General features: G+C 35.6%; 2 protein-coding genes and 1 long non-coding RNA gene across 3 annotated transcripts; 2 read left to right on the forward strand and 1 right to left on the reverse strand.

The window, feature by feature from the left end:
• Window positions 1-18,134: 18,134 nt before the first annotated feature.
• LOC133299652 (uncharacterized) lies at window positions 18,135-19,056 on the reverse strand. Its single transcript, XR_009749961.1, has 3 exons — window positions 18,983-19,056; window positions 18,816-18,882; window positions 18,135-18,386 (listed from the first exon to the last, which is right to left on the reverse strand). It is a non-coding gene; the product is annotated as an uncharacterized LOC133299652 (long non-coding RNA).
• Window positions 19,057-20,611: 1,555 nt separating this feature from the next.
• On the forward strand, window positions 20,612-21,855 carry LOC133299704 (short-chain dehydrogenase reductase 2a-like). Its single transcript, XM_061499193.1, has 2 exons — window positions 20,612-20,691; window positions 21,027-21,855. The coding sequence occupies exons 1-2, from the start codon at window positions 20,612-20,614 to the stop codon at window positions 21,853-21,855; spliced, it is 909 nt and encodes a 302-aa protein (XP_061355177.1).
• A 32,061-nt stretch (window positions 21,856-53,916) lies between these two features.
• LOC133299680 (senescence associated gene 20-like) lies at window positions 53,917-54,411 on the forward strand. Its single transcript, XM_061499168.1, has one exon. The coding sequence runs from the start codon at window positions 53,917-53,919 to the stop codon at window positions 54,409-54,411; it is 495 nt and encodes a 164-aa protein (XP_061355152.1).
• The last annotated feature ends 17,678 nt before the right edge of the window (window positions 54,412-72,089 follow it).

The raw sequence follows: 72,089 nt of genomic DNA on the forward strand, positions 1-72,089 counted from the left end.
CGCTTCAATTCCCTGTTGGAAACCTCGACTTGACCACTAGTCTGCGGATGGTAAGGTGTAGCAACCTTATGCCTGACACCATACTTGGCCAACAAATTCTCAAACTGCTTGTTGCAAAAATGGGAGCCTCCATCACTTATGATTGCTCTTGGCACACCAAACCTAGTAAAAATGTTCTTCCGCAGAAAATACACAACCACTTTGGCATCATTAGTAGGAAGAGCCACTGCCTCAACCCATTTAGAAACATAATCAACAGCTACCAAAATGTACTGGTTGGAATAGGAAGATATAAATGGGCCCATAAAATCAACTCCCCACAAATCAAATAACTCCACCTCTATAATACTGTTTAGAGGCATCTCATCTCTACGGGATATGTTACCCGTTTTCTGGCATTTTTCACACTTTTCAACTTATTCTCTTGCATCTTTGAAAAGTGTAGGCCAATAGTAACCACTTTGTAATACTTTTTGGGCAGTTCTATTACCACCAAAATGGCCACCATATTCAGAATTATGACAATGCCACAAAATTTCTGTAATTTCCATCTCAGATACACACCTTCTCAAGATACCATCAGAACATTGGAAATAAAGAAAGGGATCATCCCATACATACCTCCTCGCATCATACAGAAACTTTTTCACCTGTTGCTTTGTGAGACTAGGAGGTATTTTCTTGATCACTTTAAAATTGACAACATCAGCAAACCAAGGCTCTACATGCATAGCAAAAATCGGTTTTTCAAATAACTCTAAAGAAATAGCAAGAACCTGTTCATCGGGGAAAGAATCATTGATTTCTATAGCAGGATCATCTTGCAGGTTCTTCTCCTGAATTCTGGACAGATGGTCTGCAACTTTATTCTCCATTCCAGACTTATCTTTTATTTCCAAATCAAATTCTTGGAATAACAGCATCCACCTTAACAATCGTGGCTTGGCATCCTGTTTGGACATCAAATATTTTATAGCCGCATGATCAGTGAAAATAATAGTCTTGGCACCAAGGAGATATGGTCTAAATTTATCCAGAGCATACACCACAGCAAGCATCTCCTTTTCAGTTGTTGCATAATTCACTTGAGCTTCATTCAAAACTTTACTGGCATGGTAGATAACATGCAGCAATTTATTTTTTCTCTGCCCAAGAACTGCACCAATGGCAAAATCACTAGCGTCACACATTAACTCAAAAGGCATACTCCAATCAGGAGATATTAAAACAGGAGCAGTGGTGAGCTTTTCTTTTAGCAAATTAAATGCTTTGAGACAAGCATCATAAAAAACAAACTCATTCTCTTTCATCAGAAGCTGACTTAGTGTCTTAGCAATTTTAGAGAAGTCCTTAATGAATCTTCTATAAAAGCCAGCATGGCCAAGGAAACTTCTCACTCCATTAACGTTAACTGGAGGAGGGAGTTTTTCAATGAGCATCAATTTTGCTTTGTCCACTTCTATACCATCCCTTGAAATTTTATGTCCAAGCACAATGCCCTCTTGGACCATAAAGTGACATTTCTCCCAGTTGAGAACCAGATTTGTCTCTTGGCATCTTTGTAGCACCTTAGACAAATTGTCTAAACAAACATCAAAACGAGAGCCAAAGACAAAAAAGTCATCCATGAAAACTTCCAAATACTTTTCCACCATATCAGAAAAAATAGACAGCATGCACCTCTGAAAAGTAGAAGGTGCATTGCATAACCCAAACGGCATCCTCCTATAGGAAAAAACGCCAAAGGGACAAGTGAACACTGTCTTTTCCTGATCTTCAGGGGCTACTGCAATCTGATTATAGCCGCTGTACCCATATAAGAAACAATAATAAGTGTGACCTGCTAACCTTTCCAGCATTTGATCCACAAAAGGAAGAGGAAAGTGGTCCTTCCTTGTTGCAGCATTAAACCTTCTATAATCAACGCACATCCTCCAGCCAGTAATTGTCCTGGTGGGGATCAGCTCATTCTTATCATTTTTCACCACAGTGATACCTCCTTTCTTAGGTACAGTTTGTACAGGGCTTACCCATGCAGTATCGGATATAGAATAAATCTTGCTTGCATCAAGGAGTTTAACAACTTCTTTTCTCACCACCTCCTTCATTATGGGATTTAATCTCCTTTGAGGCTGCCTTACCAGTTTGATATCATTCTCCATCAGAATCTTATGTGTGCAGAAGGAAGGACTTATACCCTTTAGATCAGTAATGGACCATCCCAAGGCAGTTTTGTGCTCTAGAAGAACTTGTTTCAACTTTTTCTCATCATCAGAAGATAACCCATTATTAACAAGTACAGGATATGTCTCATTATCTCCCAGAAACATGTACTTCAGATTAATAGGCAACTCTTTTAGATCAACTTTAGGAGCACCTATTTCTTTATCAGACTCCTTATGTTCAAGAAACTCATTAGCAACATAAGTATCCTCCTCAAAAGGGATATGATCTCGCTCATGCAAATCATCATTCAATTCTTGCAAAGGAGTTTTCTCTTCATGTACCACCTCCTCTAAGACATCAATTTTGAAACAATCACTATCTTCACAGGGTCTTTTCATAGAATCAAAGACATTGACAATAATTGTATCGTCATTCATTCTTAACACAAGTTTCCCTTGCTCCACATCAATCATAGCACGAGCTGTGGCTAAGAAAGGTCTACCCAAAAAAAGGGGCATTTCATTTTCAACTTCCATATCAAGCACAACAAAATCAGCAGGGAAAATGAACTTGTCAACTTTCACAAGAACATCTTCGATAATACCACTTGGCTTCCTTAGGGATCTATCAGCAAGCTGAAGAGAAACCAAAGTAGGCTTCAATTCAGTAATCCCTAAGGCTTTACAGACAGATAAAGGCATCAAATTAATGCTTGCCCCCAAATCACATAAGGCCCTGCCAATCTTTGTTTCACCAATTTCAATTTCAATGTTGAAGCTTCCAGGATCACGAAGCTTAGGAGGGAACTTTCTAGTAATGATGGCACTGCACTCTTCAGTAAGTGCAACTGTCTGACATTCTTGCAGCTTGTGCTTTCTGGAGAGAAGATCCTTCATGAACTTTGCATAATTTGGCATACTAGCCAATGCTTCAGCAAATGGAATGTTCACATGCAACTTCTTAAAAATGTCAAGAAACCTGTCATAGCTTTTTGCTTTCAGCTCTGGCTTCAACCTTCCAGGGTAAGGTGCCATTTTCATAAGATATTCCTCACTAAGCTCAAACTTTTCTTTTGAAACAACAGGTTGGTCTTTCTGTTTACCAGCAACAACATGCTTCACTACTTTTGGAGAACTCTCAGCTTCTTTTTCAGATTTCTCTACCTCTTCAACTTTCTCATCCTCCTCCACCTCAATGATAGGCTTTGGGGGAGATGCCACCACTTTACCACTTCTGGTGGTGATAGCCACACAACCTTCCTTAGGATTCATGATAGTATTGCCAGGAAATGTACCTGGTGCTCTGTCAGACAATTGTTGGGCAAGCTGACCAATCTGATTTTCCAGGTTCTTAATTGAAGCTTTGGTATTCCTGGCATCAGCTCTACTCTCCTCAATGAAAGCATTGGTACTTCTTTGATTAGCTCTACTCTCTTCCATGAAAGCATTAGTACTTTGTGCCAAAGATCCAACTAACCGCTCCAAATCAGAAGGCTCTCTTTGTGGAATAGGTAGTGGCTTCAAATAATTATCAGATTTCATATCTAAACTAGTGCCTTGATAATTCCTTCTTTGGTAATTTTGCTGGTTAGGACGCTGATCATACCAAACACCATTTAATTGCAGTTGTTGAGAAGAATCTGAAGACATCAGTGTTGGACAAGCATTAGTATCATGATTCTCATGGCAGTATTCACATTCAACATTAACAGCATTGGCTTGAACTTTAGAAAGCTGCATCCTCTCAAATTTGGTATTCAAATTAGTCATCTGCTGAGACAATAATTTTTGCTCAGCCAAGACTGCATCATGATCACTTAATGGCACCACTCCTCTTTTTCCCAGCCTTGAGGTTGTCTCATTCTCATTCTTAGCCAATTTGTCAATCAGCTGATATGACTCAGATGCTAGTTTGTCTCCCAAAGAACCTCCTGCTGCAGTATTCACAACCAATTTGGTTTCAGGCAGACACCCATTGAAGAAAATCCGCACCTGATCGCCTTGAGATAGGTTATAATGAGGAACCTTTCTCATGAGAGCCTTAAATCTATTCCAAGAAGCACATATGGTCTCTCCCAGATGTTGTTTAAATGATGTGATATCATTCACCATGTTATTGTATTTTTCCATGGGAAAGAATTCTGCAAAGAATTTCTCAGACAAATTTTCCCACGTAAGGATGCTTTCAGCAGGTTGTCTTTCCATCCAATCAAGAGCTTTTCCCTTAACAGCAAAAGGAAAAAGTCTCAACCGTATGGCATCATCTGAAACATGTGGAGGCTTTGTGGAATCACAGATTCTTAAAAATCTATCAACAAATCTATGCGGATCTTCATCATCCTCTCCTCCATATTTTTCTCTTTCAGCCAGCTGAATAATATTGGACTTGAGCTCCCATTGATTGTTCCCAAGGTCAGGTGGAACAATGCCAGCATTTGGCCTGTTAAAAACAGGTGTGAGGATAGTATTTAAGCGTGGATCTGCATTCTGATTAGGAGCAGCCATCTCTGGTATCTCAAATGGTACGGCTGTATTGTCAATTGATGAAGTACCGGTTGCCTATGCTCTCTCTCTCTCTCCCTCTGAGCAATTCGTGCACTTCTCCTTAGAAAAACGCTGCCTTGCATACAACTCAGAAAAAGAATTAGTAGCACAGTAACAAAAACAAAAATTAAAAATAAAAACCAAAATATTCACAATTTTCAATCTTAAAAATCAAGATTAATTGATATTAAAATGCCACTCCCCGGCAACGGCGCCAAAAACTTGACGTTATTCGGCAAGTGTACCGATCACGCAAGTAATATAGTAATACGAAAAGGTTGAACCCACAAGGAGTGTATCTAATATCAGAAAAAAAATCTATCCTTTTAAAATGAAAAGATTCAAGACGTTTTGACACGAATGTCAGGATTTGTGTAGAAATTGAATTGCAATTTAAAAAGTATTTTTGATTTTCTATTAATTGGAATTAACACAGGAAAAAGGTTTAGAGAGTATAAGAGAAAACGCTGTAGTTAGAGAACACTCACCGATGATCCCCGCCTTTTACTCTGGATTGATTTCAAATACCAATATATATAAATATAATCACACAATTTATCAAATAAAATATCAATAGTCAACCCTCAATTCCTTGATGAATTAACCCTTTAATCTCATATGGAGCCCTAATTCCTTGAGGTGCTCTATATAAAATTAAGCATAGAGATCGATAAATTAAACGTCTGCAATACAAAATACGTCTATCCCTATAACGCATTCATACCATCGTTCTACCCCCTTTCTAGATTGAAAGCCGCAGATTCCTCTTGTTGACCCTAATCCCCAAATTACCATTAACTACTAGATTGATCAATTCTAATAAAAATGATATCAATAAGATCAGAGTAGAAACGAAATATAAAAGATATATATAAAGTATAAGAACTCAATCCATCATATCAGGGGTTCACAAGGGCTTGTGACCCTAACCACAACAAAGGAGTTTAGCTAGCCATAGACATGGTAGCTATACAAGAATCCAACATAAAACAGAAATTAGATCCAAAAAGATGAAGAAGAATGAATTCTCTCTGAAATACTCTCTAAAACCTAGCCTCCACCCGTGTGTATATGTCAAACACCAAAGGAGCATAACTTTTATCTCATTTCTTCCATTTTTCCAAAAATACCCTCATAAATTCGCAACTTTCGTACTTCCCGCGCTCCATCGCGTGGGATCCTGCGCTGTATCGCGTGGGCACTTTGGTCAATGTATGATAGCCTGATCTGAAAATTCTGGGTTGGCCACGCGGTACCACGCGATGGGCTACGCGATATAGCGTGGCTTCTCTGGAAAATGGCCCATGACACGATCAGTTTTCCTCTTTTTTTGGATTTTTTTGTATTTTCTTGCTAAAACCTATATAAAAATAAATAAAAAGTGAGAAATAAAACTGAGATAATAAAAATCAAAATATAAAATAACTATGTGTAAAAACAACTACAAATAGACTTAAAATCTAATATTTTTGTCTTGGAAAACCATATATGCCAGAGGCACATCAGCCGAGCGCTAAAACGTCCAACACTGACGTTTTAGCGCGCTGCTGTTGGAAAAGTTTATGGTGTTGGGCGCTAAAACCTCCTGATCAAACGTTTTAGCGCTCTGATGTGGGAAAAGACTCTGGTCTTGAACGCTAAAATGTCCAAGTCAAACGTTTTAGCGTTGGAATCAGTTAAAAGCAGTTGGGCATCCGTCAAACATGGACGCTAAAACGCCTATCAATTAACATTTTAGCGCCCATGGCAGTTTTCAGTTGTAATTTGTAACACTATAAAAGGCAAGGGCCTTCACATTCTGAATATATCTCATATCCCATCTATCCTATCCTATCTCAGATCCTCTGATCTGACTCTTCCCCTTCTCTTATTTTCGAAATTCTTTAGGACTTAGTTCTTGTATTAGTTAGTTCATTCTATGTAATTGTACTTGAAGATTGAAGACTCAACTATCATGACAATGGAGTTTTATCTTTCTTCTTCTCTTGTTTATATTTCATTTATGTCTGAGTAGAGTCCTTTGTAGTCTGATTCAATGGAACTCAAGTGTGAATTTATGAATGATTAATTAGATATTTTGTTTATCTCTTATGTGATTGTATGAAGTTGTCTTGATTAATTCTTTCTATTAAGGGAATAGTGTAGAACATACATGTTTACATTATTTCTGTATCTGACAACTTTATCATCAGTGTTGTAGTAGTCAAGACATTGATGCTTGGATTCCGATGTGATCTTAAGATCTTAGTATCTAATGCATGTATTAAGAAGGGAATCACCAAGACATTGGGGTTTCTGATTAATGTTTCAATCAGGGTAGTAAGACATTACATCTTGATGATAAGAAAAAGGTTGATCAACATCACATAGTAGATAATTCATTATGGAAATTGGTTCATCCATAAATTCATGCTTGAGAGAAATTGACATCTGATTAAATTATAATCACATTTTATTTGTTTATCAAGTTTTTATGCAATTCAACTAAATTTCTGGTGATAAGAAATCAATGCAATTAATAATCTTTTGGTTGATTCAACTTAAGTATATATGGTTAGTCGGTGCTTGAACACAAATCCTCGTGGAAACGATCTTTACTCATCATTTTATTACTTGTGTGACTAGTACACTTGCTAAATCCACAACAGTTAATGATAATGACGTCATAATTGAAAAGAAAAAGATGTTCCGCAATTTTAAATTAAGCGTGGCTTAATACGATGATAAGATAACAAACCGGATATATACGGGGTGTTACATACATCTGAGTTAGCCATTGGACGGATCCTCCAGAACCTTTGGATTATTGAGATATGTTCTTATATCTCATTCCGCATTATAGGGCTATGTTTCAGGTTCTTGTAGCAGTGCTGGAGTGTTGGGCAAGAGGCCCACTGGTTGATGTGGAGGAGTAGCACATTTTGGAGTGCATGATGACAATTCATCTTTTTGCATTTTGGGATTTCATTTGGCATGTTAGACTTAGTCCATGAACATGTTGTATTGCATGAGTGATGTATACCATGCCTTATTGTTCATGTAGTATTTTGACTAAGTCTAGTGGGTATGTAATTTTTATTGTTTTGAGCATTATGATTTAGTAGTTATATTTGTGGGGGATTAATGTAATTGATGTATAAGGACTTTGTGTAGATTAATGATGAATGTATATGATGGAAGAGCAATAGGCCTATTCTAGGTTATGATATTGTTCAAATCTGTTAATTTCATGTAATTGGATCATGTGATTGAAATGAGTATCAATTTATAAAAAAAATTAAGTGATGGGTGACAATTGTGGAATAAATAATGAATTGAGTAAAGGTTGTTATGGGTTGTAAGAGCATCAAAGTATGTTGAACCTTGTTGCCACCCTTGGTCAATTAGGTACAATTTGGAGGATTAGAACACACTTGGAGTAAGTGGGATTAGATAATAAAACAAAGGAGATGCCGTCAAAATTTCTAGGAAAATGATAAGTTTTTGGACCAACTTTGGGAGACCATATCTCCCTCCACAGATGTCCAAATGAGGCGTAAAATACCTCATTTGAAAGCTTGAGATGTCAGATATACTGTCTTTGGTGCCATTTATAGTTGTGTAGAGTTCTGTAGATTGAAGGGAGTGAGGACTGCCCAGTTCAGGGCTGTGCAGGGACTGTCTCGGGTCCCAACTTAGAAAAATTATATCTCCTTCAGTTATTACTCAAATTAGGCTTACGATATATGAAATTTAAGATCTAGGTGTCTAAGATTCTGTATAAAATTTTGAGAGCATTTGGTTGAGTAAAACATTGGGAATCACAAAAATGGTGAGCGATGTTTGGTACCATGTTTGGAGTTGCTTAGCAGCTAGAGAACTCCAAATGAGGCGTGTGATACCTTGATGGAAAGGTAAAAGAGTCTAGTTTAACATACTAAAAGATGAGAATTTATTGATGAATAGATCACGCCCAGTTTTAAGAAAACTGAAGTGTGTTCTATTTTAGGGAAGTTCTAAAAATGAGTTTTATACTAAGTTGGATTATGAGAACCTCTTAGCAACTTAAAATAAGTGTTGTATGATAATTAGGCAATTAGAATATTACTCCGCGTTTAGATTTCAGTTGCGATCACAGCTTGTATCATTATGTTTTAAGATTGTTTAATCGCGTACGTAATAAAAAGAAATTTGTTTTTTTCCATATTTTTTAATAAACTGTTGTGATTGTAACTACACTTAATATCATAATTAATGTTAACACACCGGTGTACAATGAACTATTACACAAAGCGCCCAGCATCAGCAAGGCTAGGCTGGTACAGGCTATTTCCCATGATAGTTGAATTGGCACTCTCCCACTAGTTTGGGATCTACAAATCCCCCTCATAACGTCCGGGGCATTATCTCATAAGCCGTTATACTGTAAACTAGGAGAGTCATTAGATACCATATAGTGATTAGTGACCAGTCCGGGGCATTATCTCATAAGCCATTATGCTGTCAACTAGGAGAATCATTACAGCCATTAGATACCACATAGTGTAACACCCCGTTCTAGAACCGGTTTGTTAACATCGCATTATGATATTAAGCGCAGTTACAATCACACGGGTTTAATTAAAATCCGGATAAATTTTTCATTTTAAAACATGCCGAATTTATAATACCCAATTTCGTGATCATAACCGTATTACCTTGCGGAATCAGATAAACTAAGCTTAACATCATGTTCTTATTCTATTTTTAAACCATTAATTTACTTCTTATTTATTTCACAACTTCTGCTATATTGTAGATCTCTTCATTAGCTATGCGTGACTTCAAACCGCGCTCAAATCGGAGCACTGTAGCCCAAGTTAGGACAATTTGAAGCAACACAAGAGAGTGTTGGTCACAGGCCCCGCGCGCTTCAGCGCACTACCGGGCGCTCAAGCGCGCGCTATCGGGCGCTAAAGCCTCCATTTGGGTGCTTAAGCGCACGGAGGCAGGAAGCATCAGGTGCTTCAATGTAAATGGGCGCTTAAGCGCGAACCAGGGCGCTCAAGCGCGCTTAAGCCCCACCCTGGGCGCTAAAACTCGAGGGGACAGTAAGCATCCCATCTTTCTGCAGCGAAGGGCGCTTAAGAGCAAGCCAGGGCGCTCCAGCGCGCAATCCTGGGCGCTTAAGCCCCCACTTGGGCGCTCCAGCGCGAGGAGGCCGAATGCATTGGCCCTTACAGGGGCAGCAGGGCGCTTGAGCGCGCTCCTGGACGCTTAAGCGCGCTGCCAGGGAATTCCAATTCCCACATTTTCAAGTCCAAGTCTAAACCCCAATTGTCCATGCTCCAAAGCTAAATCCTAGCACTCATCCAACCCCTTCTCATGAGATTTAGCTAGAGTTTGGGCAGCATAACCTTTGTTTTCTCATCGTTTCCCAATTTAAACAAAAGGTACCTAATTGATTCTCAGCCCAACCAATTCAATAACTCAATACATAACAAGCATGCATATATTGAATTTCAAGTAGACATCATTTATATTACATATCCATTACAAATCATGGAACTTAGCTTACAAAACACTATGATCATTCCCTTGGCTCCCATCAACAAAGGAGGTGACCAAAGGCATGAGCATAGGCTAAGTCCATTCCAATATACAAATCATAAATCTAGCATTGCCTATTCATTACAATTCTATACATGTGAGCTACAAAACAACATGTACAATCTCAAAAGAAATGCCACATTTCATGCATAATCCAGATATGGCCACTTGCCACCAGAGGCTCCTGCAGCATCCTTACCTGAAAGGGGGTCCGCACAACACGGGGTGAGATATACGAATATACCCAGTAAACCAGGGGTCCTTGGAGCATCTCTCCACCCCACAGTTCCATATCAGTGTAATAGCAATAACAATAATAATGCAGTAAATACATATCTATGCAAAGTGCAATACATCTCCAGGAGAAATCCCTTGAGCTCTCAAGCTGTCCTAAGGAAACTCAGATGCAAATAGTCCTACTGGCCAGCTAACTACCAAGTATGATTTACGCATCGTCATGCAACATACCACATAGGGAAACACCATCCTATGCCACACCAAATGCATACACATACGTATAACAAAGCATTACACTATTTCATTGCATTTATATACACTATAATCACCACTACCCTTTCAGGGCTTGGTGGAACAATCAAGGGAATTACACCCAAGGTCCGAAGGCTTACCTCAAAGCTTCCGTTCAACCTTTGTTCACCACCAACGGTTCAGCAACCAATCAACTTTGGTTTCAACAATTACTTACAAGTAACACACCTACACCAAGGTGCCATAGCATCAATCATACTATACAATGAATATTCATATATACTCATTAATACCACAACAACTCTACATCCCAACTTAGCAAGAGCTTACCTATTCCAAGGAGCTACTCAAGCTCCAAAGCTTGCTCAAGCGGTTGATCAGTCACGGTCGGTCCAAATGTCTCAATCCTAGACATCATTAGGACACAATCATCAATCAACCAAGCCAAACCATTTATTAACAATGCAAGAAATCCAATATCAAGCATCATATTCTTGCCATTTTACAAGTATACTCATTTAGCTATCTAAGCTCATTTTCACCGATTAAATGTCGTTCCTAGCATTTTTCACAACATGCTCTAAGCTCCATTCTTCCTAGAACATAGCTAATTTCAACAACATTTCATCAAAATCCCTAAACACTATTCATAAACCTTAACTCATGCAAATTTCAAGGAATCATAAGGTTCAAGGGTTAGAATCTTACCACCAATGGTCACACAACCGAGGATTGATGGCTCCTCAAGCTTCAATGGAGGTAGAAACGCTCAAAATCCCAATTTTCACCAAAGGGCCGAATTTTTGAGAGCCAATATCTCACCACACAAAGCTCCCCACTTAAAACTAAGCTTGGATTATGAAAGAGGGCGAGATTCTAAGCGATTTAGGCTTTTGAATCACCCAAAATCGTTGGGATTTGCTCCCTCTTCTCTCTCTTCTTCTCTCTCCCTTTCTCCTCCTTCTCCTTCTTCTTCCTTTCTTCTCTGTTTCTGTCGACGGGAAAGTGGGGGCGTTTAGGGCTCATTTTGGCTTTTAGTCACTTAACATAGGTTAAGTGGCTTTAAGCGGGTATTGGTTCGTCTATCTATTCAACTCCAATAATTACCAAACTTTACCCAAAAGTCTGGAATATTATTCTAGGAATATTACTATTTTTATTTTTATATTTTGGGCACTTTCACCAGTACCCATTTATACCCCTTAAGTTTCACTGAGTACACTTTTTAACTCCAAAGTGACTCAGATTCATTTAATTAAGCATTATACTTAATTTTACCCAGTAAAACATGCTTAATTAATTAATTACACTAGATTTACTAATTAATTAAGTTGGGCTATTATAATCACCCCACCTTTTAGCAATTTTGTCCGCAAAATCAAGAACGTACATGTCCTTAAACTCAGGATATTGCCGGAGAAGCTCATCTTCTCGCTCCCAAGTGGACTCTTCAGGCGTCCTTCCTTCCCACTGGACTTTCACCATAGGAATAGATTTATTTCTCAGCTTCTTCTCATCTCTTTCGAGTATCTTCAGTGGCCCAATAGGAGTCTTCAAATTCTCCCTGATTTCAACATTATCAGGTTGAACCACATGAGAAGGATCAGCTACATATCTCCTCAGCTGAGAAACATGGAACACATCATGCAATTTTGATAATTGAGGAGGTGAGGCAAGCTGGTATGCAACCGGTCCCACCCTACGAAGAATCTGATAGGGTCCAATAAATCTCGGACTCAGCTTCCTCACTCCAAGGGCTCGTCCCACACCCGTAACTCGTGACAGCTTCAGGAACACATGATCTCCCTCCTCAAACTCTAGAGGTCGATGCTTGAGATCATAGTAACTTTTCTGACGATCCTGAGCCTTTTTCAGACGATCCCTAATCATTTTGATCTGCTCAGTAGTCTCTTGAACAAAATCCAATCCAAACCGCTCTGTGTCTCCAACCTCAGACCAACAGGTAGGTGTCCTACACCGGCGACCATACAAGGCCTCGTAGGGAGCCATACCCAGACTAGCATGAAAACTATTATTATATGAAAACTCAACCAGCGGGAGATATCAATCCCATGCAGTACCCTGCTCCAGGGTGCAAGCCCTCAGCATATCCTCCAACGTCTGAATGGTCCTCTCAGTCTGACCATCCGTCTGTGGGTGATAAGCAGTGCTCAGTCTCAACTGAGTGCCAAGAGCCTCCTGCAATGCTCCCCAGAATCGAGAAGTGAACTTCGGGTCCCGATCAATAACAATGCTCTCAGGCACCCCATGAAGCCTCACAATCTCCTTCACATAGAGCCTAGCCAATCTCTCAGCAGAGAAATCTACCCGAACTGGCAAAAAGTGTGCGGATTTTGTCAATCTATCCACAATCACCCATATAGAATCATAACTAGCCTGTGTCCGCGGCAATCCCACTACGAAATCCATGGAGATACTCTCCCATTTCCATCCAGAAACATCTAGAGGTTGTAACATACCAGAAGGCTTTTGATGCTCAATCTTTACCTTCTGACAAATGAGACACTTAGAGACAAATTCGGCAATATTTCTCTTCATACCAGGCCACCAGAAATTCACCTTTAGGTCCTGATACATCTTTGTAGCTCCCGGATGAACTGTGAAATGACCCTTATGGGCCTCTGTCATCACTTCCTCCGCCAACTGCCTAGGTACTACAACACGACCCTGATATAGTAGTACACCCACATCATTGCAGGATACACCACTCTGACCTTTTAGTCGTTTAGCGCTTTCATTTTGCAGTTGAGCCTCTTTAATTCTGGTCATCAGTTCATTCTCAATGCTTGTGATTTCAAAGCCACAAATTTTACATGGAAAGATTTTAGATAATTGAATATCTCTGAACCTCTCAATCACATCATAATCTCTAATCATCATGCTTGATATGCTCACAGATTTACGGCTCAGTGCATCAGCTACAACATTAGCCTTGCCAGGATGATATTTCAATTCAAAATCATAGTCTTTTAGGAACTCGGTCCACCGTCGTTGTCTCATATTCAATTCCTTTTGATCAAACAAGTATTTTAAACTCTTGTGATCGCTGAATACTGCAAATTGCATTCCATACAAGAAATGCCTCCACTGTTTCAACCCAAAAACAATTGCAGCAAGCTCAAGGTCATGGGTTGGATAATTTTCTTCATGCGGTTTCAATTGCCTCGATGCATAAGCTACCACCCGCCTATCTTGCATCAGCACACATCCCAATCCCTTCTTGGAAGCATCGCTGTATAGCTCAAATTCACCTTCCGGATCAGGAAGTACTAACACTGGAGCTGTCGTCAATTTCTCCTTAAGGCTCTGAAAGCATTCCTCACATTCTTGTGTCCAAACAAATGGAGTATCCTTCCGGGTCAAACGGGTCAATGGCAACACCATGGCTGAAAATTCTTTAATGAATCTCCGGTAATAGCCAGCCAAACCCAGAAAACTTCTTATTTCCGTTACTGTCTTGGGTCTCTCCCAATCAACAACTGCCTCTATCTTGCTAGGATCAACCGCCACTCCATCAGCAGAGATAACGTGACCCAGAAATTGCACTTGAGAAAGCCAAAACTCACATTTAGAAGGCTTTGCATATAACTGTTTCTCTATGAGAATTTGCAACACAGTTCTCAAGTGACCTTCATGCTCTTCCTTACTCTTCGAATATATCAGGATATCATCAATAAACACAATCACGAATTGATCCAGAAACGGCTTAAATATGCGATTCATGTAATCCATAAACACCGCAGGAGCATTAGTGAGTCCAAATGGAATTACTTGATACTCATAATGTCCATATCTAGATCGGAAGGCAGTCTTCGGAATATCTTCCTGCCTAATTCGGATTTGATGATAACCCGATCTCAAATCAATCTTTGAGAATACACAAGCACCCCTCAACTGATCAAGCAAATCATCTATGCGAGGGAGAGGATACTTGTTCTTGATAGTAACCTTATTCAACTGACGGTAATCAGTGCACAATCTCATGCTACCGTCCTTCTTCTTAACAAATATGACTGGTGCTCCCCACGGGGACACACTTGGCCTGATAAACTGCTTAGTCGAAAGCTCTTCAATATGCTTCTTTAACTCGGCTAATTCCGGTGGTGACATCCTATACGGAGCCAGAGAGATAAGCCCCACACCAGGCAATAGATCAATCGTGAACTCAATCTCTCTATGAGGCGGAAGTTGTGGAATTTCATCTGGAAACACATCCACAAACTCCCTCACCACGGAAATAGTGCCAATCTCCTCATGACTTCCGCCTACTAAACCCCCCACAAAGACATATCCCAATGCCCCGGCCCTCAAAGCCTTTCTAACCTGCAACACAGATAGATATGGGGAAGAACTAGTAGCAGAATCATCAGCATCAAGCACAATCCTTTTACCACAGCAGTCTATCATAGCACAGTTCTTTGACAACCAGTCCATACCCAAGATAACTTGAAGGCTGATCATAGGTAAACAAATAAAATCCAGCACGTAATCTCGGCCTTCATATTTGAACTCAACATCTTTACACAACACGGATGTATAACACTCCTCTCCAGTAGCAGTAACCACTTTCATTGGAGGGCGAATGTCGTACATTTGCAGATTTAGCCCAACGGCCATAAAATCAGACATACAGGAGTGTGTAGCTCCTGAATCAAACAACACTTCAACATCCATATTATCAATATAAATTGTACCTTTCACTAGATTCGGAGCCTTCTCCGATTGTTGACGGTCCATGGTATATACTCTACCAACCGTCTGAGACTCTAGCATAGGTGGAACAACAGAGACAGGAACAGCAGTAGCTTGAACTGCCATAGTCCTTGCTTCGTTCTGAGGACACTGCCTGGAATAGTGACCGGATCTTCCACATTTAAAACAGATCACCTCACCGGTAGCACATGGACCTCTATGCTCCTTGCCACATCCCTTGCACTTGGGAGGAGGTCCTCTATCAACAAAATTCTTCTGAGTACCGGGTTTTTTGAACAAGTCAAAGGGCTTATTCGCATTCAGCTTCTTGCCTTGCATCTTCCTGTTCTTCCAATAACCTGAGCCCGTTGCTTTATTGGAACTAGGTGTCTGGGCCTCAGAAGGCTTCTTGGTTTGGGACACCTTATACACTTCTTCCACCTTTCTACACTGGTTTACAAACCGACTGAACTCTCGGATGTCACAATTTGACATCTTCCGAGACATCTTCTCATTAAGACCCCATTGGAACTTGGAGGTCATTTCAGCCGGAGTGGGTAAGGCTCGCCCATAGTTGGCGTATTTCACCAACTCATTGAATTTTGAGAAGTATTGGTCAATAGACATCGACCCTTGCTTAAGGTCGTTGTACTCATTCTGCTTTTGTTCCCTAGCCTCTCTAGGGAAGTAGTTATCCAAGAACAATGTCTCGAACAACCGCCATGTGATCTCCCGACCTTCAGCTTCCAATGGCTGCACGGTATTTGTCCACCAATCTTCTGCTTCCTCTTCCAGCATATAAACAGAGTAAGCCAACTTCATTGCGTCAGGGCATCTCATCACCCTGAATATTTTCTCCATCGCTTGGAGCCATTTTGCAGCCGCCATTGGCTCATAACCTCCCTTAAAAGAAGGAGGTTTGTGTTTTGGAAAGCCATCAATCTTCTTTCCTCCACTTCATGATCACCGACATTTTCAACTCGAGGTTGACGAACCTCAGTGTGATGACTCCGACTTCCAGAGTGGTGACTACCCTCACCCTCATTGTTACCCACTCCACCCTCTTCCTGTGAAGGAGGTGGAGAAGGCGTAGCAGTATGAGGAGGAGGAGTGGGTTGCCGGTTCACGGGCCTAGGACCCCTCAACGTCCTCAACTCGGTCATCATTGCAGCCATAACAGTCCGCGAGTCTTCATTTGTTTTCATCAGATTTTCATTGGCTTGCCTGCTAGCAGCCAACTCCCTCTGAACGGCTGCAAGAGCTTCAGCCACGGGATCAGGATGTACGCCCGTTTCCCCACGGCCACTTCTAGGCCTCACATGAGCAGCCAAAACAGGTTCTGGCTGAGCATTGGTGTTTGATGGTCCGGGGTTGTTTCGGTTCCTCGTCATGTCACTACACATGTTACACAAAGAAGTGAGTTGATCAGGCCCACACTTAGTGATCACAAATGCAATAATCATAAAGAGTACTAAAATAACTATAAAGCATCAAACACTAAGGATACTCAACAATAGCTAACAGTTATTCCCGACGAAACTGCTCTGATACCATAAAATGTAACACCCCGTTCTAGAACCGGTTTGTTAACATCGCATTATGATATTAAGCGCAGTTACAATCACATGGGTTCAATTAAAAATCCGGATAAATTTTTCATTTTAAAACGTACCGAACTTATAATACCCATTTTCGTGATCATAACCATATTACCTTGCGGAAACAGATAAATTAAGCTTAACATCATGTTCATTTTCCATTTTTAACCCATTAATTTACTTCTTATTTAGTTCATATCTTCTACTATATTGTAGGTTTCTTCATTAGCTACCTGTGGCTTCAAACCGTGCTCAAATCGGAGCACTGTAGTCCAAGTTAGGACAATTTGAAGCAACACAAGAGAGTGTTGGTCACAGGCCCCGCGCGCTTCAGCGCGCTATCGGGCGCTAAAGCCTCCATCTGGGCGCTTAAGCGCACGGAGGCAGGAAGCATAAGATATTCCAGTGTAAATGGGCGCTTAAGCGCGCATTAGGGCGCTCAAGCGCGCTATCCTGGGCGCTTAAGCTCCCAGTGGGACGTTTTAGCGCGCAGAGACAGAAGCATCTCCTCCTTCAGTGGCTAAGGGCGCTCAAGCGCGCAACCCTGGGCGCTTAAGCCTCACCCTGGGCGCTAAAACACGAGGGGACAGTAAGCATCCCAACTTTCTGCAGCAAAGGGCGCTTAAGCGCAAGCCAGGGCGCTCCAGCGCGCAATCCTGGGCGCTTCAGCCCCCACTTGGGCGCTCCAGCGCGAGGAGGCAGAATGCATTGGCACTCGCAGGGGCAGCAGGGCGCTTGGGCGCGCTCCTGGGCGCGTAAGCGCGCTGCCAGGGAATTCCAATTCCCACATTTTTCAAGTCCAAGCCTAGGGGAAGATGCATCCCCATTACAAACCCCAATTATCCATGCCCCAAACTAAATCCTAGCACTCATCCAACCTCTCCTCATGAGATTTAGCTAGAATTTGGGCAGCATGACCTTTGTTTTCTCATCGTTTACCAATTTAAACAAAGGGTACCTAATTGATTTTCAGCCCAACCAATAAACAACTTAATACATAACAAGCATGCATATATTGAATTTCAAGTAGACATCATTTACATTACAGATCCTTTACAAATCGTAGAACTTAGCTTACAAAACACTATGATCATTCCCTTGGCTCCCATCAACAAAAGGTGTAACCAAAGGCATGAGCATAGGCTAAGTCCATTCCAATATACAAATCATAAATCTAGCATTGCCTATTCATTACAATTCTATACATGTGAGCTACAAAACAACATGTATAATCTCAAAAGAAATGCCACATTTCATGCGTAATCCAGATATGGCCACTTGCCACCAGAGGCTCCTGCAGCATCCTTACCTGAAAGGGGGTCCCCACAACACGGGGTGAGATATACGAATATATCCAGTAAACCAGGGGTCCTTGGAGCATCTCTCCACCCCACAGTTCCATATCAGTGTAATAGCAATAACAATAATAATGCAGTAAATACATATCTATGCAAAGTGCTATACATCTCCAGGAGAACTCCCTCGAGCTCTCAAGCTGTCCTAAGGAACTCAGATGCAAACAGTCCTACTGGCCAGCTAACTACCAAGTATGATTTACGCATCGTCATGCAACATACCACATAGGGAAACACCATCCTATGCCACACCAAATGCATACACATACATATAACAAAGCATTACATTATTTCATTGCATTTATATACACTATAATTACCACTACCCTTTCAGGGCTTGGTGGAACAATCAAGGGAATTACACCCAAGGTCCGAAGGCTTACCTCAATGCTTCAGTCGACCTTTGTTCTTCACCAACAGTTTCAGCAATCCACTTTTACAAATATACACCTATACAAGGGTAATGCAATTAACATATTGCATTCAAGGATAACTCATCATCATCAATCCAAGCTATCCTATTCATACCACAACACAAGGATGAGCTTACCAATTCCAATGAGCTATTCAAGCTCCATAGCTTGCTCCAATGGTTGATCACTCACGGCTGGTCCAAATGTCTCAATCCTAGACATCACAAGGACACAATCATCAATCAACCAAGCCATACCATTTATCGACAATGCAAGAAATCCAATATCAAGCATCATATTCTTGCCATTTTACAAGTATACTCATTTGGCTATCTAAGCTCATTTTCACCGATTAAATGACATTCCTAGCATTTTCCCTAACATGCTCTAAGCTCCATTCTTCCTAGAACATAGCTAATTCAACTACATTTCATCAAAATCCCAATTTACTATTCATAAACCCTAACTCATGCAAATTTCAAGGAATCATGAGGTTCAAGGGTTAGAATCTTACCACCGATGGTCACACCACCAAGGATTGATGGCTCCTCAAGCTTCAATGGAGGTAGAAACTCTCAAAACCCCAATTTTCACCAAAGGGCCGAATTTTTGAGAGGTAATATCTCTCTCCACAATGCTCCCCACTCAAAACAAAGCAAGGATTATGAAAGAGGAGGAGATTTGGAGTGGTTTAGGCTTTTGAACGGATGGATTTGGTTGAGATTTGCTTTCTCTCTCTCTCTCTTTCCCCCCTTCCTTCTCCCTCCTTTCTCCTTCTTCTTCTTCTTCTTTCTGTTTCTTTCTCGACGGGTTGCAGGGGGGAAATGGGTTTACTTTTGGCTTTTGGTCACTTAACATTGGTTAAGTGGCTTTAAGCGGGTATTGGTTCGTCTATCTATTCAACTCCAATAATTACAAAACTTTACCCAAAAGTCTGGAATATTATTCTAGGAATATTACTATTTTTATCTTTATATTTTGGGTACTTTTGCCAGTACCCATTTATACCCCTTAATTTTCACTGAGTACACTTTTTAACTCCAAAGTGACTCAAATTCATTTAATTAAGCCTTATACTTAATTTCACTCACTAAAACATATTTAATTAATTAATCACACTAGATTTACTAATTAATTAAGTTGGGCTATTATAGTAGGAAAAAGAAAAGAGGTAAATAGATAGAATAATCTATCCCATATATATGTATAGGTTTAATATTTCTCATGTTATAAAAGATAAAATTATCTTTTATATATACATAAAAATGTATGAGTTTTATATAAAGAGAAAAAAAAATCTCACACACTTTTGTACATGTAGGATATAAAATTTCTCTTCTATAAACATTATTTCCATACACACATATGTATAGGGCAATGCTAGTCTTATGTAACTAGGAAATTTTCTTATCTTCTGTTCATAGATCAATACCTGTGTCAATTTTTTTTTCTTCTCTCACCTATTGGGCCCCACTTCAAGTTAAGTGTGCAAGAGACAATTTTTTTTTTTTTGGGAAATACTCGGTCTTCACGAATAATCTGATTCGGGGAGGGTTCATGATTAAGACTTTAGACTTCTCTTAAAGATGATATTAGAGAGTATCGAAGAGATACTCTTACCCCCACCTAGTCAGTTACCATCCGCCAAATGAGTACAATTACCCGTATATATATAGCGGTTTTGCTCTTTGTAACTCCCACGTACTGGGAATCGGCAACCCTCTCTGCTTCCTCTGTCTTTCTCTCTCCTTAGCTCCCTTTCAACCATGGTTGTAATGTCTGAGAAACACGCTCAGGGGGTTCCTCTGCAGGCTACAGATACCACTTTTTCTGCTTCATGTAAAAGGTACTATAATTTCTATTATCGAAGTTTTGTAATTTATATTCGTTTCTATCTTTCTCTTTACACTTTGCAAATCATTTTTTTTATTGACAATGAATAATGGGAAGCATATTAAAAAATCTGTACATTCAAGGCCACACAAACAAATATACCCTCCACCCCATGAATGGTTAGTCCAAAATCTTCAATTTTGTTCAGCCCAAAATGTACATTTTATAGCATTTAGATACATAACACTAATCCTGCTTGATTATGAACATTGAAAAAGAACAAACTTCAGCATATTATTGAATATTTTTTTTTCTTATTTTATGTTCTTATGTTTGACGTTGTTACAGATTGGAAGGCAAAATTGCTATTGTAACTGGGGGTGCTAGAGGCATTGGGGAAGCAACTGTGAGAGTTTTTGTCAAGCATGGTGCAAAGGTGGTGATTGCTGATGTTGAGGATGAAGCTGGAACCATGCTTGCTGAGACACTATCTCCTTCAGCTACCTATGTCCACTGTGATGTTAGCATGGAAAATGAGGTTGAGAATTTGGTTAGTTCCACAGTTTCTCACTATGGACAACTTGACATAATTTTCAACAATGCTGGGGTGCTTGGAAACCAGTCCAAGAACAAGAGCATTGTCAATTTTGATCCTGATGAATTTGACCGAGTCATGAGTGTGAATGTGAAAGGAATGGCTTTGGGGATCAAGCATGCAGCGAGGGTAATGATTCCTAGAGGAGTTGGGTGCATTATATCTACATCTAGTGTAGCTGGAGTCATGGGAGGGCTTGGACCACATGCTTATACAGCTTCAAAGCATGCCATAGTTGGACTTACAAAGAACACAGCTTGTGAGTTAGGAAGGTATGGGATTAGGGTCAATTGCATTTCTCCATTTGGGGTGGCTACATCCATGCTTGTGAATGCATGGAGAACAAGTGATGAAGAAGAAGTTGATGATAACATCAATTTTGGGTGTCCTTTCCCAGAGGATGTAGAGAAAATGGAGGAATATGTTAGAGGGCTTGCAAACTTAAGAGGAACAAATTTAAGGCCTAAAGACATTGCTGAGGCTGCACTTTATCTTGCTAGTGATGAATCCAAGTATGTTAGTGGTCATAATCTTGTCGTGGATGGTGGAATCACTTCCTCAAGAAATTGTATTGGACTGTAACTTTCTTAATAGTCATGTTCCTTATTTTTCTTGTTGGCTATCAGTGTAGGATTAGGCACATCTATGCCAAGCTTGTATAATGATTTCCTATCAATAGTTCAATCTAGTTGCAGTAATTTTTGAAGCGTTAAACGTTCATTTAGCTAGTCATGCTGAAAATTACAAAGTGTATATATCATGTCTAGTAATGCTAATTTACAGTGAAGTTTAGTTGGAGTATGTTTTGCGGGAGTAACAAGGGTTAAAATTGCAAGACAGAAGTTTAATGAAAAATGAGAAAATTTGATAGACACCTACACTTCTTATCAATAATGAATTGGCATATGAATGGTATTAATATTTTTTTTTTTTTTTTTGAAGATATTTTAAGTGATAGCATAGGACAGAATTGCGGGATATTGTCTGGTTGACTTGTAGTCACTACTGCAATTTTATTCGAGTCTTGATATGGTTTCTATGTACCTTATGGAAAAGACTATTTATTTGGACCAATGATGGCTTAGACATTATAAAATACTATGATTCGGGTTATGTAACATTTTATTATGAAAAGAAAGAACCCTGCATCACTGACAAGAATAGGATTACTTGGTCAAGTCAAGGAGATTCAACAACTAATTATTTTTCAGGGTCATTGTTCACAATCATAGTTCTGCTTCAGGGAGGGCTAATAATCCCAAGGCATTTTCCTGTTATTGACTCATAAAATTGATTATAGGCTTTTAAAAATCATTACATTTGAATATTTCAAGTTGCCAGCTTTCAAACAAATAGAAGAACTAGATGAAAATAATAGGACATTACCAATTGGTCTAGTTAACGGGGCATCTTTGTTTTTATTAGTAAGTGGATTATTGTTAGTTTAATTAAAAGTCGAATTAAGTGTTCAAACAGGAAGCATTAATGTTATCCAAAAAAAAAAAGAGGAAGCATTAATTAGGTGGCCGCCCGCTAAACCTTCCTCTTCAACTCACGGATTTGAGAGGGCGATTATATTAATATTTAATATGCATAATTTAGGAGCTGCCTTAATTTATAAATTATCCAAAGTGTACTTTATAAAGTACCATCAACTTCTTATGAAAATGCATTAATTATTCTTATTAATAATGATAAACTTGCACTGTCTTTTGAAGAGCACTTCGTATTTTAGCTTAGAAAAGATTCAAATTGACACTGATCTAGGCTGTCATGGTCATGATCTTACCCTTTAAGTGAGGGTTGTGAGGTTGACCTCATCATTCCCATTCCATGGAGATCAAACACATATCTGATTCTTTGAAAGCAGGGGATGGTGGGGTTTTAAAAATTCAGAAGCTCAAGATCTTCTTCTAGATAATTGTCTTGTTCTAGTTTTGGACTCTTTTGCCGACACACTACCTACTCCAAAAGCTACTAAGTTGTAATAATTTGGTGACTTTGTGTAAGAGGTCTTCAATGATAGCCTAAAGTATTAGTACATATTTTCATTATTATATTTTGATGTAAGATATAAGTTTAATAATTTTGTGATAAGAATTGGGCAAAAACACCGGACTACTAACATTTCACAAAAATTTCTCCTGTTAAAAGTATATTTGGAAAGTTTTGCTATACTAGAGCAGTCAAACGCGTCACCTGAATTGACGCATTCAGTCCCGACAACAATATTGACGCGACTTGTGTCCACATCAGCAAAGTGGAACAATTTCATGCCACGTGGCTTGATCTTATTTAGTAGACGATGGTGATGCCGTCACTTTGTGTGATGGGATTACATGACGTCAATTTATTTGACGCTAGATGTGTAACACCCCGTTCTAAAACCGGTTTGTTAACATTACGTATGGTATTAAGCGCAGTTACAATCACAATAATTGAATTAAAGTATGGATAAACTTTTTCCTTTTTATTTATAAACGTTTCTGTTTAAAATCAATTCTGTAATTAAAATAATTCCAATAACTGGAACCATAATTTAAACTATGTGTGTAACACCTAATATAATTTTATTTAGACCATACTTTGCTACCATAGTGTGCCAAGTAGTCCCCTTAGACCAGTAAGGCTTAAAAAATTATTTTTATTGTTATTCAACACTAAACATCTCCAATTTTTGTTTACTTAAGGAATTTTATACTACATTTATGGTCCTAATCTCTGAAGATGTTATATATCTCTTCATTAGCTACGTGTGAGTTCAAACTGCGCTCAATTCGGAGCATCGTAGCTCAAGTTATGAATTTTTGAAGAAAATGGTACTGAAATTCACAAGGGTCCCGTGCGGAACCCGTGCTGTCAGCGAGAAAGTCAATATATTTGTGTGACAAGACTCTACCAGATCAAGTCACGTGTATGAAACTGCTCCACTTTGCTGACATGGACACAAGTCACGTCAGTATTGTTGACGAAACTGAATGCGTTAAGTCAGGTAACGCATTTGATTGCTCTAGTATGATAAAACTTTCCAGATGTGTTTTGAACCACACAAATTTTTGCGAAACGTTAATAGTATGGTGTTATTGCGTAAGGATTGTTATAATATATCTGGATTAATTGCCAACCATATAGTTGATGAAATAATAAATGTATTAAAGTATGAGAGATTCTTAGGTACTCTCAGAATCAAATAAATCTCTTGTTTTATATTAATTAATGTATGTTATTCAAACTATAATATTAAAAATGTTATTAAAATGAAAAACAATGGTTCAGATAACTAAGTAGCACAAATTAAATGATATTGACTACAAGGTTTCTCTTGCTTCGAGGGTATCTAAGATTTTCTTCTTAAAAATCTAATAAATATAACTAACAGCCAATGAAATGTTTGATGACTAATCCTGAATACATAGTGATACTTATGTCCTTAAATCACAATAAATGGGATATGTAATCTACCCCTAAATTTTTATTCATGGTCTTTCTTGACTTTGCAAGGTGCTTTTTCATAATCTAAAATTTTATCTACTAAAAAAATATAGACACAGGAGCAATGTTCTTTTTATAATGTTATTGAATATTTTATTTGAAAAAATTGAATAATTATAATAATTAAATATTTGAACAAAATATAATGCATATATTAACAATATAACTATAGAAGTTTTTTTATTTTAAACTACTTTCTTATTCTCTTAACACTGTCTCTTGGTGCACATTACTCAAGAAGACTTCAAAGTAAAGTAAATATATTTTCTTCACTGTTGATGATTGAAAGTGGGATAGTAACATTTCACTGACTAGGGATTTCTTTTGGGATATGCTTGTTATATTCGATTGATACTTATTGATTATTCTTGTGAAATTCATTGAGAAATTGAGTTTGATATTTATTGTATGCCTTAAACATTTTAAGTGTGTGATATAATATGCAATAAAGCTCGTACTTTTTTATGCATTTATTTTCATAATATAAAGTGGTGAAAAATAAGAGACGGATTATAGAAGGGTTATGACCTGATAAAGACTCATATTATAGAAGGGCTAACAGTTAAGAAAAAATTAAAAAAAAAATTCCTTAAATATATTAATCATAATACAACAGTAATGAATCAAGAGTTGGATCTTCAATATTTCTAAGAGGCCCAGAAGTTCATTCTTATCAGGTAACTCATCTATAAATAAGGAGTTAAATTTATAAGGTACACATATTTTAAGCCCTCACTTTTAGCTATCACCCCACCCATTGGCTATGCTATTTTTTTTTTTTTGAAATTTGTTCCAAGGGTATTCCAGCCGAAAGCCAAGAACTAATCTCTTCGAGGCAGAGAGATCACACGATTGTAAGTACAGTCTCTCCCAACAAAATCTTTTCTAGACACATTATCAAATATCTGTCAGCATGCTTAAAGGACTCAATTATTTATTAACTGTGTCAGACTTTGTTGGTATTGATTATACTATTATTATATTAGTACACACACAATAATCCACTATTTTTTAAGATATCTCCTCCATAAATATATAAGAAAGAGCACATAAATCCAACATAAACATATCAATCACGTCTGTTACCAAGAACAATAAGCACGAGCATGATTTGTCAAGATTTTCCTTAAAAAAGGTCACTGATTACAACGTACTTACAGGAATAAACTATGCCAATAGAAAATATATGTAAAAATCCAATGTTTATCTCAATCTCACTTGCTTTCTTAAATTAAGCGGCCGCAATAGACGTATCCAACTGATTAGGCAAGCTTGGGTCCAAAGCATTGTACATGATGTGATAAGACTTGAGGAAGAGTTGGATTAATTCTACTTAAACTCGTTCATTCTATAAAGAAATCCAACACCATTGAATATATCTTGTTTTATTTTCTATAAATGAATATATATTGTTTTATTTCAAACAAATTATATATATATATATATATATATATATATATATATATATATGATTATTTTACTCTTGATTGATTTCATTTACACCTGTTCACGTAACTAATAAATTAGAACTATTATAAACATTGGCGGACCCATGTTCTTGCAGAGCAGACATAAACTTTTGGGGGTAAATTTTTTTTTTTTTTTTTTTATCTACATCGCCTAAAACACCTGTACAAGTAACAATAAATTTAGATAGGCCTTTGTCTTATTTGGCACGGTTGTAACTTGTCGATTACAATGCATTGCATAAGATAAGCCTTCTATTAAATGCTTAAGATCGGCATTGGAAAATACAAAACTAAAATGATTAATAAGATAGTGATAGGCCTTCTTTTCGTTAATAAAAATTTGTCATGGAAAATTATCTGTATAAATTTATGAACGATTAATATAAAATTTTGTGAATTATTATTTATTAATACATTAAATATTTTTTATAAAAATAAATTTTTAATAGTAGATATAATATAAGTCTTTTATTGATATGTTATCACAAAAAATAAACTTCTTCGACAATAATTAAAATTAACTGTCCAACGTTTATAATTTGATAACACACAATTTGATGGCAATGCATGTGAAGAAAATAAATCTTGTAATTATAGTACCAAAATTGAATCCTTACATTTGATACATACATATTTTTCTCCGAGAGATTCGTAAATAACACACGTATGATGTATTATACTTGTTTGTTAATTCTCTTCAATGCACCCTAAGCAATTCTGCTCTTAATTACTTTTATTTTTTAATGTATTTAAATTGTTTTTTAATTTTTTTTTTCGGGGGCGTTGTCCCCGAACCCTCTTTACTAAACCTGCAGACATAAATAATATTTTCTGGGTCCGTCACAGATTATAAGTTCAAATTTGGTAAAGTTTTAGTTATTTAGTATAAGTTAAGTTTTATATCAGTTTAAGTTATATTCTCAATTTTCATATTACTTTCATCTATCAGTATGCATGACTAATAAATTAGAATAGTTGGATGCAAGTAATATAGTTGGCAAAGAGTGTTGAGCTTTACGTATCAACCCCCCAACCCACCAAAACGGGACAGATTTGGTTGTTAATTTCAACCCGCCAACCCAATACAACTCACTTGGCCTGTATGCGGGTTAAAACATGTTAAGGGTGGGACGGGACTCGGTCAGACATGTCAATCCACGGGTTACTTTTTTAAAAAAATATATTAAATATTATAAGATGACTTGATTGGTCTATGTGAAACAAAATATTTTCTTTGAGGGTCATAATGCTATTATTTTACTGGAAAGGTTAATTTTTGTTTAGCAGAAAAAAAAGAATAATACAAAAAAGAAAAGAAACTTGAGCCTGTTTTTTGGATTTGAATACTAGTATTTGTGTAAATCAAACTTAATGCTTATGAAATTCTAATTATAGGATGCAATGATGTGCTCATTTGCAAATATTCACATACTTGATGTCATTATTTTGTTATATAATAACACTGAAATCATTAAATAATCTTAAGTTATGGTTTGTGTCGCGGCTTTTTGATCCTTTTGCCCTTTATTAATTAATTAATAACTAATTTCCCCCTCCCCCAGAACTATTCACCATCCTGTCCCCCCATTTAGTCGATCAAGTTGCACTTTTAATCGACTAAATGGGCACTTTTATCCATTTTTAGTTGAAGGAAGCGAGGATCTTCCAGTTCATCATCTTAATTAAATAAATAACATGTTTGGTACAATTTTTTTGGAGTTTGTAATTCTTTATGATGTAAACGGTTTTAACTCTCACAAGTTTTTTATGCAGTCTCTTCCAATGGAGATAAATGGATTTTTAATTCAGGATGAGATAAATGGATTTCCACGGCTAAATCCTTATAGCATATTTGAATTTATATTTTGATACTTTACTGTAGGTCAGCAAACTGTAACGTGATTTTACGAAAATTAAAAATAAAAATTGGTATCTCTTTTCAATTTAATCTCAATTTTCTTCCTCAAGCACGAACCCTAATCCCAAATATTTCAATTTTTGTCATTTACTCTCTCGCAGAGCTACGTGCTCCTTCAATCGCTCGCTGATTCGAAGCTCCTTGCGTCGGCGATGGGCGGGGTCGGTGATGGGCAGCGGCGGCTATGTGTAGAGAGTATAGTGAGGGAGAAGGGAAGAGAGAGAAAGGGAGAGAAAGAGGCTATATAAGTATCAAATCTGAACCGTCAGATCAAAATAACCAATCTAACGATGAAATTGATTGGTAGTAACATTGGTAGTAAGTAGTAACTATACTTAGTTGTTACAATATCCTATCCCTATATATATATATATATATATATATAGGTAGGATCCTTTGACACCAGTGTCAAATTTCATATGAAAGCCATTAGATAAAAAAAGATCAATGGTGTCACATTAAGCACAAATCAGAGTTGTTGATTTTTTTTTATCTAATGACTCTCAAACGAGATGTCAAATTTCAAATTTGACACTGATGTCAAATGATCCTACCTCATATATATATATATATATATATATATATATATATATATATATAGAGAGAGAGAGAGATAGAGAGAGGTAGGATCCTTTGACACTGGTGTCAAGTTTCAATTTTGACACCTCATCTCAGAACCGTTAGATAAAAAAAAAATCAATTACTCTGATTTGCAAGAATGTGACACCATTGATCTTTTTTTATCTAACGGCTCTAAGATGAGGTGTCAAAATTGAAATTTGACACCTCATCTGAGAGCCGTTAGATCAGAAAAGATCAATGAGGTCACATGCTTACGAATCAGAGTCGTTGATCTTTTTTGATCTAATGACTCTCAGATGAGGTGTCAAATTTCAAATTTGACACTGGTGTCAAAGGATACCTTTATATATATATATATATATATATATATATATATATATATAGGGATAAGATCAACTTACACCGGTGTAAGAATAATAAATCTTACACCAAATCTTAACCGTTGATTTTCGTGCATCTAACGATTGAGATTTATTGGGAATTAAAAATTAATTAATGAGTGAGACCTAATAAATCTTAATCGTCAGATGCAAAAAATTAATGGTTAAGATCTAGTGTAAGAGTTATTATTCTTACACAGGTGTAAGATGTTCCTGCCTCATATATATATATATATATATATTGATGTTGGTATCAAAGGGGTCACAGACAGCTCATTATCCATCAAGGCCTTGAAGACAGGGAAAAGTGTCAAATATTCAAACATCAACACATGCACCGTGAGGCATGAAATCGTGAATTTTATTCTTCCTATTGTGCTTGGATTTAGGGACCTAGCTAAATAGGTTACTTCTACTATGTAGCCTAGCTAGTAAGGACGCAAATAAATTAAGTGGATATGCTGTTATTCCCCATGTCGAAGCAGTGAAATCCATGTAAACCAGTTAAACAATAGAGAAAGTTTAGCTCCTTTTTGTAAAGTTACGTGAGAGCCATCCAATAGAGAAGCCATTCTCGTATGATTGCATATAAATTTAAAGATAATTAATATGAATAATGCCAAAAAGTAGATTTTTATATGCACCTTATTTGGTAGGGAAAAAAAACTTCTAAATCTACCTTATTCAAAAATTGGGGAACTCTTTCCTTTTCTATATTATAAGTAAATTATTTATAAAATATAAGTGACCTAAAGTATATTAAATATTAAAATTGAGAAAAAGTATATTTAAAAAAAAAAAACAAGAAAGTATCTAAATTTTTTTAGTATCACAACAGAACTAGAATCAAGAAAAACCACAAGAAATTTACATGATCAGGAGTGAGATCTTCGAAATTATAAGCCGATTTTATTGTAAACTTGCACTGGGTTCCATAAATTGATAGAAGCAGGATCCAGAACCAAATTGAGAATACCCCCAGCTCATTGAATAATATGATATCAGTAAATTGTGGCTTTTCATAGTCGTTGTGTGCAACTGTGCAAGGTATTGATTTCATGAGCATTACCATGAGAATCTTTTTATGCTAGACTTTTTACAACACTTTATCATATAAAAAGAGAGAGATATATAGAGATACTAAAAAAGTACATTCTTGTTAAATTATAGAATCTTATTTAAGATCTCTGTGCTTCTCTCTTTCTTCACAAGTTTTTTTCATATAAAAATCGTACTGGAAATAATCCATTCCTGCGTATCCATGGCTTCCATTTGTGAGAAAAATTAGGTACCTTCAAAAAGCTCTTGACATGTACCAAGTGATACACAGGGTAAAGTACCAACTATATCATCCTTGGAACATTGTAAAATGACCTTCGTGCGCCTATAATGGTACAACTTGCATGTTGAAAATCTCAAGATCAAATAATATAAGCAAATGAGGTATTAATTATGGGGAAAATGTCTCTCGTACTATTGGAGAGACATTTTTTCTTCTGCACACCCTTATAAATCCGTATCTTATTATTTTTTAATTGCGGTGGAGTTCACAATGACTTTGTATATGCAACATGAGATATTTTATCTCCTGTTTCAAGAGAAAATTAATACCCATTAATTATTAGAAAATCAACTTGTATTCTTTTGACAAAATCAAGAAATGAGACTCTGACTCATCTAGCATCAATTAGACACAAACTTATAATAAGGGATCTCATACAATATCTCAATCCAAAATTTTAAGTCATTGAATTTATAGATTATTTTACTTATATTTATCATGTTAATGTTTAGTCCATTTCTTCCTAAACATTGACCAAAGTGCCATTATTTGGCAATTTTTTACCCAAATGCCACGCGAATAGTACTTTTTATCAGACTGCCACACGACGTAATTCGCTACGACTGGTAGCGAATTATACTCGCCAATAATTTTGTGACACGTGACATATTTTCGCAGAAAAAAGCTGATTGGACGAAATTCACTACTAGTGGTAGCGAATTTGGTATGCAACATGATCATGTGTCACAAAATTATTGGCGAATGTAATTTGCTACCAGTCGTAGCGAATTACGTCGCGTGGCAGTCTGGTAAAAAGTACTGTTCACGTGACATTTGAATAAAATTTTTGACAAACAGTAACACTTTGATCACTATTCCATTTCTTCCCGACAAGAGATTTTTTATCATTTACACTTGAATTCCAAACAAAAACCGTGTCAAAAAATGAATCACACAAGCCAATCCCCTTTGGCCCCTCCCTTTAAGCAACAAAACTAGAAGTTAATACAGATGGCTCTATCAAGATTGGCTCTTTCACTGCATCTTTGGCCTTATCATCTTTAGAGATTCTTTTGGAAACAAAGATGATGGTACACTAGCAAGTGCCTAGGCCTTGTTCCCATTCAAGCCCGTCATAGGCCTTGTTCATGTCCCATTTAACCACAAGTTATCAAATCCACCAGTAGCTTTCCTCTTTTAATAGTGAAAGATTTTGACTATCACCGTAATATATGGATCTGTAGCCATTTATGAAAGCACTCTGGTTACTTGTAATCAAATTTCCCATAAAACCTTTATCTAAGGGATAATCTCATACATGAAGTTACACCAACTGATGGGCCTATAAAGATGTTCACATTACCCGGAATAGGGATTTTTGGAACCATGACTAATAACGATGCAATTCCTGATTATGACATATTTTTTTAGTAGAATCCTGATTATGATTTTACATATGTTCACAGTGTGCACACAGTGTGCAAGACATCTAGTGAAGATTCATTTTTTTACATTCCAAAACACGAAATAAAAATATGAAGCTCCAATTTTTTTATCTCTTAGGTTGAAATAAAGAATGCGAAAAAAAAATAGTATTATAGATATGTCATATTTGTATATTTTTTTTTTTTATTCATACGGTTTTTTTCCTTAAGTAATTCAGTATATTTATAAAGTAGATCACTAGCTTACGCTCTGACCCAAGTAGCACGGGACACGTGGAATCCCGTGTGAATCAGCAAGTACACATTTTTTCTAGTTATAACGAAAAAGTGCAGTTGGTTGGATCTAATCTATTCTTTGAAATAAACAACTCGCACACACTCTCTTTCGCCCAATATTTTACGAAAAATTTTATATTTACAAATTTTTTTGTTTACAAATTCTTACAAACTACACTATCTTCTCCTGGGAGAACACTAGGTTTCACTATGTTCTTCCAGGAGAAGATAATGTAATTTATAAAAATTTGTCAAAAAAATTTGTAAACGAATCTTTACCCATATTTTATTACTCTGGAGCAAAAGTTAAAATATAAAAAAAGCTATTATCTTAGCGCACTAGTTCAAATACTTGTCACAAGCAATTACCAATTGGGCAATGGGGAAGTGATTGCAGTGTTAGTGTCAAAAGACTCGTAGGCTACTTCTGCTATTCTGCCTATTACGGTGTTACAAGCCTGCCACAAACAAAAATAAGTGTGTTTGGCATGAATAACACTTCTATCTCAAATTAATTTGAGTTAGTAGTCAATGTACCCAAATAAAATTACAAACTATCTTAGTAAAAAAAAAATATTATTTTGTTAAAAAGAAATTAGTAAACACACTTCTAAGAATCAAGCTCAATTGAATTAAGAGTTTAAAGTTTGTAAATTATTTTAAATTATTTTATTTGATTTTTATCAAAATACACATATAAAAGTGCATGAAACCTTTTTTTTTCTCTTTATATAAATTCACATGGACCCATATACTTATATATATATATATTTTGATAAACATTAAATAAAATTATCTAAAAAAACTTTGGAAATTTTAAACCTTTGAATAAAATATCCAATCTCCTAAAGTTTGTATCCTTTAATTAGAAAAAAGTTGTGCAAGGGGTAAGCTGTTGTTTGAATCATCTATATCAATTAAAAGTTGAAGGTTTTTACTTTTATCCTACTTTGATTGTTGGGGTCATTGAAGACAGGAAGAGTGTATTTAATACCTTGACAGTGTTGCATGCATGATCAACTCGGATTTAAAAGGTAAAGTGCAGGAATAGTACCAAAGGGGTAGGCAAATAGGCCAAGACTTTGCAGACACGTAAGCTATTGCTTAAAAAAGATTTGATGTGTCCAATGGATTCACCACATACGTGTCAGTGTACATGCAACTTTCTCTGACTCATTTTTCTCCCAACTTTTTTTTTTTTTTTTGCTTTTCTCTATCTTGGATTCTTGGTTACTTCACTCATGTTGCTCCCTAGACTCTTCCATCACCTACTAATGCTAACTATTAACTTCTAATTCCGAATAACAAATAGTTGTTCTTGTTGGGATTTTGGTACTTAGCCCCACAAGTGAGATGGGTTCAGAGGAAACCAATGTTCCAAACAAACCTTCAAGGAGAAGAGCTTATTCACATGAGGTTCATTCTTTCATTAATCTGTCTGATGCTGGAAGAGATAAGATTGCTTATGATATGCAACTGCATAGGTCATCAACAACAACAACACCACCACCATGTGTCACAGAGAAGGAACACCTTACTATGAAAGGTAACAACAACTCCAACTATGATATTGATGTGTCCATGTTTTCAGATGCAAAGTATTGTTACTACTTATTGGAGGCTATGCCTCTACCAGGACCTATATGGTCCACAACTGGACCTTCTGTATTGGCTGAGCCACAATATTCAACACCAATTGAAGCCTCTCTTGGATTAGAGTGGGGGGAGAATCAAGCTTCTTCATACACTTGGTGGCTGGGATTTCTTGAAGGTTTAGATGTCAATATGAACTCTGAGAAATTGGAACTCCCTTTTGTAGAAAATACTGTGATGGAAAATTCTAAAGGGCATAGCCATGAATCAAATTTTGTGGATGCAATAGACCTCAGTTTTTGTCCAGATGATTGGTTGATGATTCCAACAATGGATAAGGATTTGGGAGACATAGTTATGCCATAGGAAATTGGAAATTTTGATTCCTTCTTGCTATTTAGAACAGCTCAATGCAACAAATTGATGTGCTCTTATATAATATTGTTAATATATATGTTATATGTTCCTTTTCTTTTTCATTTTTTTTTTCCAACATATATTTTTACATTTCACTGTGTGAAGTTCCCCAGTGTTATCCTAGCTTCCATTGCTCCTTTTCCCTTCAACTTCATGAAGAATGATTAGGTTTGATGCTGTTTGCTCTTGAACCATTTTTGAGCTTCAGAACTCATCAGCCATTTTATTAATAGCAACAACCTATTAGAATTTATAAAATGAAGAGAGTATAATGCATTTCCCACCGAAAAGGATATAATATATATATATGTGTAAGTTATTTGGTATGATATATCATTATTTGTAAATTTTATTGCTTTTAAGAGACTTTCTAAATTATTATTTTTAATTAAAACATTTTTTATTCTAACATTGAAGAATTCTAGAGAAAGGGAATATAAAAATTACTCATTTGAATACAAGGATATAGCATAGGCTAAATACTCGGAACTATTTATGTTCTTTTTATTCATTTCAATTTTCAAGCAACACTGTTTCAATAATGTATAATAATAGTCTTTGGGTTAGAAAAGTACACGTTGATGAAAAGTGGTAACTGATGAAGAGTAGAGGATGAGATTAATAATACCAAACGGGAAAGAGCCCAAAAACTAAGGACTTATTGGAGCCCAGAGATGAGCAAGCCCTACTCTATTCAATATTTTGTTATGGGCTAATTTTAGGCCTTTAATGCGTTCCCTTATGTTTGAGATTAATGTTTTTTTATGATACAAGGGGATAATTTTATTTTTTATATACACATAAAAGTATGTGTGATTTATTTTCTTCTTCTTCTCTTCACATAGGCTTTATATATTTTTAGGGAAAAAAGTTTCCGATGTTACTTTAGATAATTTTATCTAATGTTCATCGAAACGATGTCGTTTTGGGGTTGAAAAATTAAAAAATTAGAGTGATAAAGACTTTTATAACCCTGAAATAAATTAAAATTACAAAAATACCATGATTTCCGTCCCAAAACGACGTCGTTTTGATGAACATTAGATAAAGTTATCTAAAGTAACATCAGAAAAAACAAACCCATATTTTTATATGTGTGTAGAAGATAATTTTATCTCCTACAAGATGAGAAACATTAATAAGGTTCGTCTTTTCTACGGTCAATATAGATAAGTTATTTACATTGAGCCCAAAACGACGTCGTTTTGGGGAGGAAATCAATGTATTTATAATTATAATTTATTCAAGTTATAATAGTCTTTCTTATTATAATTTTTTAATTTTTCAACTCAAAATTATGTCATTTTGAAAGTAAATGTAGATAAATTATCTATATTCAGGGTAGAAACATTATTTTTTTTTTTTTATTATGGTTGGTGACTTTTTCGTCGAGGCTTGGTTAAAATGGAAAAGCGAAAAAATATTTAGGCTGGGTTCATTTTTTGTTAGCTGGTCTTCCCCAACAGACGATGATACTCCAAATGAATTGGCCCAACAAAAACCTATAACCCAATCTGGTTTGGTATTTATTCACGGGAAGGATATCAAATATTTGATGCTATCAATCTTTTGTATTGACCTCTAATTATAAAAAGAAATATATTGAATTTTTAGTCTGTTCTATCTGGCACACAAATAATTTTGTGTCAGAGAAGTTTGTTTGATAATTTTAAGGGTTTGGTATCGGTATTAGAATGGGACATAATAGAAAATGATATATTTTTGTTCTCTGTTAAGTGTATTTTAAACATGAGATGAAATAAAATAAAACACGAGTTAAAAAAAAAAAAGGATTCTATCTCATTGATTCTATCAGTTCTATTCACATGCCAAATATCACCTTAAATTACACTTCTTTCCAATGAAACCTCGATTATGGATATTCTGAATAAAATGCTTCCAAATTCTCTCAAAGACGGTAAATTTTATACAATGATAATATATACAAAGAGGATATTTTATGTTCCGTGTAACATTAAGAAATCTTACTCTTATCTCAATTGTTGATTTAAGTCTATTAAAATGGTTGTATTTTATTGAAATATATCAATTAATTAATTATTAATTTTAAATAAATAATAATCGCTAAATAGAGGGAAATTAACAGTTGAGATAGGAAATAAGATTTCTTAATAGAGTACAAAAAAAACCTCCCTCATTATATATATATATATATATGAGTTTAATGTCTATTGTATTGTAAAAGATAAAATTATTTCTTACACACACATAAAAGTATATGAGACTCATGTTTTCTTTTTCCTCTCTGCACATGAGCCACACACTTTTATGTATATTTAGGAGATAATTTTATCTTATACAATATGAGAGACATCAAACCGTATATATAAAGAGTTTGATGTCTTTCATGTTGTAGGAGATGATTATACATAAAAAAAGTGTTTCAGACCCATTTTTTTCTCTATTCTTTTCACATGTGTTACACATACTTTTACGTTTGTGTATGAGATAATTTTATCTCCTACAACATGAGAAATATCAATTCATATATATATATATATATATATATATATATAAATATATATATAGATAATACATGTATAATGTTACATAAAAAGCATTGTTCGGTCCTGCACAAACATAAAAGAAGAGAGAGAGAAAGTGAGTTAAGGAAAGAGAAAAGAAAAAATTGTGGACCCCATGTGTTTTTGTTTGTGTAGGAAAACAATTTTTATTCCTGTTACATAATATATAAATTTCCCTATATATATATGGGAAATACAAGTGTTATGTTACATGAAAAATCTCCACTTTCCTACACACTCAATATAGCATGGGACCCACTTAAACTTTTTTTGCTTTTTTACTATACAATAGGGTCCATAGTGTTTTTGTGTCTGTAACATGACACAAATGGTGTCATGTTACATGACAAACTATTATCCTTATATATATATATATATATATATATATATATATATATATATATAAAACCCTAGTGTAAGAATAAGAAATTATCTTAAAAGGAAAGTGAGGCATTTTATGAAAATATTTTTAAAATTCAATTCACCATATTTTTTAGATTTGAAGTCACTTGTCCAACAATAAATAGGATACATGGCTAAGATTGAAAGTATAGCTTATACCGGTATGAAATCATTTTGACCTGTGTATATATAAAGTTTATTATTTCTCAAGTGATTTGAGATAATTTTATCTCCGACTACTAAATCATAATCGTAAAAAAATGAATCAATTAATATAAAGAAATAAATAAACAAAACGACGTAGTTTTTAGGTAGACGGTGATAAATATATCTCAAGCAGCTTGTTTATTAATATAAGGAAATAAATAATAAAAAATTATGTCATTTTGTTTATTTATTTCGTTATATTAATTGATTAATCTTTTAATGATTATGATTCCATTTTTCCCTTTCTTCCTTTATCACCATTGATCCATCTTTATACGATTATGATTTAGTAGCCGGAGATGAGAAACGATAAGCCATATATATATATATATATATATATATATATATATATATATATATAGGGTTTTATTCCTTTCATGTTACATAACCCAAGAAAATTTTCCTACACACACAATTAAGAGGTGGGGTCCACATGCTTTTTTTCTGTTTCATCATTCCACCTTCTCTCTCTTCTTTATTGTGAGTTTAGAAAAATGTTCTTATATCATGTAACATTATAGTAATAAAACCCATATATATAGGGAAAAATGTTTCTGCAGTTAATGCAGATAGGTTATCTGCATTTATTCCTAAAACGACGTCGTTTTGGTATTGAAATCTTAAAAAGTTATAAATATAAAGACTATTATAACCCTGAAATAAATTAAAATTACAAAAACACCATGATTTCTGCCCCAAAACGATGTCGTATTAGGCTTACTGCAGATAACTTATCTGCAGTAACTGCAGAAAAAGAGAACCCATATATATATATATATATATATATATATATATGGAAACATATTTTTTCATGTTGCATGAGAATTCAATTCTTATGTTGTGACTCCTCGATTTGCGTGCAAAACTTTTCTTTTCTTTTTCACTTTTTAATAAATGTGGGGCTCACCACTAATTGAGTCACAACATGAGAATTCAATTATCATACAACATAAGAAAATCAAACCTCCGTATATATATATATATATATATATATATATGGGAAAAACTACGGCTTTTTGACCCTTTTGCCCCTCATTAATTAATTAATAACCAATTTGCCCCTGATCAAGAACTATCCACCAACCTGCCCCCTTTTAGTCGACTACCTTGCTGTTTTAGTCGAGCAAATGGTCAATCTTCAGAAAGTGGACTACCGCAAATTTAGTCGACTAAAAAATCATCTTAATCGACTACATTTTTGGGATATTTAGTCGACTAAGTATCGATATTTAGTCGACTAAATATCGACGGATTTGTTTTTTAAAAACCCCCCATTCGGCAGAGGGGGAGTAGGATGACCTAATCGACTAAGGAGGCGGCCCAAACCCCAAATCCGCAGGAGCAGCTGAAGACCGCCCCAAACCCTTCCTTTAGGCGTGTGGATTGCCCCCAAATTTGGTCCAAATCGTGAAATCTGAAGGATAGGTAAGGTTTCTTAACTTGCATTGTGTTTTAGGTTTAGGAATTTTTTGTATTTGTTTGTTGTCCGAATTTGTGAACTCTAATCAAAGCGTTTGTTGTAGGTTTTGTAACCGTAATCTACTAAGGTTTATTTTTTTGCATTGTGTGAATTTTTTTGTTTGAAAAGTTTGTATGGGGCAAAAGTTTGCTTTTGGTTTACAGCGCTTATGTTGCAAGTTTTCATTACCATCATGACATGTTTCATATAGTTAAATGCTGACATGTTTCATTGTAGGTACCCTAAACAAATGACGAGCCGCAGAAGACCAAGCGATGAGGGCAATGAGTCACTTGAGAGACGCACCAAGCATAGGCAAGAGCGGCCTTCTTCGTCAAGGCGACAAGACGAAGAGCCTGATACTGTTGACCTCCCGTATGGGTATCTGTTTGAGGACGACCCTGCCGTCCACGCTTCATTCGTACGTGACCATTTGAACCGGCCGTTATGTGCTCCAAAATCTTTGGATACAACCTTTTTTGATAAGGAGGGATTTGAAATTGTGGGGGTGTTGGAGGCGGCACATCTGAGGGTGTTGGCCGAGACCCTATGTCCGTATTCAGAGCTTATGGTGCGGGCCTTCTACCATAACCTCAGCTACGTACAGGGCGAGCTGAGGTCGAGGGTCTGTGGAATAGAGATCATCATGACGGCACCTGCATGGTTGGAGATACTCGGCTATGATTTTGACTCTTGTCAGACTGTGGTGTATGACGCTGATAGTGGTGTAGTACTTCCAGGATATGTACGAGAGGATGCCGTGCAGGAGCAGAGAAGAGTCCGTGGGGAACACTTGCACTATACGGTGGGGTTGCTTTCTGTGGAGTCCCGTATACTACACTATGTCCTCACCCACGTTCTGTTTCCGCGATCTTTTAATCATTCCAGGGTGTTGGAACATGACATTCCCATTATGTGGGCTATCCGACATGCCCAGATGGTGAACTGGAGGCACTATATCTGTTGGTTTATGTTTAAGGCCAAACATAAGGGTCATCTTCCATACGCCTGTCTGGTACAGAGGATATTGGTTCACTTTGGTGTTCCCATGGAGACTGAGCTGTTGAAGAAGACCACGGGCTATAATTGCAAGTTCGGAAAGCGTCTATTGGAGCAGTGCAAGATTACTAAGAACACGAGATCGGGTGTGTGGGAGTTTAGTGGTATGCCCCAGGTTGAGGTTCCTTATGTTGCCCCAGATGACCATATTGTTGAGCCAGATGTGGAGGAGGAGGAGGAGGAGGAGGATGTGGCTGAGGTTGAGGAGATAGCTGAACCTGAAGGTGGATTTTCACTGCGTGATGTCATGAAGGGCATAAATGCAATGACAAAGAAGATAGGAAAGATGGCGCTGGCACATAAAAAATGGAGAAAGAAAGGGAATGAAAGGTTTAGACACATACAGGGAAGGTTTAAGGGTGTGGAAGACAGGCTTGCTCGTCTGGAGCTTGCAAGAGGTGGTCAGGTAGCTGAGGCAGCAAGGGATGGGGGTCATGTGTCAGATGAGGACGACTCGGAGACGGACACAGACGGGGATGACGAGTAGATTTAGGGTGTACATCATGTTATTGTGTTTTGTTCATGTATTTCCTTTAAGTCGTTGATGTAATGTAACTTTTTTTAATGAACGCAGAATTGTTATGTTTTTTGGATCTATGTTATGTTGTGTAATGAATTTAATTCCATTTCAATATTGTATAACTTATGAATGGAACCTTTTTAGCAATTTGATCATCACGACACAAAACAATATTGAACAGGTCACATTCGTCCATAACACATCACAGCAAATCAGTACATGTGTTCAAAAAGGCTACATCTTGTATTGTTAACCGTAAACAAACGTTATGACAACATACGACTTGGTTTTAGGAATTTAATGTCCACATGGGTTTTTTGACTCGGAAATTATGCTCCCTAAGTCACACTCCCTTAGTGGATCAGTGTAGAGTGGAAACCTAGGGCAAAAAACATGTGTAATTCGGATTTGGGGTCCTAAACCAACAATTTAGTCGATTAACCTGTACTGGTTTAGTCGACTAGGTTAGTCGACTAAACCAGTACAGGTTAATCGACTAAATTGTTGGTTTAGGACCCCAAATCCGAATTACACATGTTTTTTGCCCTAGGTTTCCACTCTACACTGATCCACTAAGGGAGTGTGACTTAGGGAGCATAATTTCCGAGTCAAAAAACTAAGATGAGTCAAATACAAATATCATGAGATCAAATACAAACATAGCACCGTCATTACATTCAAATACAAACATCAAGACATCGAATACAAGCATATAAAACCATAAATGCCTATAATGTTAAACCATCAAAACATTAAGCCCTTCCCCTGCTTCCTCCGCAATTCATCTTGTATTGGGAATCCTCATAGGACATGTACGTTTGTTGTGACCAATTTGCTTACACAGGCTACATCTACTCTGACTGCTTGTCGGTTGAGACTCAACCCAATCCATCTCATTCTGTATCCTTGACGATTTGGGTCTTCCTTGTGCACGTACCAAAGATGCATTTGGGATAATGGTTGGGCCATCAATTTGTGGAATCAACAACTCATTGCCCATTGGATACCAATGAGCAGCATATACCTTATCAATTTGTGCAATTGAGAACACAGGATCAACATAATCATAGTGGTTCAACTTTTCTACCTTGCACACCGCTAAGACATGACTGCAAGGGAATCTTCTAGATGTGAACCGTCCACATTGACATTTGCGATTGAGCAAGTCCACCCTCATTATGTCACCTGCATCATGAGTTGATTGATTGTAGGCATCCTCAACTTCAAATAGCTGCAGGTCCCTATCAAAAACCCGCACACGGAGGCTCACTGTTAATTGATCATTTTTTTGGATGATATCCTCAACTTTTTTTGCAATTCTCCAACCCTTTGCCTTTGCCTTTTGGATCTTTTCACGTCTCTTGACGAAATACTCAACAAGTCTACTTTGAGTCATCTTCACCAATGCTGTTATAGGCAAATTACGTGCACCCCTCAGGACCTTATTCACACACTCAGATAAGTTAGTCGTCATGTGACCAAACCTCCGACCGTCCTCATCGTAAGACCGACACCATTTTTCTTTGGGAATCTGATCTATCCATGAAGCTACTTGAGGGTTACTGTCGATAAAATCCTGGAATCTGATATCAAAATGAATCTTTGAACTCAAGTACCCTGAAATACAAAATGATGCGTTAGATACAAAAGGATGAATTATATACAATTTGTACATATTAAAAAGAAGATTGTACCTAGCTTCATCAGGGTTTTCTTTAATTCCACATCTCTGAACTTAGTGTTAAAGTTGCTTCCGATGTGGCGTAGACAAAACACATGATACGCAAATGGTGGCTGCCAACCGGCATGATCTCTTACAGCCCTGATGATGCTGGGATGACGATCGGATATTAGACAAATGCCATGCTTATGCGTGACGTGAAAACGCATGAGGCTAAGAAACCACGACCAATCATCCAATCTCTCACCAGGAGGAACAATAGCAAATGCAATAGGGAGAATGTAACCATCTCCATCTTGTGAAGTTGCAATCAAAAGAGTTCCTTTGTATTTACCGTACAAATGCGTGCCATCAATTTGGATTATGGGTTTACAATATTTGAAGGCCTCAATGCACTGGTGAAAGGTCCAAAATACTCGGTGAAAGACAGCCTTATCCGTATACACTCGACGTTCATCAACACATTGGTCTGTATCAATCTTGAACACAGAACCCACATTAACCTGCGTCATGTATGTCAGCCAACCAGGCAAGAATGCATACGATTTATCCCAGTCGCCAAATAACTTGACAATGGCTTTCATTTTAGCCTTCCAAGCTTTCCTGTAAGATATGTTGTATCCATACAAACGTTGTACCCTCTCTTGAATAAGAACTGGCTTCAATGATGGATCTTCTTTTAACATACCTATATAAAAAAAAACACCGGCCAACAGTCAGAATACAAACTGATTAACGTTAACATACCTTAGGAAGTTAGATATATCGAATAATACATACTGATAATGGTTGCACATATCACATCAGAATCCAACTGTCTATGATCCCGGGTAAGACCTTGGTTTAGGCAGGTGTGTTCTTTAACCCATTTACTAACCACCCAAGTATTTCCATTCTTCGGCAACAATGCCCTCACATACCAGGGACATCCATCATTATGGTGTCGACACTTCATCACAAATCTATGGTCATCACTTTTTGCCACAACGGCAGTACGGTGAGCCTTCATACTATATAATTTGACTGCATGTTGCATTTTAGATTTGCTACGAAACTCCTAATACAAATATAAAGGATCCCCTAATTGCCAGCCACCGTGATCATCATCGTCACCATACAATATCTCCGTCTCATCATTAGGGTGGGCCCAATTAATGAAGGTATAATGTGAGCTTTCATTCCAAAATGGCTCGACCTCAGAACCTACGGATGCATTATAATGCCACCGTCAATACCATTCATAACAAAAAAAATAATTGCTAAATTAAATCTTTAAAAAACAAATCTTACCACTGCTAACCGGGTCAACACGAAGTGGTCTCGTAACCTGCGAACCCGGGGATGGTGAGCTTGTGTCAGCGTCGAAATCACCCTCTACGTCAGTATCTGACGTGTCACCTAGTGGAATAACACTCTCAGGTTCACCTTCCTCATCGCTGTCCATATCGGCATCCTGTTCATCCTCATCTATTTCCCGCAGTGTTATCTGACTTATGACATGTGCAGGTGCAGATAAATCGACTACTCTTTCTTCATGACCAAAATACGGTTCACTTCTTGTATGCATGGGTGCAGATGAAGATTGACCACAATCTAATTCAACATATATCTCAATAAAATTTTGAAATTTTCGGTCAACAATTGCATCTATGACACATTCGACATCTTCATCATCACATATATCGTTACCAATGTAGTAAATAGCATCCTTACCAACTGTTGTCTCTACCCTGGCAATCATCCGTTGAACGCATTGGCTGCCTTGCAAACCCAATTTTTGCTGAATTCTCTCCTTTAACTCATTGTATGTAGTGCCCCGTTTGATTTTCAACATTTTCATTTTTCCTTCAAATTGAACACCATTGGGGCCTTCATAATGCTTTCCATCATAGTAGACCATTGTCACATACATGTTTGGACTTGTGCTCATCTTCCTCACGAAATTGGGACTTGGGTTCTGAAATTGGGGGTTTGGGTTCGGATTTTGGGGTTTGGAATTGGGCAATGACAATGATTTCACAATATTAGGTCTGTAGAGATGGTGGGATGAAATACAATCGGATTGAGAGGATTACACATGAACAAAGGGAGCTATTTAGGTTTACACAACAACAACAATCGAAATGAGACCGAAAACATGGAAAATATAGGGTTTCAGTCGACATTTAGTCGACTAAATATCGATACTTAGTCGACTAAATATCCCAAAAATGTAGTCGATTAAGATGATTTTTTAGTCGACTAAATTTGCGGTAGTCCACTTTCTGAAGATTGACCATTTGCTCGACTAAAACAGCAAGGTAGTCGACTAAAAGGGGGCAGGTTGGTGGATAGTTCTTGATCAGGGGCAAATTGGTTATTAATTAATTAATGAGGGGCAAAAGGGTCAAAAAGCCGAAAAACTACTCTTATGTTGCATAAGAGTAGTTTTATCTCCTACACACTCATCGAAAATCGTGACATTCATTTTTCTTTTTTCTTTAAATGGTGGGTCCCACCACATATGTGTCACAACATGAGAGAAGATCTTTCCTTCAACATAAGATTAAATGAACCCTATATATATATATATATATATATATATATATATATATATGTATATAATTTTAATGAGCAGTATTTTCATGTGATTAACCATGCTAGCTGCTTGCTGGCTAGCAGCTAGGGGTGTTCGCGGTCTGGATTTGATCGGTTCTGGAAGTAAAAATCATCTGATTCAATCCCTTCAGTTTGATCATGTAATAATCCATTCGGTTTGGATTCTTTTTCAAATCCGATCCGATCAAATCCAATTTTTTTCGGATTGGATCGGTTTTCGGTTTTTTGAAAATCCTAAAATTTATTTCATGATTATTGTGCAAATAACATATTTTGTATACATTGGCTTTGTAATTTATTTTTTTTTGAAATACAAAAGCATTAGTAAACTATAATACAATTTTTTTTTTGAGCAATGAGATATGAAGCTCTACAAAGATAAAATCTTGTTGATAAGATGTGACTAGATTTTTTCTTGGGTTTAGTTGATGGGTTAATGAGTCTTGGGTTTACAAATTTTTAGGCTATGATTAAGGAAAGACCCAAGTAGGTAGAGGGGAATTAATATATTAGATTGGTTTGAATTGAATCGGTTTTCCTCAACCCATCTAAAAACCGATCTGATCCAATTAAAATTTGTGATTTTTTTTCGGTTATCGATTTTTCGATTCGATCACCGAGATTTGAATCGATTTGGATCGATTGATGAACACTCCTACTTCCTAGGCTCTTGGTAGTTAGGACGATAGCAAGGTCACTTAACACAAATGCTATGAAACCTCACATCGACTATCCCATCTAAAGTCTAAACTCTCAACTGGTCAGTGGTCAATGCCGCTTGAACGGAAAGCGACTGCCAAACCATGGCTTTTTTTAACAAAAGTCACGGTATTTGACCTCTCCTCTTCCAAAAGTGTAAGTCATTATGTGAAAATACATTATTAGTTTTGTAATTCTTGACATGTCCGTTCTTGCAAGACCCTAATTAAACTTTGAAGCCTAGATATATACACCGTTTTACTTTTATATATTTTATTACAGGCTTTTTGATCAGTGTTATCTTTAATTAATAAAAAATTATCATGTTGCCCCTATTTATAAACTATTAAATTTTTTTGACATTTTCACCAAATATAATATTAATTTGTCCATATTTGACCGTTGACTACATATTTACCCTGACTCATTTACTCGGGTATATGTCGCGGATAATTATTGTTCGTACGTAATTTGAGTTTTTAATCGGTTGAAGTCAAAAATGGTAGTGGACGAAGGATGATCGTAGAGGAAGAAACTTGTCCAACTAATGTGGTGAAGGAATTAGTGATTCTGCCATTTTCGCAGCTCTACCCGGGTATCCTTTATTGTTTTGCAAAAATGGAGACAAATGGATTTTAAAAAAACTCTACCCGCGAAATATACCCGGGTGTCCCCTTCTCTATCTGGGTAAATAGTTTAAAATTTTTCTCAGATTATGAACACTACCCGGGTAGCCCACCTATGTGCTCGGGTATTGTTTTTTTTTTTTCGAATGATACCCGGATATCTCCCTATGTACCCGGTTATTTTACAGAGTCAACGGTCAATCAGGAACATATGGATGATATGATTTGATGGAAGGACGGAATGGTATTTTTTTTATTAATTAAAAGTTACTGTGGTCAAAAAGCCCGTTATTATGTTAATTGAAATTCTTTAAGCTCTATGATATCCGATAACTCCTTGAAGGATTGAGTCTATATTAAGGTCATGGCTCTTTGTATGATATGTGATTTGTTCTGTCTTATATTAGGTGTGCCTCAAATTGTTAGATTAGGTCTAGAAATCTCCCCCTCCTTATTAGGATTCAAATATAATTCGGACAAGATTTCTCTTTATAGGCTTTATCATTAAGATTATCCTAAATTAATTCAAAATCTTCACGATTGCACATGAAAATTCAAAGAAAACCATTTTATGCATAAAATATATTAAAAACTCTAAATAAAATCAATTAAAATCAAATGAAAATGTTAATAACTAGAACATAAAATGTGTAATTTTGCATCGCTTGAAAAGTCTTCCAACAATATGAAAGTAATTAAAAAAAATACTTTGAAAGATGGTTTTTTGACATCATAAAATCTTGTAAATCTCTATTAATAAATAATAAGTAATATCATACAATAAATATTCAACTTTATTTTATCACTTTTTTTATCTAATATGTAATATTTGTCTATTATCATGAGCTGTATTTTATTTGGATTTTGAGTTGAGGCATAAACAAATGAAATCTAAATTGATCCCTTCTTAATGCTATACACTGGCGGACCGACGTTGACGCACATGTCCGCACTTGCGGACATGAAAATTGAGATTTTAATTTTTTTTGTTTTGCAGGTTCTTAATTATCGTTTTGTTCAATATTTATATTAGGAGTAAATATCATTTTAAGTACTTAATAAAAAATACGGTCCCCCACTTTAGTCCTTATAAAAAAAAGTAGTCTTGAGGTTCTTAAGAAATTCAAAGTGTATCAATTTAGTTAAAATCGTGATCCCTCACAAATTCAAAAAAGACCCACATTAGTCGCTCAAAAGGACTAAAATATGGGACCAGCCACTAATTTTTTTTTTATAAAGGACTAAAGTGGGGACCGAATTTTTTGTTAGGGACCAAAAATAGTATTTACTTTTATATTAGTTAGCAACGTAGCAACTCAAATTGATTAGAGAGAAAACTTATTCTTCCTTCGTACTCATTCTCATGCTCTCTTCATCTTTTGTTTCCTTTTTCATTTTTCTAAAAAGAGAGGATTGATTGCAGATCTGACATTTTCAAATAAGTTAATCTCTAGAGACGATGTCATAACCTTGTACATAGAGCGTTAATCTAAATTGTTTTTATAAAAAAAAAAATTTTGGGACGCTGCCCCAAAACCCCCACCACTAAAATGTACGGACATAAAGAATTTTTTCTGGGTCCGCCACTGATACTATAATGCAGAAATTCAATTGTATGATGTATCCATATATATAACAAGTTATGCAGGAAATTTTGTTTAATTTATTATGTGTAACGAAATTGTATTTGAATTATGCATGCGCCAAAAACTTGGTATGAATTAAGTGGCATGACAGCATTCTTTTGTACAATCAATGTTTCTCTGGATTGAAAGCGATCTTTCTCCTAACAAATGTCATATCAAACAATGAGTTAACTAGGGTTTAACGGACCAATAATGGAGCTAGGAGGCAGATCCCATGACCTGCAGTTAATGCATGTAAGAGATAATGGTTTCTCCATATTTATTTATTTATTTTGGTCTCCATATTTTTTTTATTGACCATAATTATCTTTTTGAAAAAAATTAGCTGCCCGATATTTTTATAAGTTTCAATTTATTGAACTGATTATGAGACTAATCAAGAGTTGAGATTTAACCATACTTAAAAAATTTTGTCCCTCTCAATTTTTTCCCTTATTCTTCTCAGTACTTGGTATGAGAACAAGAAAATTAATAATATCAGAAATTGTTGGCTAGAGGACAATAGAGTGAGTGGATTGGTTTTCAATTCTCATCCATGAGCTTTTAGAAGCGTTGTTGTTCTGTCAATTAAATTTTATTGTATGTGGGGTATAACTACGCTGATTATTGAGTTGGAGAATGTCCAAACTCTATGTACACGAGGGGTTTCCATGCATGGTTGGATCCAACTGTTACTCGTAATTAATATTCCAGGGTTGCATATATGTATATATCTATAGAATCACGAATCATTGTCCTTTTATCTATTTTTCTTTATACAAAAGAAATAGAGATTAGATTGTCGGGTCTTGAAGAAAGATTCGGACCTAAGGGAAGTGCTCCCCTCCAATTATCGTGATACACATTATCAGTGATTTAGGGTTTGTTTGATTGTGTTTTGATTTTTTTGTTCTTAAAACTGTTTTGTAGAATAATTATGAAAATCGTTGTTTTCTATGTTTTTTTTATTTTGAAAGTTAAAAATCAAAACAGAAAACAAAAACAACCCAGACATGTTATCTAAATTTGATTCTAAAAACAAAAAAACAGTTACAGTTTTTAAATTTTTTTTTACAAAACAGGCCTTAACAAACGAGTAAAAAACAAAAAAACTGTTTTTGAAAACAGTATTCAAACAGAGCCTTAATTGTTATACCATATAACATACTTCATTCCAAGACCACTCGTTTGCTTTGCCTATTGACTATACGCTTTAGAAGGATATCATGCATAATTTTCAATTTCTATGCATTTTCTTTATAGTAAGTAGATAGTACACTTTTTAGTGAATTAATGGTAATGAACCAAGCACGTCATTGTGTTGCTCTACACTTTCTATCTTTCCTTTTTACTCTCTTGCTATATATTTGGTTTCTTTTTCACTCGTGGTGGAGTGAGGAAGGCCTAAAAGGAGCTTTCATCCCCTTCAAATTTATATAAATTTTTAGAAGTGAACATTACTTTTAATCTTTTTGTCATATAAATAGTATAACTTCAAAGAAAAAATTTTAATTATAATTTTGGTCCCTTCAAGAAAATTTCTAGCTATGCCATTGTTTTTCACCAAATTTAAGTTTTGAATTCAAAGAAGAGAGATTTTGTCCTTCGTTTTGTTGTCTAAACGTGTTTTTACACTTTAAGAGTGTTTGCTAGAGGATAATTTTTTTTTACCAGAAAAAATAATTTTCGAAAATATGATAGATTTTTTTTTTCTGGATAAGTTACTAAAAGGTGTTTGGTAGGCCAATTTTTTTTCGAGAATATTGAGTTAATTTTACTGATGTTGTGTGTTAATTTTCTTACCACATGAAAAAAAAAACAATTCCACCCTTTCAATGGTAATTTTCCCCAATTATTTTACATAGAAAAGCAAATGATGGAATTTTTTTTTTCTAGCCATATTTTTACTTCACCTCCTACCAAACATAGACAAATAATTTTTCCACTCCATTTTTTTAGAAATTTTTTTTTCACCTCCTACCAGAGGAGAACTTTTTTTTATCAGAAAAATATAATTACTAGGAATATGATGGGAATGCAAGTTTGGTAGGAAAATTTTAAAAATGTTGTTTGGTAGGCCAAATATTATTGGAAAAATTGGGTGAAATTTTATGAGTATATGTTTGGTTGAAGATAAAATATTAATGAAAAAATGAGTTTAAATGACCAAAATAACCCTTTTATAATTTTTGAATATGAATAACACTTAGAATTGAGGGTATTTTTGTTAGCAATTTATTGCTCTTTTTTTCATTTCCCCTCAAATACCACATCCCAAGTGGTATTCTTGCACAATGTATTTGGTCCCATTTTACAAGCAACTATATCGAACCCTGGGTAAATAACTTTGCTGGTAAAATATTCTAATGTCTTGTTCCAAACATGATATAAATGGAATACCAATCTCATATGCCTATATATCTTCAAATATAACTCCTACTAAACACTACCTAAAGGTATAATTGGTCATTGATTAGAGTTAATTTGGCAAAGTCAAAATTAGGGACATGGTTCCAATTTAAATAAGCAAAAAATCCTAATTCTTCTAGCTACAACTATTTTAAGGAGGTTTGTTTTGATGGGCCGGGTACACATGGTCCATTCCAAAAATAGTAAAAAAACAAGGAGTGGGAGGAAATTTTTTAAAAAGTGAGGGATTGAGAGGGAATCAAAATTTTCCAAAAATAAAAAAGGATCACCTAAAAAAACATGGGCCGGGATCACTTTATAAAATTCCTATTTTAAGAGTCAAAAAGTATAGTAGTTTTAATTCTTTATACCTACTTTATCCTATGCTCTAATTTTTAAATGTCGTTTTCAATGGTAAAGTTAATATCAAACTAATTAAAGCATATAGAACACATAACAAAGGTATAATTGCAAGTGAAAATGCAACCAAGAACAAATCCCGAAAGAAGATTTTAATGGTCTAAAGGTCTAAATGGAGTTGAATGGTCAAAGATTGTCCAATAATTTGTAGCAAATTAATTGGCAATCCCATCTACATTGTTCTCTGACCCTATAACAGGTCAACTATCTTAAGTGGTCCTACTAATTAAGATTGAGCAAACTAAATGGGTTGAAAAGCAAAGTTCAGTGTGTAGTGGCCATGCTCATGGGGACTCCCAAGTTGTGGTACCACTCTATATATATCGTAAATTAGGACTTGTAGTAAATGCAAATGGGGTCCTACGTCTTAACATTATTAGAGGCATATCAAATTTTAGGGCTGGTAAGTGATGGGGAGAGCAACACATGAGGGCTAAGGACCAAGATCCAGATATAGCTCTCGCCAGAATATATTGGCATGATCACCACAAATAAATATACTATTTTTGTTCCAAATTCGCATAGATTTGTTCATAGATTTCACAGAGACTGGAAAAATTAATGCAAACTTTTGAAAAATAAGTATATTTGGATAAAATAAAATTTAAGAATGAGCTAAAACTAAAAACATGTACACATATATAATTGTATAATTTAGAAGAATGTTAACATATATAGTTTGGTTCCTTGAATCTCTATATTTGACTCAATTTAACTCAGCATAACATTTAGGTAGTTCCGTAGTTGGCAGAGGATGAATCCGAATCTAAAATTAAAGAAAAGATAGAATCAAAGTGAAAAGTTTTTTCAAAATTATTTTTTTATCAGTGATTTTTTAAAGAAGAATGTTAAATAAATAAATAAATATTGAAATTACCTATATTGTTATAGTTGCATGTAAATTTGTAATGTGTAGCTAATTTATTAATATATATATATATATATATATATATATATATATATATATATATGAGGTAGTATCCTTTGACACCGGTGTCAAATTTTAATTTTGACACCTAATCTCAGAGCCGTCAGATCAAAATAGATCAATGGTGTTACATGCTTGCAAATCAGAGTCATTGATTTTTTTTGATCTAACGGTTCTGAGATGAGGTGTCAAAATTAAAATTTGACACCGGTGTCAAAGGATCCTACTATATATATATATATATATATATATATATATATATATATATATATATATATATATATATATATATATATATATATATATATATAACATTGGTTAATGACTACTTTTTTAAAGGTTGAATTGTATTTTTCTCTTTTCACATTCCATTTATGTAAGCACAATTTCGAATCTTAACATCTTAATTACTTGGAGGATTGGAGCTAGATACAAGACATATTCTTGTTTTTAGTCTTGGCTTGGGATCACCTGCTTTTGATCAGAAACATAGAAATAAATTAGTCAGAACATATATGTATAAGTTATCCCAGATATACGATCTCAGTATAAAAAAATTTAAAATCAAGAATGATTTTATCGTCTCATGTATATTTTTAATATAATTTATTATGTGAAAAATCTCAATTTTTCATTGAAAGATTAATAGCCAGTAATTAAAATGAGTATTCTTCTCTGTTTTACCAACTTTATTATTAAAATTGTAGCCCTTGATTTGTTAATATAAACGATTGAGATTTTTCACATGAAGTAAACGTGTTAAAAAAATATATGAGAGGATTCATTCTCGTTTTTAGCCTTCAGTTAGCTGACCAAAGACAAAAGAGAAAAAAAATTAAAAAAGGAACTTTTCCACTAAATCATCCATTAATTTGGTTCTTTTCAGCTGGAACTTGGACTCTCATGTTGGAATAAACTCTTTTCCCCATATATTCGTGGATAATAGTGTTATTTATGGTTATTAATATCCAAAGTGCCTCCGTTGTAATCCAAGGGTAAAGAACTATTTCAATCTAAAATCTTAAGGTGTTAGATGATAGTTTTTTTAATGTTTTTTATTTTATTCTCTAATATATCCCTTCACGCATGAGTCCTTTAGACATGAAGCGTGGATATGACATAAGTCTATTTTTGGTCTGCCTTATTTTTTTTTAATTCCACCTGAAAGTGAGGGACGATGAGGATCAAACTCGCAACTTGTGGTCACTAAGGGGATGATATCATGTAAAGAACCATTTTAACCCAAAACTTTAAGGCATGAGGTGATGACCTTTTTAATGCTTTTTATTTTAAGAATAAATAGCTTTTTGGGTCCCTAACAAAAAATACGGTACCCACTTTAGTCCTTTACAAAAAAAAATTAGTCAGTTGGTCCCTATAAAATTCAAAGTGGATCCATTTTAGTTCTTTTGAGGGACTAATATGGGTCTTTTTTAAATTTGTGAGGGATCACGATTTCAATTAAATGGGTTCACTTTGAATTTGTTAGGGACCTCGAGACTAATTTTTTTTTTGTAAGAACTAAAGTGGGGACCGTATTTTTTGTTAGGGACTAAAAATGATATTTACTCTTATTTTAATGCACAGAGAACATATTGTTGACAAAATATGAAGAATTAAACAATTTGTATGTCAACGTCACAAATCATAAAATTAAGTAAATCAAATTATCAAAATAAGGTAAATATATAAGGATATATATGATCATTTTACACTAATTTAAGTTATATTTTTAATTTTGATTATTGATCTTATTTATATCTAATTATTTTAATTTATTATTTAAGTCATTGGATACACATGGTTCAATGACAAATATAAATAAACAAAACTTCTTATTCTTATAATTAGTTAACTTTATTTTGTCCCAAATATCTATGGTATAGTATATAATTTACAATATATTAAAATCTCAAGTTCCGTTTCTGTTTTGTCTCTCTTATCCTCAAGAAACTATGATCTAAAGCAACTCTGAAAAAAAGGCAAATCCATTGTCGCTAACTCAACTTAAACAGATGCTTTAGGGAGCATGCAAGTTGCCTATGCTGAACAAAATAAAGGAAGGGATCCTACATCCTACATTCCAAAAACATCAAATCAATTTCATAGCACTTTTAGATTATACCTAAAGATTCAAAGAAAATGATAACTCCTTCAACATGACAAGCCAAACATGCCAAGGGTTGATTAGTCATTCAAGAACCATCCCCAAATTTGGTTTTGGCTCTATCATGCACATATGTCCGCAATTTCACATCGTTATCCCCCTCATAAAAGCATTCCAATTTAGAAGCTTATGATTATGACTATTATATATATATAATTTTTTGGTGTGACACTTTTTGTCATTTCAAATGTTACCACATTAATCACAAATTCTAGGAGGTAATCCACACCCTCCAATCCCACACCTCATAAATCAATCAATCTCAACCGTCTATGCTTTCTTGAACCAATAATAAGGCACCAAACTTTGGATATCTACCATCATATCTAAGCCTATAAAATGTGACAAAACCAAGCCATCCATACCATGCACAAGTACAGTGGAAGTTTCAAGTTCCATTTGCTAAAAGCACAAGCCTAGCTAGCTGCATAAATTTCAGAAAAATGGCAGCAAGTAACATAGATTCTGTTGTGGTGGCAGAGAACCATCAGAATAAGGTGGAGATGCAAAACAAAGCAACAGTTGAAATGCTATACAAGGGGCTATTGGGACAAGGAACAACAGATATGGTAGCCCAATTGCTAGCAAGTGACCTTGAATGGTGGTTCCATGGTCCCCCTCAATGTCAACACATGATGAGGGTGCTAACAGGGGAAAAACCTCACAACAATGGGTTCCGGTTCGAGCCGAGGAGTGTCACCGCCGTCGGAGACTGCGTGATCACCGAAGGGTGGGAAGGGCAGGCCTATTGGGTGCACGTTTGGACCTTGAAAAATGGCCTCATAACTCAGTTTAGAGAGTACTTCAACACATGGCTAGTGGTGAAGGATTTGAGGCTACCAAGGTGGGAAGAGAGGCAAGATAACATGACATTGTGGCAGAGTCAGCCTCGTGATCTATATCGCCGGTCACTGCCAGGACTAGTGTTAGCCATTTAGCCACAAACTCATGGTTGTGGTCAACTGGCAACTATGGGTAATATGATGTATAATGTATAATGTACTATAGAGTGGCCCTAAGGATTGAACATGTTCAAGTCAATAATACTGAACTTTAGTACATATATGGCTTGTGGACCTGCTAGATTGTTCAATAAAATTATTATCAAATATAAAGGGAAAAGAATAAATAAGAGGGCCAGGAAAAACTTGGAAAAAGAAGAAGCTTAAATTAGCATATGATATAACATATATCATATATATGTTGGTAAAATCATTTCTGCAGCCGCTTTACGTACAACAACGACGACATGTGTATGGTTATGATTTCTCACATTTAATGCTCTCATCTTTTGTATGGTTATGATTTTCAACATTTAATACTTGTACGTATATATATGGCAAGTATTTGATTGCTGCATATACAGCAGCTGCAGAAATGTATACCCCATATATGTTACTATACTGTAAATCCTTACAGCTTCCCATTTTTTTGAATTTGTTTCCTCTTTCTTCTTCTAGAATGACTTTGGAGACCCCTCAAAATGGAAACAAAACAGAAAACCAGATAAATTGTGATGAGGCCTATAATAACCCTCACTAGTAATTGGAGATTTAATATTGAAGAATAATTAGAAGTAAAAGAAATAAAGTCACCCTTAGTGAAAAATGAGTTAAAATGACACTTAAGGGATAAAAATGAGGGTAAACAAAGTTACCCGAAAAGTGAAAGTAAAGTTAAAAATATGACTAGAAAAATATTCTAGTCCATTAGGTAAAATTTGGTAATAAATGGAGGTGTGTAGATAGATAAACCTTTACCCAGTTAAAGTAACTTAAATTTTACACACCGTGAAATCCTTATTTCTCCTTCTTTTTGCGCGCTGTTTCCTTTCTTTTTCGTCTCTCTCACTGATGCTCGACGCTTCCATGGAGAAAGGGACCTAGGTTAGTTTTTTTTATTTCCTCTCATTTCCACTCAAATTCTTACCAAAAGCCATGATGCCATACATGAATCTTTAAGGAAAAAGGCTAGTGAATCCATTCCACCACTCCATTTGGGCTGATTTGGCTTGTGGAGAGAGTTATTCATCAAACCCAATTCGTGACACTATTCATGCTTGTAGAAAAGTGGGGTTTTTGAGTGAGCAAAGCTTGGGGTTTGTTCTTTGGAGCTTGGAATAGCTACTATAGGTGAGAAACCTCTAATCCTATAGTTTTATTTTTGTGATTTATGTCTTGGAATTTATGAGCATGTTTTGAGTGAGATATAAATTAGTTTAAAATTTGAATTGATGATGGATTGTTGATGTGTTGGGTGTAGGAAGGTGGAATAAGCATGTGAACATGTATAAAATTGGAAAAAAATCCCATGGTGAGATGCCCTAGATTTCGGCCTTGATAGGGTAATTAGGGGATGATGTACAAAATTTATTGTATGTATTGGGAAGGTTTAATATGTTGGAATAAGTGGAAATTTGGTGCATTAGTGAGAATGCCAAAGTGGGAAAAAATCCTATGTAGTATGCTCCTATGTTTCGACCTTGATGTATATTGGAGGAGTTTAATGTTTAAAATTTAATTAGACATTGTGGATATGTATATATATAAATATATACATGTGTGTGTAAGTTACTAACTAAGTGAAGAAAGAATAAGTAAAAAGAAAAGAACCCTTTTGCCTATTGTCATTGTGGAATTCGACCTATAGGGTGGCTTAGGGATATATTTTGTACATTTTATTTTAAATAAAATGTGTTGTAATAAATTGTATAAAAGTGATGAGTTTTGAAGAAAAATAGCATGATTTATGTTGAAAATTCCTAAGGGAATAGGTGATTAAATTAAAGAACACCAACGGTTATAAAGAGGTCTAGACTTGTGTATTGACATAGGATTGGCAAAAACGCAAAGAAATGAAAAGAAGCGATAAAATGTATGCCTTATGTGAAAACTAGGCATGATGGCATTTTATTAATTGGTATTTGTGGATTCTTGCTCTAGGTGTACCTAGGGACTAAAAAGGAATCAGAATCTCTTGAAGATATATAAGTAACTTGTGCAACAAGTAAGGGTATTGGTAAAGCTTCAAGAGGTAAGCTCTATGTTTAAGGAGTCTTTTCCTGCTTGAGTGCTCCACCATGGTTAGTGAACTATGGTTGGACTGTATGACTGTGATTTAGATGCTTTGTATAGATGCATTCATATAGAGTTATTTGATAACATGATATGTTTTGCTCTGATATGACTTCTGTAATATGATTTCTGTAACAATCTCTGGCCATTGATTGTATAGTACCCAGATGTCTGCTTTGGGGTCCTCCCTCGGGACTGATGGTGTACGCCTCTGATATGTCTGGTTTCGCTTTGGGGTCCTCCCTCGGGAACACGTGCGTTGATTTCCGCTTGGGGTCCTCCCTTGGGAATGACGGCGCACATCTCTGATATGATATGGATATATGCTCTGTTCTGTTATGATATCTGTTATATGTTGTATTTGTATACTCTGTATCTGACTTTCATGCAGGAGTGAGCCAGGGGTATGGAGAATTCTCTATAAACCTGGAGCTTATTGAGATTTGTAATCTCACCCCTCGTTGGGGACATATTTTCAGGTGCCCAGATTCCCGGTGAGTCCTCACTAGGCAGGGACGCGACACGTGGCTGAGGCAGTTGACAGATTGGATTTTGAGTGGCCGTAGGCCACTACTTTTTGGAAGTATATTAATGTCATTTTGTATTTCCGCCTTTGATGGATCATGACATTGATCCTTTATTTTGTATATGGCCTGTATATGTTTTGTACATGTATGTCAGTTTGATGCATGTACATTTGAGTATTCAAGAACGTTATATGATGATGTAGTATTCAGATAGGTTTACGTTTTGCTGGCATGTTGTTAGATATAGAGGCACGGAGCCATGTTATGCATGCGCCCATGTATGGGTATTTGATTATATTTGGATATCTGGTATTTCTGAATTGATATGTTGTATAAACTGTTTATCAGGAAATGCTTCTGAGTGGGATTGGAAAATCCCCAGTTGTCCGATTTATAGAGGAAACTCTGCCCGATTTTCGTTTACGCCGAGTAAGAATTAAGTTAGAAAAAGAAAAAGTTAGCTCATATTTTCGTAAGTTAAGTCTTCTGCTGTTTCTGTTTATATCATGTGTATGTTAATTGAACCGGCTCAAGACGGGGATGTTACAAGGCCTTTTTTATGAGCAAGGGGTGGGAGAGCATTTTATAATGGGGAGGGTTACACTATGTACTTCCGGGAGTACATAGTATAATTTGCAAAAATTTGTAAAAAAAATTTGTAAAGAGATATTTCTCCTTTTATAATTGCTTTGGCAAAGATGGTCTTTGGCCTATATATCATAGTTTCTAAACACAGCATCAGGTGGAATGGTCATAAAATTAGAGAATCCAAAATGAAACTTTATGAAGGTACCTGAACTCTAGCAGGTATATACGAAGTTAGGGACTATATATTTAATTTATTGATTATGAATTATTTAGTCAAACAATTATCTTTATAAATAGGAAATCAATATGCAGATACACAACTTTGATTAAATTTTCTTATGCTTCCAATCGCCCAACTAGACAGGAAATAATATGCCTTTACAAGTCCATATTTGATCAAGCATTTGGTGGTTGAGAATAACTTCAGGTTCAATCAAGAATTATAAGTGTGGCTAAGCTATTATTTGAATGAATTTTAATTATTGATTTAAAGAAATTGATGATTGAGCTTGCCTCGATTTGTTTGCAGCTAGTTTAATAAACTCTAATGGAAAAAGGCCTAGTTAAATTTGTCAATAAAAAAAGTGCACCGTCAGATTCAACGATAAATAAATGGGAAATATTTTTCTTATGTTGTGGGAAAAAAGTTACCTCATGTTATAGAGATAAAATTATAAGTGGGACCCACAGATAAGAAGAGAGAACCAAAAGAGTGGTGAGACCTAATACTTTTTTAGGTGCGTAGAAAAGTTGTTTATCTCATGTAAAATGAGATAAACATAACCCTAAATAAATTGGCAAATATACAAGACATACCCTATTAGAAGGGTGATAATTTGTGTTAGAGGATCGTGTTTAAGTCGAGAAGTCGTGTTTGTGTCGAGTCAAAGTCTGATATGAATAGTTTACCAAAAAAAAAAAAAAAAAGTCTGATACGAATAAGAATATGCTTAACTTGAACACTGACACCAATAAAAATTTGCATTAAAATGTTTAATATAAATATGGTCCGTTTATTTTGTAGATTAATACGACACGAATAATTTGTCAATTTCAAATTTATATTCTCAACAATAACGGCTTGTTTATTATGCGGGTTGACATAACATAAATTATCCATTAATTAAACTGTAATTAACAAATTAAAAATACAAGTTAGTGATGTGTTTGCATATTGACATACAACATAATACAAGTTGTTTCTATCACCAACAGGACACAAATACAAATGCGGGCCAAGTCTAGATGTGGTAACATAGGTTGAATTCGACGGGTCAATCCGCCAAAACGGGACGGATTGAGTTATATATCTCAACCCACCAACCCGCCCAGCTTAATTGTAGGTTAAAATGAGTTGGCGGCGGGTCGGGACAGGTTGGTTGGCGGGTCAGTTTTTTTTTTACTATTTGATAGTATTTTATTTATTACTAAGCTTTTGTGATATAATTTTTTTTATCTTTGTAACCCTCTAGAAAAAATAAATAAGTAAAATTTTACTTATGACAAAGGTTATCCATATATGGAGACAAAAATAAGTTCCTAAAAATGTCTGGCTGAATATTAACATATATTTAGGCTTAGATTAGAAAAAAATAAAGGGGAGTGTGAAATGAAAATAAGTAATATTTTGAAATTAATAAAATATAATTTGTTATTATTTTTAATTAATTTTTATTTTTTAGGAGGGTTGACCCGCCAACCCATCTCAAAACGGGGTGGGTTGATATTTCCAACCCACCATCAAATGGCGGGTCAACCCGCCTAGCCTCGTTTTTAGCAGGTCGAGGCGGGTTGACCTGTTTTGCCACCTCTAGCCAAGTCGAACATGAAAATCTTTGTTGTGTTTAGCAGGTCAATTGTGAATTACAACTGATAAGCTTCTAACTTGTCAACTATTAAGAGCTGGAATGAATATGAAATTGACCTAAAAATAACCAAAAATATGATAATTGTAATTAAGATGTTATTTTACTCTCAATAATGTTCTCACAAGAAAATTCTCATGTTTTGTTGGAATTTTTCTCATTAAAGAATATAAAGTTGGAGAGCTCAAGAAAGCAATAAAAGCAACCGACAGCAAGGCGCGATAGGCGCCAACTTCACCCAACCCCCGCATTATGAGTTCCATGGCCACTCTAGAAGTGGTGCTTTAGGCGCCAACCTTCCACACAAGAGGGTGCTTTTAGCGCCAAGTTTTGAATTCTAGTTTCGATGCTTCTGGCCCACTTATTCACATATTAAGGCCCTAAAAGCGCCAAGTTCAAGTTATTTTTTTTTCTCTCTCGCGCCACCGGAGCCACTTCTTCAAGTCTGATTGTTTTTGAAATTTGAATCACTGATTAAAGATTTGATTGGAGATTAAAAAAGAGGAAACTTTCTGGCCTTCAAATATAAAAGGGAAGATTTTGGAAAACCAAACATTATTCTGTGCAAGTATTGGATAACAGTGGAGACTAGAGAATTCGAAGGGAGACTGCGAGATCAGGACAGAGGTTGAGGATTGAAACGTGACCGCAGAGATCAATCAACGTTCCTCTTTCAGTGATTTCATCTAGTTCTTTTTCTTTTCTTTATTTTGTTTAAGCCAGATATGTCTGGCTAATTTCATTTGTAGTTATGGATATGGATCCAACGAGAATCTTTGTTTTGGTCTAATTTTTTTTTCAATAAAATCTGTCTTAAATTGTTATGTGTTTATCTTGAGTTATTTGTTTAAATTCTTGAATGACCTGATCAACCATATAGAAATAAATAGGGTTAGAGTTTTAAATAGAGATATTGGTAACTTAATCTAGACAGGGATAAACACCAATTCTTGTATGTTCTAGATATAGATTTGTAGAATTTGCAAACTTGTGAAATTCATCGTGCATAAGGCTTAATCTAAAAGGGGTTTCTAAGTAATTAGGATTCTAATTAGATTCGTCCAACTTAAGTAAAAATAGTGAATTAGTGCTTGAAATACTAATTTTCATGGAAATGATACTCTACTCATCATTTTATTACTTGTATGACCGGTAGAATTCTTTGCATCAATTGTTAATTGCACACTTATCTACTTGATGGATTGCATTCATGCTCAAAGTGAATATTTGTGCAAGTGGATTTTAGTAATAAGGAATGAGTTGTGCTCTATGCGGGGAATGCATGAATGACCTGTTTTGAGATTCATGTGGTCGTCTTATGCAAGCGGATGTCAGAACCTTTTATGGCAAATGCCATCTATTGGATACCTTGGAGGTGGCTGATGGTCGGTTTCTTGGCCAAGATACCTATTGTAAGCCATAGATAAACGTTGTACTCAATGGAACATGTACACAATCATGCCATTGGTTAGCCATCATGGTAATATAGTTCTGTGCATGCCATTTGTCTGAGAAGTCATATTAGTGTTGTTGCAATTACGGCAAGTATACCGATCGTTTCAAGTAATAAAGTAGTGAGAAAAGTATCGTCGCACGAGGATTAAAACACCAAGTACTATCCTAACTATTCCCTTTAATTTGGACAATCCAATTTGGTTTAGAAAATAGATTTTGAATTAAAATAAAAGTAATTAAAATTTATTGCAGTAAAAATCAAGAACATTCAAGAATATTCAAGAACGCAAAGAAAAGATATAAGCAAAGAAACTGTAATGACAAACTGTAGTCAAAGTATACTTCACCTTTGATTCTCCTATATAAATCTGAATTAATTCTTATAATTACTTAACACAACAGTTCAAACAATTCATCTTCTTCAAATTAATTAGTTAAACCCTAATATCTTAGTGTATTTAACTCTTTAACCTAATTAGAACCCTAATGTCCTAGTGATCCTTCTTGAATTAAGCATTAAGTAAAATGAATAAAAAAATTTGCAATTCATACAAGCCTATGTCTAGATCATGCACAAATTGTTATTTTACCCTGTCAAGATTAAAATCCCAATATGCCTATTGCGATTTCTAACCCTCAAAATCCTATAAAAATGATCAGATCTCGTAAGGCTATATAAAAATCATGCAAGGTAAAATAAAACTAATTGAATTAAAATAATAATAAAAACAATTCAGAATTCATAAAGGATTCACATCGGATCTATAACTTTAACTACAAAATAAAATTAGTCAGACATATCTGACTTAAACACAATAAAGAAATAAAAAGTATTCATCAAGAAGAAAATGAAGAATCAGAGGTCTTCACAAAGGTCTTCAATCTTCAAGTTCTCTGAAATCCTGATCTCCAGCGCAAGCCTCCAAGAATTCTCTCAATTTTTGATCTCTTAAAAGTCTCGCGCCAAAGATCCTCAATCAGGGTTTACAACCCCTTTTTATAGCTTAATGTCAAATCTATCCAAATCTTGATCAAATCTTTGAGGTAGAATCCTCCTTAAACTGTGATTGGATCTATTTTAAAAATTGATCACGTGCTTCCTGCGCTTGTAGCGCGGTAACACTGTGTATGTAGAAATCCTCTCACGCAACAAGCGCGGATCCCGCGCTTGTAGCGCGTCACTTTTGCGTTGCGAAAATTTCTCGCGCTTGTAGCGCGACAACTCTGTCTTCGGATGAATTTCCCGTGCTTGGAGCGCGACAGCTCTGCCTTTTGCTTTCTTCAGTGCTTAAAACTAGGGTTGTTCACGGTCTGGATTGGATCGGTTTTGGAAGCAAAAATTATCTGATCCAATACCTTCGGTTTGATCATTTAATCATTGACTCGGTTTGAATTTTTTTTCAAATTCGATCTGATCCAATCCAATTTTTTTCGGTTTGGTTTGGATCAGTTTTCGGTTTTTTTGAAAATCCTAAAATTTGTTTCATGATTATTGTACAAATAACATCTTTTGTATATATTGACTTTGTAATTTTTTTTTTTTGAAATACAAAAGCATCAGTAAACAATAATATAATTTTTTTTGGGCGATGAGATATGAAGCTCTACACAGATGAAATTTTGTTGATAAGATGTGATTATATATTTTCTTGAGTGTAGTTGATGGGTTAACAGGTCTTGGGTTTAGAAATTTTTGGACTATGATTGGGGAAAAATCCAAGTAGGTAGAGAAAAATTAATATATTGGATCGGTTTTCATCAACCCATCCGAAAACCGATCCAATCCAATTAAAATTTGCGGTTTTTTTTTCGCTTTTCGGTTTTTCGATTTTCAATTTTTCGGTTCTGTCGCAGATTTTTGAATCGGTTTAGATCGGTTGATGAACATCCCTACTTAAAACACGTTTTCTTCTAGTACTTTTTCTACAAAAACCACAATAATTTAGTGAGAGAAGAATTTTTCATCCAAAGTGGATTAATTCCTTACTCTTTTTAACTTAGAAAACTATATATGCTGGAGGCATATCAAGTGCAATGCAAAATTGTGGGTTGTAAGGTGCAAGGTTTTATCCTCTCATATTAAATTTTTATATAATTTGGTCATATAAAATTTTTATATATATATATCTCTTTTTACATGCATTAAAATGGTAGTATCTAATTATTATTAATGACCACGGTCATTAATGAAAAGAGAAAGAGACACAAAATTTTTATATAATTAAGTCATGTAAAATTTTAATATGAGAGGATCTATTCCCTTCAATTCCAAAATTGCTTTATGGGAAATTTAGGTTTTTATAACCCGAGCCTTAATTGTTTGGGCCCTGGAAGTATTGGGCTTATAAAATTAATCCAGAACGATTGATGTTTACAATTATGTTATGTATGAAAGTTTTTGAGCGAAAGGAAAACTGAAAGGGAGGAAATGGATGGTTAGTTGATCTCTGTTTGAATTTTCAGTAAGAAAAATTGCCTCCCCTTTTGAGAGTTAAAGTTAAGTAGAAAAAAGGGAATTATATTCTCCCCTTTATTCTTTTGTATCAAACCCCACTAGCATATTTTAATCTTAGAAAAAAGGATTTTATTCACATCATATAAGAATTTAGTAAAGATTGAGATTTTGAAGAAACTTGGGATCTCGAAGGACTAAAAAAACCAAATAAGTTCAAGAAACAAGACTCTAAACTTAATTTATATTAGACTGAGAAAGTGTAGGCAAAACTGTATGTTCTCCATGGAATAATATTCTATAATTGTTAATATTATATATTTTTATATAAAAATGGGCTTTATTACGTAATAATGTAAGTTGAATAAATTTTCTTAATATAGATGATTATTTGGTTAAAAAATATTAATTATTAAATAATTACAATAATTACCAACACTGGTTTAAATCATAAGGAACTTATTCTCCTTAACTAAGTGCTTGTTTGGATTGACATCTTTTCCTTTAGAAGCAGCTTTTTTTTTTTAAAAAAAAAGTGCTTTTAATTTTTTTTTTGTACATTTGGATGTGAGCTTTTGCTAAAAGCAGAAGCCAGACGGGAAGCCAAAATATGGCTTTTTTAAAAATTTAAAAATTGTAGCTTTTGAGAGAAGGAAAAGCTGAAAGCACATAAAAAATTATCCTGCTACAATTTTATCCAGAATGATCCATTTCATCTGTACCAGCGTTCTTGTTCTTCTCGCCGAGACCTCTTGATTGTTGCCGGAGACGAGAACCTCTGAGGCTGAGACAAATTGTTATTGGGTTTCTTGCTTTTACCACTCTTCATCTTTTCTTTACCATCCACATTAATCCTTCATTTTTTCTATTCCTTCACTGCCACACTTACTTCCATTCTTTTCTTGGTATTCTCTCTTCACTGTTCATCTGCGTTTTTTCCATATCCTTACATCTTAGTTAGGGATTCTTACTGTAGCGATGAGATTCATATGTGGTGCATAAAATCGAATCTTGTTGTTATTTTCTTTCTTTCTTTTTCTGTAAAATTTGGGGGAATCATTCTTGGTGATTGATGCAAGGTTGCTGGTGATTTTTGCAATTTTGTGATTTGAAGGGGGTGCTCTATTGTGTCCGAAATTGTGTTTGGGGAAGCCATTGTTGTTCGGTTCTTCGCCGAATTACTCTCACTGTGTCAAAGAACAAAGGGCATAATAGTAATTGCATCATTAAAAAGTGCTTTTTTATTTTAACATCCAAATGAAATTTTTAGTTAAAATCATTTTTCAAATATTACATCCAAACACAAAATAACTTTGACTTTTAAAAAAAGTTATTTTAAAAAAAGAAACTCATAAAAAGTTCTTTTTTCAAAAGCCTATCCAAACGGGTCCTAAATGCTGAGCAACAAAAAGGCAACTTATCAAATTCTACTATAAGGCAACTTTTGGTTTATTTAGGGACCTTGGAAGTTGATGTTTATTTATTATTATGCATGTATTTGTGCTTTTAAATAGGTGGCTAAGTGCTATGTTAGATACTTAATTATTTGAATTAACAATTATTATATAAATGTCCTCTTGACCTGCCATATTCCTTTATTATGATCAAATCTTGCCCTCATATGGAAATAGAAAAAATAGTCCTGGAAGAACTGTCCTGTCCCTAATGCAGGTATTACAGTGCTCAGGATTAGTTGTGCTTTCAATGAATTAATTGGGAAATAAAAAAAATTACAATAATTATAGGATTTAGGATTTAAAATCTATGGTTTAGGGTAAAATTGTGATCATTATTTTCGGTATTCTTGAAAATTAAAGTTCTCATAATTTGGTAATCACCCGATCCTTGTAGGAACAATGTTATACTTATTATTGTGGACTTGTGCACGTGATTTTCGCCACACAACTACATATTGTTGAAAACAAATAGAAGTTTTCTTCAAAATTCAGTATGAGATGGCAGAATCTGAATAATCTCTAATTGCACTCGATAAAATACTTGGAAGGGAAACAAGAAAATAAGAATGAAATTGAAGTTTCATATTACAAATGGCAGCAACTCCCACATAGGAATATGAATGTCATCTGTTGCTACACAATAGTTCCCAGTAATAATAGCATTTGATGAAAACAATGCAAACATTCTTTTATACATATTTAGACAGACCTTTCAGATGAAAAATCAAGAAGCGTACGGAAGAACCAATGAGGATACAATGGAGAACAGTGACCAAAATGTCACGTTTTGTCAAATGTTTTATCCAAATGCCACGCGAATAATATTTTTTACCAGACTGCCACGTGTCACAAATCGCTACCACTGGTAGCGAATTTCGTGGCCAATAATTTCTTGACATGTGGTCATATTGCAGACCAAATTCGCTGCCAGTGGTAGCGAATTATGACACGTCAGCTTTTTCCTGCGAAAGTGTTCCACGTGTCAAAAAATCATTCGCGAACATAATTTGCTACACAGTGTAGCGAATTACGCCCTGCTTGACACATGTCATTCTTGCTGACTGTGCATTCTGACGTTGCATAATTCGCTACACCGTGTAGCGAATTATTTGCAAGCATATTTCGCTACACAGTATAGCAAATTATCCAACGTGGCATTCTGGGAAAATTTACTGTTGGTGTGGCAGTCTGATAATTTTTTTGGCCAAGCGTGGCAAAATGATCACTGTTCCATACAATGGTGGTTGTTCTGCTAGTGCCTGAGATATATAATAGAATGATATAATCAGTTAGAACAATAAGACTCCAATATAGGTGCTTGTTCTGATTGTGTTGTGTCTTATGGCTTAAATAAAGATGCTTTAAATTTTATATAGATCCTTATTTGTATCATAATATTTTATTTTTATTTTTGGAAAAAATATATGTCTTTTAAAGAACAGTCAATTTTAGTTAAAATGATTGTTCTTTATTTTATATTTAAATTAAAAAAAAATCTCTCACTTTCTCCCACCATGATTTATATTGTGTAACTTTTTCTCTCATCACAAAACACTATAGTTTTGACTAAAATGCCACAATTCTATATCCTTTAAAAGAAAAAACACTAATCAGTTTATTTTTATATTAAAGGAATCAAAAGTAAGGTTTCAATTCCATCTTTTAAATGCAGTTTAGAATAATGTCCTCGTTCAATCTTCATGAGACAAAAGCACATACTTCGTTAGTGCCTAGGCAGAGAAAGAAAAAACACACTTGAAAAGATTATGAAAGAAAAGCAATTATGTCAAACTCCCAACCATCAGAGAATAAAAAGCAAACCAATAGGGTGGCCATTCTGGTCGACAGGGGATCAATAAGGGGGAGTACACAAGGAGAATCTTCTGATAGCTCTAAATTCCCTAAGAATGTTATATTGTTGGGTAACACCAATAGAAAAGAAGTAGATATCAGAGTCAGAGCCTGTCCTGAACTTAAAGAAAATCCATCTGATGGAGGGAGTGGAGGTAAGGGAGCAGGCCATGAAGAAAGAGCAGGGATGTCTCTGGATGATAATACGAATGTTGCTGATGTTATGCCAAGATCCAATGTTGTGGTCTAGCTGGGGGGTTAGTTCCTTATTCTAATTCTGCTAGTTTTATGATAATTTGTATATGGAATTGTAGAGGAGCAGGGAAGAGGGGCTTCTCTGCTCTTATTAAGGATTTTGTTTTCCAAAATAAGATTTAAATTCTTGCTCTGTTGGAAACCAGAATAAGTGGTAATAAGGCTGAACGTGTAGTTAGAAGTTTAGGATTTAATAGCTTTTTTATAAAGGAATTTGTGGGTTTTTCTGGAGGTATATGGATTATTTGGAACAAAAGCACGGCTAAGGTGAGCATTATTGAAGAGGACCATCAGTTTGTGCACTCTTAAATTCAGTAGTTAAGTTTAGGTGTTGAAGAGATGTTTACTTTCATCTATGGTAGCCCAAGAAGAGTTGAGAGGAGAATTCTTTGGGATAACCTGAAAAGAATTGCAGATAGTGGTGGTGGCAGATGGGCTGCAATGGGTGATTTTAATGCGTATTTAGAGGAGGGGAGAAAACTGGTGGATCTGGTTTGTGTTGGGAAAGTATGAAGGAATTTGGAAGTTTCCTTAGTGAGAGTGGTCTCTCAGATTTAGGGTTCTCTGGCCCTAAGTTCACTTGGAAGAGAGGAGCTATCCAAGAGAGGATTGATATACTAGTGTTAATGAGGATTGGCACTTGGAATTCCCTAATAGAGCCATTGTTCATCTTCATTTCCATGGCTCGGACCATAGGCCTTTAATCCTTAAGGATGAAAACAGAAATGGAAACTCAAGAGGCCATAAACCTTTTAGGTTCCTAGCAGCTTGGTTGACCAGTACAAGTTTTGGGGATGTTGTGGATAACTGCTGGAAGAAAGAGACTGAGTGGATTAAAGCTAAAGACAAGTTTCATAATGAAGCTTCTGTTTGGCATAATTCCAGATTTAAAGAGGACCAAAGAAGGAAGTACTTGATTCAAAAGAGGATTAAAATGGTGGATATTCAGTTGAGTAGGGGTCCAGATGAGGCCCTGGAGAGACTTTATAGAACCTTATGGAAGGAGTTAAACACTATTTACATTCAGGAATAACTCACCTAGTTCCAAAGGTCTAGATGCAATTGGCTAGCCTTTGGTGACAGAAACTCTAAATTCTTTTATGCTAGCACTGTGGCTAGAAACAGGAGGAATAAGGTATTGGCTGTTAAAAAGGATGATGAAATTTGAGTGGAGGATCCAGAGATTCTTAAACTAATGGCCATTGATTACTTTAAAGGGCTGTATGTAGAGGAGAACCAGATCACCAATAATCTGTGTGGGAACCATTTTCCTGTGATAGATAATCTGAATTGGAGAAGAATTGGCCTAACTCCAAGTGTGGATGAAATCAAGAGCACTATGTTTAAGATGCATCCTTATAAAGCCCCAGGGGATGATGATCTTCATGCTATTTTTTCCAATCTCAATGGGAAAGAGTAGGGAATTTGGTGATCAAGCTTGTTAGGGATGTGTTTGAAGATCCTGAAAAAGTGGCTAGGGTTAATCAGACTCTAATTTGTCTTATCCCCAAGGTTGAAAACCCAGAAAGGATAAGCCAATTTAGACCTATTAGCCTGTGCAATGTAGTCTATAAAGTTATTACTAAATAGACTGAGAAATCATATGGGCACCATAATTATGCCTAACTAGTGTAGTTTTGTGAAAGGAAGGCATTCTTCAGATAATATCATAATTTGCCAGGAGATTTTTCACTCTATGAGGTCAAAAAAAGGGTAAGAGAGGCTAGATGGCTATTAAAGTGGACTTGGAAAAGGCTTATGACAAGATGAGTTAGATGTTTCTGGAGGAAACCTTGATCTTGACAGGTCTGGCCGAGAATATGGTGAAACTTATCATGGCTTGTATCACTTCCTCTACAATGGATGCCCTGTGGAATGGTGAAAAATAGAAGAATTTAAACCATTGAGAGGTATTAGACAAGGAGATCCCTTATCTCCTTATCTATTTGTCCTATGTATAGAGAGATTGGGACACATGATCAGTGCAGTTGTTGATCAAAAGGACTGGACTCCTGTGAAGCTGGGAAAGAGGGGCCCTCTAATATCACATCTGTTTTTTGCAGATGATCTTCTGATTTTTTCTGAAGCTAGGAGAGACCAAGCTGAGTTGATAACTAGTATTCTGGACCAGTTTTGTGAAGCTTCTGGACAAAAGGTCAGCTGCAAGAAAACGAGATGCTTCTTCTCCAAAAATGTGAACCACACTAGACGTGGGGAATTAAGCCAAATCCTAAAGTGTGGTATCACTGCTGATCTAGGAAAATACCTGGGAATCCCTATCCATCACAAGAGAGTGAACAAGAATACATTTAGATTTATTCTTGATAAAACAAATAGTAGGCTAAATGCTTGGAAGAAAAGGTCCCTCTCCATGGCTGGAAGGGTGGTGCTAACAAAATCTGTGCTTGCTGCACTCCCTAGCTACTCCATGCAAACGTCCTTAATCCCTGTTGGAGTTTGTGATGCAGTGGAACAGAAGATGAGGGGCTTTGTGTGGGGATCAAGTATGGAAAAAAGGAAGATTCATGCTACCTCCTGGGATGTGGTTTGTAGAGCTAAGAAAGCTGGAGGACTGGGAATTAGGAACTTGAGGTTGACTAACAGAGCCTTCTTGATGAAAATTGGGCATGGTATGCTCACTCACAGGAATGAATTATGGGTTCAAGTGTTAAAAAATAAATATAAAGTTGGAGATGCCTAATTCCTAATCTTCCAAAGAAATCAGGTGGTTCAAATCTTTGGTTGGGACTGTCCAGGATCTGGCCTATACTGTATGAAGGTTCAAGGATTTTAGTGGGAAATGGCATTGGAACTTCTTTCTAGAAGGAAAAATGGTTGTCTATTGGACCTCTCATAGACCATACCATTCAGGAAATTCCTCCAGAATTGCTGGATATTGATGTTGCTCATATGGTGGATTCCAAGGGGAATGGAAATGGGAGGAGTTTAAAAATGTGATTTCCCAGGAGGCTTGGAACCTTATTAAAGGAGTTTGTCCTCTTAATCATGATGAAGGTGATGACAGGGTGATTTGGGATAGCTCTCAGGATAGGAGTTTCTCCATTAAATATGCTTTCAGCCTGTTGTGTGATGAAGACATCAGTCATCAACATGGTCAATAGGGTAGAGTTTGGGAGTGGAATGGCACACCAAGAGTTAAAACTTTTCTCTGGATGCTTCTTGGAGAGAACGTCTAGCATTTTCCCCAGATGCCTTAGTGCTCATGAGAGTTGTTTGCATGTTATAAGGGACTGTAGCTGGTCAAAAAAATTTTGGATAAATTTCATTAAACCAGATATATGGTATGATTTTCTTTCTCTTCCATTGCAATCTTGGTTGAGTACTAATCTGGGGGGAAATCATTGTATGATGGAGGCGTGAATGGAAATATTCTGTTTGGTCTTGTTTGCTGGTTTATATGGAAAGAAAGGAATAGGTTTATTTTTTAGAATGTAATATCAAAGGAGGTTGAAACAGGAAGATTGGCTTGCTCTTACCTTTCAAATTTTGTAGAAGCTTGTGCTCTTTATAGGAAAGCTGGGCTGCAGAATAGTATGTGGAGTGAGGTTCTGGTGCGTTGGAGCCCTCCTCTTTGGGATGGATAAAAATTAATACGGGTGGTTCATCCAAGAGAGGAATTTTGCGAAGTGGGTGTGGTGGAGTGTTGAGAGATGATGCTGGTAAATGGCTAAAAGGCTTTGCAAGGAATCTGGGAGATAGTTCATCAGTGAAAGCAGAAACTTGGGGAATTTATTTGGGATTACAAATAGCCTAGGACCTTGGGTATATAAGAGTCATAATTGAAGGAGATTCACAAGTGGCCCTTAACATGATAAGAGAGGGAGTTGCAGACATCCATCCTCTAGTGGGGCTGGTTAATAAAGTCATCAATTTGAAGAACCTTGATTGGCAGGTGGAGTTTGCTCACATATTCAGAGAAGGGAATAGGGTAGCTGACTGGCTTGCTAACTTTGCCACTACTCAAGGGTGGGAGACAGTGTTGCTTGATTATCCTCCTAAGGGTTGTTTTAGTTTATGGTGCAACGATGTTAGAGGAATAGCCTGGCCTCGTTTGATTAGAGGCTTGTAGTTTGCTTTGTATTTCCTTTGTTTTCAAAAAAAAAAAAAAAAAAAAACAAGTATGTCTTTGCCAGAATTTACCTGATGAATCAGAACAGTGGAAGGTGTCATTCCAGGCATAGTGTTTACTTCTATAATCAAAACCTACAAACATGGGAAGTTATCAAGGAGTAAGATGATGATAAGTCATTGAAACACAATTCCTTTATGATAAAATGAAGTGATTGTTTTCATTTCAATGAGTTGATGATGATCATATTCTATTAAGAATGGACTCTCACAACAAACTGCAATGCAACGTTTACTAGTAGATCAGCATATATTAGCAAAAAAATAAAAAATAAAAAATGGAATGTTACGTTCAACAACTGAAGTTTATTATAGGAATACTAATGAAACTATTTTTAAAACCGAAGTATGTGATAGTTCAAAATATATATCAACAGTTTTCTTAAGCATTCTAAGAAGGTTGAAACGCATTTTGAGTCACATGATGCATGCCTTACGCTAAGGCTATGATTGTTATGAGTAGATGGAAAACAAAGAGGTGAGAAACAAGGGGAAAAAAAATGAAAACGGAGTGGGATAGATCATATAAATTTTTTTATTTTCATTCATTGCTGTTTAGTAGAGGGGAAAATCACTTTCATCTCACTTTCATACTATTTGAGTGGTCAAAATTTTTGGAGTGGAGTATAAATGTGTTGCACTCAACCTTCATCCTTGCTGATTTTGTTGTACCAAGCAGGATGAAGTAGTTTTCATTACAAATTTTGTACCTCCCCATTTTCCAGCTATTCAAAAGAGAATAGCATTAAGTTTCGTGTTGAATAAATAAATAAAATTTAACATCAAATTCAAAGAGACAAACTCATAAAACAAATAGGAGATAGAGAAGGGAGAAAACATGTCCCGTCAAGGAATTCTACAATGAGAAAATAGTAGACAAAATATTATAATATGAACATAATTACAAAAGGTGACTTATTTTTTTTTGGTTGATAAGTTAAAA

Source organism: Gastrolobium bilobum, unplaced genomic scaffold, assembly GCF_033153095.1.
Source record: "Gastrolobium bilobum isolate Gb01-03AN ecotype WA unplaced genomic scaffold, APGP_CSIRO_Gbil_v1 utg42547, whole genome shotgun sequence".
NCBI classification, from domain to species: domain Eukaryota; kingdom Viridiplantae; phylum Streptophyta; class Magnoliopsida; order Fabales; family Fabaceae; genus Gastrolobium; species Gastrolobium bilobum.

What these genes read in the sequence shown, in the direction of transcription:
- LOC133299680 (XM_061499168.1), top strand. Translation starts at nt 53,917, where the DNA reads ATGGCAGCAAGTAACATAGATTCTGTTGTGGTGGCAGAGAACCATCAG.
- LOC133299704 (XM_061499193.1), top strand. Translation starts at nt 20,612, where the DNA reads ATGGTTGTAATGTCTGAGAAACACGCTCAGGGGGTTCCTCTGCAGGCT. An exon ending in TTTTCTGCTTCATGTAAAAG is followed by an intron (nt 20,692 to 21,026) that starts GTACTATAATTT and finishes ACGTTGTTACAG; the next exon opens with ATTGGAAGGCAAAATTGCTA.